We start from the raw sequence: 69589 nt of genomic DNA, 5'->3' as shown, positions 1-69589 counted from the left end.
AATAGGCTATTAGACTGACCCAACGGAGGATCCCCGCAGGGAAGACCCCAGATGGGGGTCCCCCTCACCTCTGGCCGCCCCTCCCATTTCCCCTGGTGGTGCAGCGCCCTCTCTCACGAATAAGGTCAATCTCCAAAAGCAGACTCTGGCTCTGTGGTGTAGTCACATAGGCGGGGAAACTGAGTCCCGAGCCGGGTGGGAGGGGCTGTGATGCTCCAGGTGAAAGTGGAAGTGGGGGTGGAGTCCCGAGGCTCATACCAGCTTCTGCCCTGACTGGCTGTGCGACCTTGAAAAATGTCTTTTCTCTCTGAGCTTCAGCTTCACTTTTCCCGGATGGACAAAGGATGTGTGTCTTGGACCCTGCTGCCCCCAGAGATCCGGCGGTGTTTGGGAGGTACGCGGGTTTGGAGGGGATGAGGAATAAAACAGGGTGAAGTGTCTCTCCTGCTGACGGTGTAGTTAACCACTCCTTTCTGCTTTATAATTCTATCCGTAGTCAGAAATAATGTATGTGTGTGGGGGCATAATAAATAATAATAGTAATAATAATGATAATGATTAAATAATAATAATAATAATAATAATAGATGCCATGTATTTAGCACTTACCAAATACTGGCTCTTGTACTAAGCCTTTCAATACAAGAGTTACAATCCTTAAAAGCTTTGGAAGGTTAAGCGAGGAAAAATCTTCATTTTATAAAAGAGGAAAATGATAGAGAGTTTGTGACTTGCCCAAGACCCCATCTCATCCCATCCCATCAAGAAATTCAAACCCAGGATTCCTATTCTCTTCCTGACTTCTGAGAGCTGCCTGGTTCAGTGAAACTCCCTGAAAAACCTGGGTGTTGGGATTGTTTAAATGACAGTTCCATTGGTGGGGAGTTGTAAGCCTTGCAGACCTATCCTGTCTGCTCACAGCGTACACTATTGTAACCCCGGCTCAGAGGGGCAAGCTGCTTACCTAGCCACCCAGTTAGGAAATGTAGTTCAAGAGTCTAATTAGGGTATTTCAGACACCACAGCCTCCAACTCTTAGGCTTCCACTGGTAAGGATCTCACTAGCTGCTTCAGAAACCTGACTTCCTGGCACTTCCCTCCCAGTGCAGAGCCTGGCCCAGCCAGGGCACAGAGGGCGAAGCACTTTAAAATTGTTGAATCCCACAGGCCCAGAGAGGGGGAGGGCCTGGCTCATGGTCACACAGCAGGTATGAAGCCAAGCTGGAGGGGTTGGGTGGTTCCTAATTCCCAGGAGAGTCTTGATTCTCTGTCCCAATAGTGGGGAAGGGGTAGGGAGACGCGGAAGGCTGAGGGGACAGGGGGACAATACAGGGAGACTGAGGTTTCCAGACAAAAGCCCAGCCTCAAACACCTCTTCCCCCACGCCCCCTCTGTCTGCAACCAGTCTGGGAGGAGGGACAGGGACTAGGAGATGACACGGCAACCACCAGCAGGCAGTGACTCGGCCCCAGCATCAGACAGGGAGTGACCCCTCATTCCTGTCCTGTCCAAGCCCCTCATCTCCTCTCCCACGGAATAAAGGAGACACACAAATACCTACCCTAGCTGCCCAAAGACCTTCACACCCCGCCCCAGGTGGCCCATACATCCACACATATACTCACAGGGGCACACAGGCATTCAGACATCCACCCACAAGCAGCAACACACACCGCCACACAGAGAAACAGCTTCACGCGCACACACACACCTGCAGATAGAAACACACACCTTCACATGGTTACCAACACACATGACACACACGTCCTCACTATAGATGCACGTGGTGCTTTTCACACACAATAACAAGAGTAATTCTTCTGAGCACTCATATTAACTTATTTAATTCTCACAATACTCCTATGAGGTAGGAACTATCATTTTACAGGCAAGGAAATGGAGGCCCAGAGAGGTAAAGTCACTTGCCTAGAGTCACACAGCAAATTAGTGGCAGAGCTGGGATAAGAATGTAGCCTGCGGGGCTTCAGAGCCTTTGCTCTTAATTATTATTAAATGAGTTATATATGTCGATATATTCACACGCAGATGGTCACACTCATGCAGACATTGGACATTCAACCCCCGACAGGCAGACCCAGAATCTACATTCTGGCCCCACTACTTAGTAGTTGGGTGAACTTGAGCTAGTGATGTCTGGAGCCTCAGTTTCCTCGCTGGGGAAAGGAGGGCAGGAATAGTGCCCAGCTCATGGGGCTGGTGAGGGGATTATGTGAAGTGAATATCAGTAAAGCTTCTGGAACATGCCTGGCACATTGTAGGTGCTTGTTTTTTTTTTTTTTTTTTTAAATGTTATTTATTTTGTTTTTGACTGCATTGGGTCTTCGTTGCTGCACGAGGGCTTTCTCTAGTTGCGGCAAGCCGGGGGCTACTCTTCCTTGCGGTGCACAGGCTTCTCTTGTTGCAGAGCACGGGCTCCGCGCCGGCTTCAGTAGTTGTGGCTTAAGGGCTTTGTTGCTCTGCCGCATGTGGGATCTTCCGGGAAGAGGGCTCAAACCTCTGTCCCCTGCATTGGCAGGCGGATTCTTAACCACCGCACCACCAGGGAAGGCCTTATTTTGTTTTTGAAACAAAGCTATGCAGACCTTTGCAGACCCTCATAGAGACGTGACCAGAAGCAGAAACACACAAGATCCCATTATAGCTTTCATGGGTCCAGGCACTTTTGCCTTTGTGGGCCTCTTTCTCCATAAAGACATCTTTAAAATTATTTATCATGACTACGTTGGTATAAAGACACATATTAAATATTAAAACATTTCATTTGACCTAGAAGTTTAGTTCTTCCTTGATTTTAAAAGAAATTAAACACTTTCATGGGCCTCTAAAATTATCATGGGCCCTAGGGCCTCAGGTAAAAATTGGCCCTGGAGACACACACACACACACACACACACACACTCTCTCTCTCACACACACACACACAGAGTCTTACTCAAACATACACATGGACGTGAACACCTTGCCCCCAGAGCATGGCATGGGCAAGGCAAGTCTTTTGCCATGAGGCTGAATCCCAGGGAACTTCCAGGAGGAGGAGGACTTGAGTGTAGGGGAGAGGGCAGGACCCCTGCTCTGGCTCCTGAGAGCTTGGATGTGTGTTGGGGGGAGCAGGCAGAGCCCTCAGCCTTCTGCCCCTGTTGGGGGTGGGGTGGCAGTGCCAGCTCTGCTTGCTCAGAGCATCCTGTAAATAGCCCCGGGGACCCAACTCTGCCAAAGGCAGCCCTCAGCACATTCTTCCATTCTTTTTTTGGCAAAACCCTTGCTACTCTGTTCCTCAGTTGCCCCCTCCATAGAGCAAGAAGGTTGGATGACCATGGGCTCTGAAACTCCTTTCCAGTTCTGAAATTTCATAATAAAAATGAGGAGGAAGATACGGAAAGTAAACACTTAGCTCTGCTCACATGCATTATCTCAGTTAATCCTCATACCACATGAGCCCCATAAGTAAGTTATTGTCCCCATTGTACAGAGAAGGAAACCGAGGCACAGGGAAATTAAACCTGAGAACAGTGCTTCTCAGCTGTTATGTGAAATCAAGTAAGCTGGGGAATCTGGTTACGACTCACATCTGGTATAGTCTTTTGTGTTTCCATGCAGCCCCTGGGTGATACCAAGGCTCTGGCTCGAAAAGAAATGTCTGTGAGTGTTTCTGAAGCACGAGAGGAGTGGGGTGTGCATGTTTGGGTGTGTGTCCTGCTGTGACCTCCGTGAGGGTAGAGCCCAGGTAGTTAGGAACTGCTGGCTTCTCCATGTCCAGCATTGAGTAGTGAGTGTTACTGGCTGGCTGGGCCCACTCCCCACTGAGCAATCCTGGTTGCCCCCTGGAGGGGGTGTCTGTGGTGTTTCAGGGAAGCAGAGTGGTCCAGATTGGAAACTCTTAGCTTGACCTTCCCAATACCTCTGCATGCTGCATTCAAACTCCTCACTCACCACAGCCCACAAGGTCCGGCATGACCTGGCCTAGGCTGACCACTGCAGTCTCACCTCCCCCTCCTCTTTGCCGTATTCTAGACGCCGTGGTCTCTCTCCCCAGTCTTCAGGGACTTTGTATGTGCTCTTCCCTCTGCCTGGAGCATGCCCCTTTTTCCTCCCTCTAGCTCATACTCTCTTCCTCCAGGTCTCAGCTCGTGTGTCCCCTCCTCCAGGAAGCCCTCCCTGGGTCAGTACCCTTCCCCCCTGAGAGCCCCCCTCCCCTCTCTGCCTGTCTGGGGACAGTCTGGTCTTCTTCACTGGTCTGTATTATTATTCAGGCCCGGGCTAAGGCTGTCCAGGTCACGGCCAAGTCCCCAGCACAGTGCCAGGCACTCAGCAGGTGCTCAATAAATATTTGTTGATTAAATGAATCTTCACCATCCACTAATTTATTCATTCATAAACTCTGAAAGACTGCCTTGGACAGAAACATATCTGTCTTGCCCAGAGCTGCATAAATGCCTACAGAACAAGGCACACAGATACACAGCATCACACACTCAGATCCCATTATTGTGTACACTCTTTCCCATGTATGCTCACAATTATACACACGCACAGTTTCACATGTGCGGGCATGCAGACACAGCTAAGTAGAGGCCACCCTAAGATGCTGGCTTGTCTCAGGCCCTGGTCCAGGTGTGCTGTGGACCCCCTCACTGTAGGGGCCAACCTCTCACCCACTCCAACCCAGACCCTCACAGTGTGGTGGTGTATCACTGACTATAACCGCTCCAGGCACTGGGTGGCAGGAGTGCTCAGGGAGGCCTGAGCAAATCAGGAGGACTTCCTGGTGGAGGTGTTTGGACAACTACTCTCAAGTCCTGAAAAGATTCAGATAAGGAGGGAGTCCCGGAAAGTCCCTCTCTCCCTACTGTAGACATGTAAGACCAAAGAAGAGGAAGCAGGAGACTGGGAAGCTAAAAGGAAGGACTGGACCAAGGTGGTACGGATAATGGTTTTGGAGGCCTTTCCAGCTGCACTTTGAATGAAAATAATATGAGTAGAATCAATAATATAGCTGGCAGTCACTTAAGAAAACTAACCAGGTGCCAGGTGCTACATACAGATCCACTGTATTTTCTTGTTTAACTCTTCCAATACCATTATAAGGAGGGTACTAGCTGTGTGACACCAGGCAAGTAACTTAAGTTCTCTGGACCTCAATTTCCTCATCTGTAAAGCGGGGTTAATAACAGCACCTCCCTCCCAGCATTTTGAGGAGTAAATGAGTTCGTATGTAAAAATGCCTATAACAGTGCCTGGCAGAAAGGATATTCCCTGTAAGTATAAGCTACAGTGGCAATTATTATTATCCCCATTCAACAGATGAGTAAACTGAGGCCAGGAGCCCTTAGGGAACTTGCCTGACCTGCGGGTTTCTGCGGAGTGAGGGCCGGTTACAACCCAGGTGGTGAGGCTCCACAGTTGTGGGTGGACGAAGGCAGGGCCTCCCCGCTCTGGGGTGTTTGCATGCATGAGTGCACGTATGGTGATTCCATTGTTCTCTGCGCAAACACCCAGACCCCATCCCACCCCCAGCAGGTCAACCAGCTGCTGGCCACAACCCACAGCCTCCCAGTCATACCCGAGTGGGCTTCCTCTTCACGGCCCAGGGGCCTCCCCACCGGCTCTCCCCCGCCTCCCCTTCCTGCACCTTGAGGACGCCTGCGGCTGGACTAGGTGGTCTCAGGCTGGAGCTGCCCCGTCCCTGACTCAGGCCCCACGCCCCCTCACTGACCCGAATGCGGCCTGCCCGGCCCCCGCAGCCAGACGGACACGGGGTGGGGGGTGTCGGGGGGTGGTCACAGCAGGCCACGTGCCCGCGCCCGGGGTGGCTGAATTCCACCTGTGATTCAGTCGGCTTGTCTGGGCCACTGGGGGGTGCCCTGGCCGGTGATGTCAGCGGCCAGGTATGCGGCCGGGGTTTCTCCGAGGTGACTCAGGCGCCTGAGCTACCCTCTCCCTCCTGCAGACACTCTGGGCAGCTCTCCAGGGCCGGCAGCCAGCAGCCTGACCCTCCCTTCCCGGCCTCCTCCACGCCCTCCACACCCTCCACACCCCTGAGCTGTGGGAACAGCGGGCTTGAGGACAGGCACGAGGCAGATCTCAGAGGCTAGGGCCCCAGGCCAGTCCTGGCAGCCCACCAGGACCTCCTCACCTCCCCTGGAGACTGGAACTCACAGGTTATTGTAGGATGAAATTCATTCATTCATTTATTCATTCAATCAGCCATTCAAACACATGTTCTCAGCACCTCCCCTGTGTCAGGCTCTCTAGGCACTGGAGACAGAGCTGACAACAAGACAGAAATTCCTCACAAAGCCCCATCAGAGCCTGAACACTGTACAACATTATTATTGCTATAGTTACCCCCTCCCGAAATCCCACCAGCCTGCAAGACTCAGGCTGGTTTCTGTTCCTCCAGGTAGCTCTCCAAACAGTTCCAGTTACTTTTAATCCTTAGCCCCCAAACCGTCCCTTGAGGGAAGTCCTTTCAGGACTCTGACCTTCAACCAGCCTGCTGCAGCCTTTTCTTCCCTCTTGGACTTTACTCATTCCCAGTCCCACTGAACGATTTGAACCTCTACTTTCCCCACCCCCAAACTCTGCCCCTCCACTGTCTTCCCCAGAACCTGAGCTTCACAGTGATGATCATGATTGGCCTTGCAGACACTGAGCGCTCCCTAGGTCCTTACACCAGGGTCAAGACTTAGAGACACAGCTTCATTTGGTCACAGCCACCCCTGGAGGAGGCCTGTTATCATGCCCATTTTGTAGGAAGAAAACTGACACACAGAGGTATTTTGGTACCCACTAGCTCAGAACCACGCCTGAGTCTGTAGCTCAGATTCTGGACACATGCATGCATACAGGGGCACACAGAGAGGAAGGAGTAATACTGCTGACAATCAAGTGTGGTATTTTGTAAACATTTATTCTGTGCCGAGCACTTTCCAAATGTTCTCTACATGAACTCATTTACTCCCCACAACAGTCCCATGAGTGAGTACAATTATTATTCCCATTTTACAGATGAGAAACCTGAGGTACCTAGAGGTCCTAATGCTAATACAGTTCAAGTCCACAAATATTGACTGAAGCTCCGCTGTATTTCACACAGTGTGATGGGTGCTGAAAATTAGAGCTACACAGCTAGATGCAGCTACCAAGACCCACAAAGCTGGAAGGCACACACAGGAGACTGCCACCCAGAAGCACAGAACCATTCACACAGTTACACAAACGTGTGCACTTGACATGGACACACATGAGTCACTGATTCATTTACTCAACAAATAATTACTGAGCACCTACTGTGTGCAGGGCAGTGCTGGGGACCCAGCGGTGACCACAACAGCCCTGGGCCCTGCCCTCATGGGGCACGCAGCCCAGTTGGGGAGACAGTAAACAAACAAATATATAATGAAAAATTGTGATAAACACTGTGGAAAGAACTGTGAGAGACAACTGGCTGACAAACAGTTACCTGCATAGTTACACACAGATGACCATACATTGAGATCCAGAACTACACACATACACACACAGCCAGAAATGCAAGCTAGAGGCAAAACCGTACACATCCATAGGTACCTACACACACATTGTTTCACGTACGACCACACAAAAAGACTCACAAGAACACACACGCGAACACATACATGAACACAAGTCAGCAGGGTTCAAATACCCATACATCCAGATACACAAATGCAAACTGGGGAAACCACTCACTCAGTCCAGCAGTTGCTCTCACACACGAAGGAAGCCTTCCTGAGCACGCTGTCACACAGGAAATCCCAGGTAGACACACTGTCACCGACAGAATCACTCACCAACAGTCACAGCCATTCACAGTCACACACACAATTTCTTCTCTCTCCTTGGACATTCGCCCCAGCCCTGGTCACATGAGGCTACTGGATGGGGGGCGTCGGGGGTGTGTGTTGGGGATGAGCTATTAAAACCTTGCAGCTGTGGACAGCTTCCCGGACACAGGATGGAAGGACCTCGGGCTGCTTGTCTGATGAAAGAGCCTCCAGAAAGACAGGCAAGAAAAGAAACCCCGAGGGGAGCGGGGAAAGGAACGGGAGGGAGCTCTCGCGCTGTGGCTCCGAGTGTGTATGGGCGCGCACAGGTTGTTCATTGTGCCTGTCTCCACTGGTTGGGACCCCAAACGGAACAGTGCACCCAGAAACCCGGGAGTCGGAGGCAAAAGCAGCAGGCCAGAGAAGAGTGCTTGGATCTATTTCAGTTGTTATTGTTTGGGGGAATATGAGACAGCCACGGCGCAGGAGATGCTGGACAGACAGACATGCCTGGGACGAGGGGGCGCAGACGGACAGATACCCAGCGGAGGCGGTCCTAGGTCAGACAGGAGGAGCGGTCCCAGGTCAGACAGGAGGAGCGGGTGACAAGCAGACGGCGGCTGTCTAAAGGGAAACCGGCAATTTGGGGACCTGGTTCTCCCCCGCTCCCATCACCGCAGCGCCCCCCCCCCCCCCCCCCCCCCCGCCAAACCAGGCTCCCGGCCGGCCAGTCTGTCCGCCCTGGCTGGTCCTGGTTGCGCCCTGTGCGGCCGCGCGGCCAGGCCCGGGACAAACAGCCTTCACGTTGCTAAGCGACGGCGTTCCACAGCCCGTCGCGTCACCGCGTCTGCGCGGGCGGGGGGAGGGGGGTGTGCGGAGACGGCGGCCGTGTCGTTTGTTGACGTTGCCTGGCAACCGCCGTGGCGCTGCCGGGCAACGCCGGCCGACTGTTCCTTCTCTTAAAGGGCCAGGAACACTTTACTGGATCCGGCTCGGACCGCGCCGCGGGACTGAGGCGCTGCTGGGAGAGGAGAGGGTTGCTCCCCAGGCGTCAGGGAGGTTTAGGGGATTGGAGACCGGGTTATGCCCTCTTGGAGTGGAGGAAGAATACGAGGCAGGAACTGTTGATATTTGAACTAAAGTTTTTGAGATGTTAGTGTAAGATGTTAGGTTGATTGCACATGTGCATAGGCGCACTTGTGGGCACGCACGTCCACGGGGGAGTGGGTGGCAGAGATAAACCGATAGAGAGACCTGGGTTCAAATACCCACTCTGTGACCTTGACCTGTAACTTCTTTTTCTGAGCCTCTTTCCTTCCCGAATTGGGAGTGAAAACATCACCCGCCTCCAGAATTGTGACTGTATGAAATCCTGTTAAGCACTTAGTACATAGTGAGCGCTCCGTACATAACAAGTATAATTATGTTATTTAACGGCTGGGTTCTGTCCCTTCTTCACTGGGATTTGGAATAAATGAGATGGTGTTTTGTAAAGTACTTATTGCAGCACAGCGTGCTTAATACACGGGGGCTGTCATATTATTACTGATGTTTTTATTATTTCCTCCAGTCTGTAAAGGAACACGTCACAGGGCATTGGCAGTCATTGCCTTTCTTGGTGTCTTGGGGTGCAAAGGCAATGGAATCAGGCAGATGAGGTTGGAATTCTTGTCCTACTGGACCCTGGCTGTGTGACCCCAGAGCAAGTGCCTTGCCCTCTCTGACCCTCTACTTCCTCCTCAGTGAAACCTTTGATCTCTCACTTCTCACAGAGTCACTTCCAGGTAACAGTCCTGGGTGAGGGGTCCCCTCTCATTGGGCGTGTCAGGTCACTGCCCCACGTCTGCAGCATGACTCATGGGGCTATGTTATGTAAAGATCCTAGATTCTGCACAGAGGGCAGGTTATATAAACGTGTTTAATGTGCATCCTACATGTAGGGCCTAGGGAGGGAACCTGGCTTGGTAAGCCTGCAATTGCCAAACTATGGCACTGGTTGCTTCTAGGAAGTAGAGCCTATAAAATGTGGGCCACATGTATACTGCTGAAAATGTGCCCCTCTTGGGGTCTATCCCCCGAAATGACTGTCTGTCTCTCAGTCTCTGTCTCTTAATATGCCTCCAATTTCTCTCTGCATCTTTCTGACCCCTGTCTCTCTGCCTCTATTGCACCATCTCTGTGCATTTCTGTCACTCTGTGTCTCTGTTCCCCTGAGTCCCTTTCTGGATTTCTGCCCCCCTCCCACTCCCCTTTCTCTGAGTCTTTATCCATTGCTGGGTCTGCCTCTGTGTCTTTGCGATTCTCTTTTATTATTTAATTTAACTCCCAACCTTGCTCCCAAAGGGATTCCATCGATTCTGGACAGCTCCAAGCCCCTCGCAGCTGAGTGCTGTGGGGTGCGGGGATGGTTCCTCTGCTCTCTGGACCTCTGCTCTTCCCTTTGTGCAAAATTAGATGGAGTAGCTAGTGCAAGTCCCCATCACCTGGGGAGCTTGATAAAAGTGGATTGCCCCAGTCCCACACCCGAAAGCTGTGGGTCGGAATCTCAGAGAAGGAAGTGGTAGAGATTATGACATGCGAGATCCTGCCTGAGTAATTCTGAGCAGCTGACCTGAGGCGTCCACACGTGTCCCGATGCCAGTTTTTTTTAATGTTTTTTAAAATTGAAGTATAGTTGATTTACAAGGTTGTGTTAGTTTCAGGTGTACAGTAAAGTGATTCAGTTATATATATATATATTTTCAGATTATTTTCTCTTATAGATTATCACAAAATATTGAGTATAGTTTTCTCTGCTATACAGTAGGTCCTTGTTGGCTGATGCCAGGTTCTGATGTCACGTAATAGGTGAGGTTCTGCGGAGACACGTGGCCAGGGACAAGAGTGATTTCCCCTGCAGGTAGAGGGTCCTGAGTGTGAGGAGTCAGAGAGACAGATCTGGGGGTCAGTGTGCGGACAGAGAGAGACAAAGATAGCAAGACAGAGAGAGAGAGAGAGAGAGAGAGAGAGAGAGAGAGAGATATGGAAACACAAAGAGATAAAGACAGAAATTGCGTTTGCTGCATGTCACCTGAAAAGGTACCTCCACGGTGGAGGGCCACGTACCTATCTGCCTGTGAGTGTGTGACTGTATTAAACAGGTCACTGCAGGCAGCACTGGGGTGTGCCTGGGTCCAGTGCTGGGACTGAGTGCGGGAAGCGGATGCTGGGCTGGGAGGTTCTGGGTGTACCCTCTCTACATGTACATGCCTGCCTTTAAGCAAGTGTTCCGGGCCAGCATGGGTGACTACCTGACAACCGGAACACCAGTCAGGCAGCATTCTCCATCAGGCCACCACTTTCTACGCCCACTGGGTGTGGTTGATGAGGATATAGCTCCAGGGGTCCTGGGGCCCACATGGATAAGTTTAGGTATAGTTCCAGACTCTGAGGGTGTTTCGGATTTGGGAATAGCCAACCTAATAGAGGGGTACCATCTTTGGAGCCAGACTGAGCTGAGTCTTTGGGCAAGTTGGGTGACCTCCTGGGGCCTCAGTTTCTGCATCTGTAAAATGGGGATGATAAGGACTTCTATGAAGATTTTGTGAGCATAATTCTAACTAATGCCATCTACTGAGGGCTTGCCATGAATGTGCCTGTCAGCAAAGTCTACAGCTCTATGTTCAAACACCTCCAGAGTCTGATCCCTGCTGCACCTTCCAAGTCACCATCACCTCTTGCCTGGACGATTGCCTGGGGCTCCTCACTGGTCTCCCTGCCTCCACTCTGGCCTCCCAAAGTCTATTCCCCACATACAGCCAGAGGGATGCTATTTAAATCAAAATCAGTCCATGTCCCTCGTTTGCTCAAAACCTTCCCATGGCTCCTAACTCACTCAGAATAAAAATCAAAGCCCTCACCATGGCCCACAGGCCCCGTGTCTCTGCCACTCCTTCTCTCCTTGCTTTCTCTGCTTCACCCACACGGGCCTCCAGCTGTTTATCCAACACACCAGGCATGTTCCCACCTTAAGGCCTTTGCACCTGCTTCTCCCTCTGACTGGCAAGCTCTTGGCCCAGATATCTGCAGGCTCCTCTCTCACCAACTTCCAGTCTTTGCTCAAGCATCACCTTCTCATGTCGGCCTTCTCTGACCACCCTATTTAAAACGGCTGCCCCAACTCTCCCTCCCTCTCCATCTCCCCAGCAATGACCACTTTCCAGTGTGTTATATAATGTGCTAATTTGTGCTTCTATATCGTCCATCACCTCCTTCCCCACTCCCAAAGTGTAAGCTCCCACGAGGACAGGGATCTTTGTTTTGATCACTGTTGAATTCCCAGCACTTACCACAGTGCCTGGCACATAATGGGTGCTCGATAAATATCTGTTGAACGAATGAGTGACGGATGGGATGTGCCAGGCGTGTGCCACGAGCTCCAGGTCGGTGAATTCACTGAATCCTTACGACAGCCCTATTGTCACGACAGCCCCCTGTGCTGGGCGCTACCCATTTTACAAATACGGAAACTGAGGGTCAGAGAGGGAGGCCCCTGAGACAGAAGCGCAATGGCCCAGACGATCTGAGGTAGATTATCCTGCCTTCAGGGGCGTCCCTGAGGACCCGTGGGGTGTCTGTGTTTAGCCTCGCTATCCCCGAGTTTATTTCGGGGCCCGGTCCTTGTTTGCTTTCTCGCGCGGTCTCTTTATCACTGTGCCCCAGACAGCTCCCTGTGGCTTCAGCCTCCACGAATTTCTCGAGGTTTTCTGGCTCCGGGGCCCTGAATCTCTACTTCCGCGTTGCCGTCTCCCTGGGTTTCTGCGCCCTGCGGGCCTCCGGAGGCGAAGGCCCCGGCCCCGTGAGCCCGCCCCGCCTCCGCGCGTTGTCTCGGCCTCGGCGCGGCTGGGCTCGCAGCGGGCCGCCCTGGGGCGGGCGGGGCCTGTTGCCCGGAGACCAATGTTTTGCCGCCGCAAACTGGGTCTCTAGGCCACCGCGGGAGGGCGGCCTGGGAACCCGAAGTAGGGATACTGGGGCAGTTTCGGGGAAACAAGAGAGGGCTGGGATTAGGGACGAGAAAGAGTATTCGGGGTCAGTTTGAGGGAGGTGGGGAGGGTTTGGGGAAGACAGATGATGGGGGAAGTTTGGGGGAGCCAAGGGAGGAGATTGGGAAGGCGGGGCGGGGTAGAAAGTGAGGGCTCGTTTGAGGGACCCGGGAGAGGGGCCCGCGGATGGGTGAGTGAAGGAGGGCGTGGGAAACTGGACGTTCAGGGGATTCAGAAATCACAGGGGACTGGTGTGACGGCAGGGGGTTTGGGTAGAGGACATATTTGCAGGCTCGGGGAAAGAGGTGAAATTTAGGGAGGACAAGAAGTGAGGGTAGAGAGTTTAGGGGAGACAGGGATTCTTGAGGAGAAGGAGGAGGCTTAAAGGGGCCGGAAACAAGGGTGAATCAGAGGAGAGGGTGCCCTTGCCACTTCCAGGCTCCTGGCGGGAGGGCCTCTCCCCGCTCATTGTCCCCGGCCTGGCCAGGACGTCCGGCGACATCCCTCGGGACGCGACGTCGGGGGGGTTATGTAACACTGCCAGGCCCCGGGGAGCGGCGGAAGTTAGGACTCCCGGGTTCCTCTCCACGCCCCATCCTAAGGGAGGGACACGGGTCGGGATCCCCGAGCGGCTCGTGACATCACACTTGGGCGGAGTCCATCAGAGGCACGAACTCCTTTTCTTGCTCACCCCCACCCCACTCGGGAGCGAGTACTGAGATCTGAGACCCTAGGTGGGGAGGGGTATCCCTAGCAACGCCATTGGCTGAGGTGGCCTGATGGCCAGGGCTGTTAGGCAAAAACGTAAACTGAGTCCCAGAGACTGCTGACCCCTTTCATTTGATTCAGTCATTCAACAAAGATGTATTGAGCCCCTACTGTGTGCCAGTTATGTCCTAGGTGATGGGGACCCAGCAGCAAACAAAACAGATGTCCCTGATCTCAGCAGCCTCTGGGCTGACCCCTGATTCTGAGCCCAGACCTACTCCATCCCTGCCAAACGTTGTTGAAACTAGACCACCTTCACTAAACAGAACACCAAAACGTGGATCCTCTCACCCAACTTTCCCTAGTGCAGGGGGCAGAACACATCTCTCAGCTGCTGAGTCCCTGGTCTCTAAGTGACTGCATCCCTGTCACCCCCACCCCCTGTGGCCTGTCACTTCCTCCCATCCTCATCCCCCCCACGGGGCATGACTAGAGATGCTGGTCATAACAGGCAGTTGGCGAATCACTCAGACGTCATAACAGCCGGCTGTGCTATCACCGTGTCCCTGAGATGTCATCAAGCAGCCTCAGTCTCTTCCTATGAACACCTCTGGGGCCTGAGGAGAGGGTGCTGCCCTGCTGCCAGGGGTACCTCAGCCTCCCAAACGGAGTGACTTACTTCCAGCTAAGCCCTTCATCAGAAGGCTCTGGAAGGTACCTTCCTAGCTGTCCTCACTCCTCCTCCAGGCAGACCCCTTGAACTCCCTGCTGCTCCCCTCCAGTTCCCTGGGCTCTGGCCCTTTGGACTTTTTCCTCTCTGATCTCACCTGCTCCCATACCTTCAATTTTGAAACACCTTCAAAGCCAGGCCCTTGATAGGATACATCCCTGCATTTCTCCAAGCCTCAGGCTTCACTGCTCTAAAATGGGTATAGCAATGGTGCCTGGCGAACACACTGGGTGGTGAGTGATTTGAGCAAGGTCACTTCTGTGACGGGCTTAGCACAGGCTGGGGACATCGTGAGAGCTCAATGAATCCCACTGGCCAAGGTACACAAGAAGTAGTTAACAGTGAGAAGTGGGGATCAGATGGAGGAGGAGAATTTACTTTGTCAAGGTATACTCTTGTATTTGCCAATACATGTTCCCCCAATTTTTAAAAAAGTTAATTAATTAATTTTTGGCTGCCTTGGGTCTTCATTGCTGCATACCAGCTCTCCCTAGTTGAGATGAGCAGGGGCTACTCCCCGTTCCAGTGCACAGGCTTCTCATTGCACTGGCTTCTCTTGTTGCAGAGCACAGGCTCTAGGTGCACAGGCTTCAGTAGTTGTGGCACACGAGATTACTTGCTCTGTAAGTGTGGAATCTTCCCAGACCAGGGCTCAAACCCCTGTCCCCTGCATTGGCAAGCAGATTCTTAACCACTGCACCACCAGGGGAGCCCTTCACTGACTTTCAAATCTGTTCTCTCCTCCTCTTTCCCCTCCTCCCACTCCTACCTACATCCAGGCCCCTCCTTTCCCCCTCCCTTCCTCAGTCTACCTCAAGGAAGCAGTCAGAAAGGTCTTAAAACCTTCCTCTGTCCGCCCCCCCCACCCCGCCGTTCGGAACCTGCCATGGCTCCCCGGTGCCCTTGGGGGAGCTCCTCACCGTGTGTCCAGGCTCCTCACCATGGCCCACGGGGCCCATTTCTGTCTGGTCCTTGCTGACTTTAACAGCCTCCTAATTCTTTGATCCAACTACATGATTCTTCTTGCCTTAAAGGATCCTCCAGCTCAGTCCCTTTGCCTGGCAGTTGAGTCCCATCCAGACAACATAACAGTTGGACACCTGGCTAAAGCTTGGTGTCCACTAGGGACAAGGACACCACTTGAGGCTGCCTTCCATCCACAGCCAAAGAGTTCTCCCAGAATTTTCACTGAAGCAACATCTGTCTACTACACTGTGCTCCCTGGGTTCACACAGGACAGGGCAGTTTCTGTCCTGTGAAATTTCAGAGACTTAGAAGGATGCAGATTTTGAACCTCAGGTAAATGCGGTATAAGATCCTTGAGGCTGATTCTTGGAGTGGGCACTGAAAGAGTCACAGGATATCAGAGTGGGAAGGTGCCCTAGAAGATCCAAGTGCAAGGGGGAGACTTAGGCCCAGAGCGAGCAGGGTTCCTGGCTGTTCCCACTGCCTGGAGCTGTCGTGTCCCATCACTGACTTGCAAGGGAGGGAAGAATCATAGTAGAATTGGGTTTGTTGAACTAAACAGTGGGTGCCAGGCTGAGCCCTGACTCTGATGACCCCAACCTTGGTGACAGCAGACCTGCGTCTGACCCCAGTCTGAGCCCCAACCCTGGCCCAGGCCTGAATCCCTGACCCTGGGCACAGTATGAGCCCGGAAACTGGCTAAGACCCAGAACTAAGCCCACTCAATCCACTGTAGAAACTAAGCAAGAAGTCAGAGCCTCATCCCCAGCCCTCTGCTTGCTGGTCTGGTGTGACTTCCTGTGACCTCCCCATCCTCCCCCCCCCCCCATAGAAGTGGAGCTGAGAACTGGAAGGGGGGGCGGATTCAGAGAGGCGCAAGATTCGTGCTGTGGCTGGGGAGGGAGAATAGGGACAGGGCTTCGGGAGGAGTAGGTTGAGGACTTGGGGAGGGGGCGGCAGGGCTAGGAGTGAAGATTAGGATAGGGAAGGGGGAGGTAGATAATGGTCAGGGATGAAGAATGGAGGGAAAGCAAAGGATGCGGGGGACCAGGAGACAGGGAATCGGGGGGATGGAGGATTGGGGGTGCTGATTCGAGGATGGTGACAGGTTGGGGTCAATGCGGCGACGGCGGGGGCCGATCGTCCGGCCGGGGCTGCGCGGCGAGGCCCAGTTGAGCCCAGGCCCACCCCAGCCCCCCCGCCCCGCGCTCCCTCCCCCTTCCGCTCCCCGGAAGCGCTGAGTCGTACTGCCTTATCTGGAGGCCGCTATTTCGGGCTCAGCTCCTAGCGCGAGGACTATTTTTAGCGGCGCTCGGGTAAAAATGGACGCGGCGCCGCGCGAGTTCCAGAGGCCGTGCGCGCTCCCTCGCGAGAACTGGGGGCCGGGGCCGCGCGCCTGAGTCACCTCCCGCCCAACCGCCCCCCTTCGAGGAGCGCGGACACCCCCCTGCCCCCATCCGCACGAACTCTTGGGTTCCTGGACGCCTGGAAGCCAGCGCGGCTCAGAATATTCCAGGACTATCGGGACGCATCCACTCGGGCTCAAGCGGCTGAGGGCCGACTTTTGGGCAGAGGCGCCGCGCCCCCTGGTGGCTCCTGCGGGGATAGCAGGCAGGGGCTGGGCCAAGAGTTCACACACCACCAGACCCCCAACCTCCGCCACACACCCATTTTATAAATGAGGAAACTGAGGCCTGGAGAGGAACTGGATTGCATCATGAATTGCAAGGTACGCTCTTTCAGTTTCAGCTTGGACGCTTCCCTTAATGGAGAACACAGTACCTATCAGAAAACTAGGCACTCTGTTTTTATAAGCAGTATTTATCTAGTCATTCAACAAGTATTTATCAACGGCTTGCTGGGTGCTGGGAACACAGCAGTGAACAAGGCAGAAGAGAGATCCTTGCCCTCGTGGGGCTGACTTTCTAATGGGGGAGATAAACCGTAAAAAAATAAGGTGATTTCAGATTGTGGGTAAGCACTGTAAGGGAAATAAAATGGGAGGATATATTATAATAAAGGGGATACTTTGGTAAGAGTAGTCAGGGAAGGCCTTCTTCTGAGGAGGTGACATTCTAAAATGACCTTCTGGTTTCATGCAGTCCCCTCACTCATCCCATTTCATAGACCTGGAGACAGAAGCCTAGAGAAGACCCAGCTGGGGACTGAGCTTGTACAGTGTAGATTGCATGAGCTTTCACTGCGTAATTGTTCAGTTCCAGTTTGGTCTCCTGAGCCTGGGAGCTTATTTCTCTCAGCATAGCCACTCATCATCAGTAGTAGTAATACTGATCACTAGTTTTTAAATAATAGCTACCTTTTATCCAGCACCTGCTCTTTGCCTAGCAGTCTACTAAATGTCTCACCTGCGTTAATTCATGGACTCCTCACCCTAACCCTTAGAGGTGAGGTAATATTCCCACGCCCCATTAACGTATGAGAAAATCTGTTTTCCAACCTTCCTTTCCTCCCAGCCACATGGGCATCTACAGCTTTGCCGGCAATTCTGCTTGTTCTTTGGGAAACCACCCGTTTCTCAATTTCAGTTCACCTGGCCGTCTTGGGGCTCACCCCATCCTCCGTTTCCAGGGAATGGCACGTGTCCTAGGCCCAGCCAATCAGAGTATTCCAGTTGGGCTGTCTGTTGATGACAGTGATTGGTTCAGAGGTGAGCATGTGATCCATTTAGGACAACGAATGATGGGAGCATTGGCTAGGAGCGCTTTCTTCCCTTTGCGGTGGCTAAGAGGATGAGATGTGAGCCTAAAGCTGCTAGGGCTATCTTTGCTACCTCAAGGAAAGTCTTTCTGAGGAAAAAAATCAGAGAAATATGAAACCCAGAGATGGGACAGTGACTTCATATCATCATTTGAGCTCCTGGATCAAGCTGTAACTGAAGCTGGTTTTACTCAAACTTCTGAACATGTGAGCCAATACATTTCCTTAAATCAGTTTGCATTTGAAACTGAGAGACTCCCAATTTCCCTCTCTATGCCCCACCACCACCACCAGGAACTGGTCCTGACACTTTCCACTGCCCCTAGTCCTTGGGAATGGATCACTGTACCCTCTGAAGTACCCATTCATTACACACTGCCCCCATGGAGGCATGTACTGCTTGTATACATCTGTGCCCTCTACCCCCACACTGGGCAGGCACTCCTGTGCGGATTTTGGGTCTGCTCATCTTCCTGTCCCCAGGTACAGACCAGGATGAGAACCTGATACCAAGGCTACTGTCCCGGGCAGGACCACTTCCTGCTGTCATCACTGGCTGATGGTGAAGTTACCCTACTGCACCTTCCACTTTCTCCCACTGTCAGGATTTCAGCCCTGTCTGAGCTCTTGTCGGCCTCCCAGCCTCTGCTTCACCGTCTCTCCCGTGCTCCAGACCCGTGTGTCTAGAAGCCTCTTGGATGCCTTCCTCCGGTTGTCCCACAGACCTTCACCCTGACCTCAACAGCTTCCTCCTACACCTGTGCCTCCTTCTCCCAGGTCCCCAGCTCAGGCGTAGTCCCACATGGACCCTGTCTCCTGGACCAGAGTTCTGGGCCTCGTCCTGGTACCTTCCTCCCCTTACCTCCCATAACCCATCACTCATCTCCATTCTATCTTCTAAAGATTTCATATATTCTCCTTCCTCCCTCTCCTTACTCTGGTCCAGTTGCCTATTTGGTCCCTTTTCCCCACTTCATCCTTCATCTCTGTACTCACCCCTGGTTTCCTTCCCCAGTTCTGCCCCTTCCCATCTAGAAGGATTTTGCTAAACCACAAACCTGCTCCTGTCAGGTCTCTCCCCTGCTCAGAGCCTGCTCTGACTCCCCAGTGCTCTCGTCCTGTGACCTACGAGGCCTTCCGTGGCCTGCTGCCTTCTTCTACCCCACCTCTTGCCCCCCCGCCCCTTTCCCCAGCACACACTCTCTCTGCCCTCTAACGATACTCAAACAGCTTGCCTTTCCCCAGACGCGCTGTTCATGCCTCCCGGCTCCCTCTGCCCAAATACCTTTCCCATCCTTCTCCACCTAGTGACTGTTTTTCCATGCTTTGAGGCACAACACAGCCATCCCCTCCACTGAGAAACCTAGCGTGACCCCCTCCGACCTAAACAGGGCCCCCGCCTCTCAAGAAACCTGGTCGCTGCTGTAGCTCATTCTCTGCCTGACTACATGTCGGGCCCTTTGCACGCAGGGTCTCACTGAGTTCCCCCAACAGCCCTCAGGGCACAGGGACAAACACTTCCAGTTTCTGGATGAAGAAACTGGGACTCATGGAAGGAATCACAGCTAGGGAGGGAATAGAGTCAGGATTTGAACTTGTGATCTCATGCAGCCTGGCTCATTCATGAGTACTTTATCTATGTTTTGTAAGTTTTGATTTTATAACACTCTCCGTAGAGGCACGCATGTATATAATTTATGAATAAAAAATATACTCCATATACCAAGTGGCCACAAACTACTGCCTGGCACTGTGGTCTCTCTTGGTTAAGTAGCTTCTTCACCTGGGTCTGGTGGAGGCAAGGATTTCAGAGTGTTCTTTAAGGCCACATTTTATTTATTTATTTATTTTGTGGTACGCGGGCCTCTCACTGTTGTGGCCCCTCCCGTTGTGGAGCACAGGCTCCGGACACGCAGGCTCAGCAGCCATGGCTTACGGGCCCAGCCGCTCCGCGGCATGTGAGATCTTCCCAGACCGGGGCACGAACCCGTGTCCCCTGCATCGGCAGGCGGACTCTCAACCACTGTGCCACCAGGGAAGCCCAAGGCCATATTTTTGACATGAGCATCAGTTGCTCTGTTTGAATATGCTTCTGACATGGATTGTTCCAGAACATCCCAAGAAATCCCGAGGCTCAGCGGCCCCGGAACAAATGGCGCTCCAGCATCTGATGTCCTCCCAGATGGAGAGACAGCAAATTCCATGGACCAGCACTTTCCACAAGAAATAGGACACTAGCCACATATTCAAGCTTAAATGCCCTAGTAGCCACACTAAAAAAAAAAAAAAAGCCAAAAGAAACAGGTGAAAATAATTTGTTCCTGTATTTTATTTAACCAGATAGATGCAAAATATTATTTCATACGTACTCAATGTCAGCAGCTTTTTTTCCTTTATAAATTTATTTATTTATTTATTTATGGCTGCGTTGGGTCTTCGTTGTGGTGCATGGGCTTCTTATTGCGGTGGCTTCTCTTGTTGCGGAGCATGCGCTCTTGGCACACGGGCTTCAGTAGTTGTGGCTCGTGGGCTCTAGAGCGCAGGCTCAGTAGTTGTGGCACATGGGCTTATGCTCCACGGCATGTGAGATCTTCCTGGACCAGGGCTCGAACCCATGTCCCCTGCATTGGCAGGCAGATTCTTAACCACTGCGCCACCAGGGAAGTCCCTCAGCAGCTTTTTAAGTGAGATAGTTACATTCTTTTTAATCACACTAAGTCTGAAATCTGGTGTGGATTTTACACTCATGACACATCTCATTTTGGACCAGCCATGTTTCAAGTGCTTAAAAGCCATGTGTAGCCAAGTGGCTGCCATATTGGACATCACAGCAGTAGACGGTGCCTGACCACAGATCTGGGAGTATGGCTTCCTCAAAGTCCAGCTTTAATATGGGACAGTGTGCCTCCAGGTGACAGCATGGCTTAAGGTCAAGATCCTAGACTCTGAAGCCAGACTGTGGGGTTCAAGCTCTGGAACTTCCAAACTGCCACTCCAGCCTCTCTGCACCTCAGTTTATTCCGCTGTGAAAGGAGAATCACCAGCAAGACATCAGAGGGGTTTTTGTGAGGATTAAAGGAGTTAATAGATATTTAAACACTTAGAACAGGGCACATATTAAGTGCTGTATGGGTGTTGATTTTGATTATTATTTGGCATTTTGTGAAAGAGAAAATCTCTCAACTCCACATTAACAGTTGAAGAATGAAAATCTCCCTTAAAGACTTCCCATCCTTGTGGAAGATGTCCAGAACATGGGGGACACACGGGACTTCTAACCGCCACAGGTAGGACGCACGGACCACTCTGGGCTCTCAAGGGCAAATGCTTCAACATTCTCCGCTGGAACGGGTGTGTGCAATCACAAAGCTTTGGACACCTCCCAGTCTAAACTCTGCCACGTATTGTCCTGTTCTCATTTTTCTGTTTTGATCTGTGTAGTGGGTTGAATGGTGTGCCCTTCCCCCCACCCAAGATAAGTCCACCTGAGACCTGTCAGTGGGAACTTATTTGGAAAAAGAGTCTCTGTGGATATAATTAAGGTTAGGATCTCGAGATGATATCACCCTGGATTATCCAAGTGGGCCCTAAACCCAATGGTAAGTGCCCTTACAAGAGAAAGGCAGAGGGAGATTGGACACAGATAGGAGAAGAGATGGCCATGTGAAGATGGAGGGAGAGTTGAGAGTGATGGGGCCACCCAGGAACACCTGGGGCCACCAGAAGCTGGAAAAGGCAAGGAAGAATCTTCCCTGAGAAAATTCAGAGGGAGTGTGGCCCTGCTGATACCTTGCTTTAGGATTTCTGGCCTCCAGAACTGTGAGGGAATAAATTTCTGTTGTTTTAAGCCACGAAGTTTGTGGTAATTTGTTAGGCAGCCACAGGAAACAAATACAGTCTGTTTAGGGGCCTGTCTCCTTCCACCCTGAAGACAGAGTTTCTGTGGCTTTCAGCTGCTGTCTCACAGCAGCAAACAGGCTCAGAAAGAAGGCAGAGCCAGAACCAGAACTCAGGTCTCCAGAAACTCATTCCAGATCCAGGGGTTCACTGTGGAAACTCGCAGGGTATTTTGCCTGTTAAAGAAATACACAGTGACTATTGAATTTTCTTTTAAGGCATTGGTTGAAAACACAAGCTTTTGTTGGAGTCCTGGTTTGTTTGCTTACTTGCTTTGTGGCCTTGGTCAAGAGACTAACCTCTCTGTGCCTCGGTTTCTCCTTCTATAAAATAGGGATAACAAGATAAGTCATCTCAGAAGACTGTGATATGGAGTATATGAGAATTGATCAACTTTGCCATTTGACGTTGTCCTGAAAGTCTTTGCAAATGCTATAAGACAAGAAAAATGAGATGTAAAGATGGGAAAGCAAGACATAAAACTAACATTTGGATCATTTCAAAGGAACACTAAGAGAATCAACAAACTTTTTGTATGTTTTTGGCCATGCTGCCCGGCATGTGGGATCTTAGTTCCCTGACCAGGGATCAAACCCATGCCCCCTGCAGTGGAAGTGCAGAGTCCTAACCACTGGACTGCCAGGGAAGTCCCTCAACAGAATATTTTATTTTTATTATTTACTTTTTTAAAAGATTTTATTTAATTAATTTTTTTAAACTTTAGCCATCCTAATGGATGTGAAGTAATATCTCATTATAGGTTTTTTTTTAAATTAATTTATTTTTTGGCTACGTTGGGTCTTCATTGCTGTGCGCGAGCTTTCTCTAGTTGCAGTGAGTGGCGGCTACTCTTTGTTGCGGTGCGCGGGCTTCTCATTGCAGTGGCTTCTCTTGTTGCGGAGCACGGGCTCTAGGTGTGCGGGCTTCAGTAGTTGTGGCACGTGGGCTCAGTAGTTGTGGTGCACGGGCTTAGTTGCTCCGTGGCATGTGGGATCTTCCCGGACCAGGGCTCGAACCCATGTCCCCTGCATTGACAGGCGGATTCTTAACCACTGTGCCACCAGGGAAGTCCCCCACTTTAATGTTTGGCTCAACAGAAGATTACTGGGTCTTCACCTCTGCTTGGGTGCTCAGTCTGTTGTGGTATTTTGCAGGTTGCATTGAACACTCAGGAGAGAGTGAGAGTGAAAAAGGGAAGTAAGTGTCTTAGTATTATTATGATAATCATTTTGAACTTGGGGACCTCTTTTTTTTTTTTTTTTTTTTTTGCAGTACGAGGGCCTCTCACTGTTGTGGCCTCTCCCGTTGCGGAGCACGGGCTCCGGATGCGCAGGCCCAGCGGCCATGGCTCGCAGGCCCAGCCGCTCCGTGGCATGTGGGACCTTCCCGAACCAGGGCACGAACCCGCGTCCCTTGCATCGGCAGGCGGACTCTCAACCACTGCGCCACCAGGGAAGCCCTCGGGGATCTCTTGAAAGAGTGCTGGGGAACCCCCCAAGGTTCTGTGGACTGCACTTTGAGAATCACTCCTTACCTTTGGGTTCTATAGGGCCTAGAGACAGTATCCCGGGACCTGAACACCTCTGGGGCCACGCGACCTGGTTCAGGAGACAGCTCTGACTACAAGCAAGGTATTCTCTGAGCCTTAGTTTCGTCATCTCTAACATGGGGTTTGTGATGATGAAAATAATAAAAGTACCTCCTTCCTAAGGTTGTAGTGAGACCCATAGGAGATAACTCTCTGACTCACACCTGGCATGGAGCATACAATAAACATTTGTTATTATAGTTTGGGAAACGTCATTTTATTTTATTACCAACACTTCTTATTCATGCAATTAACTTCTCCAGAGGCCTATCTTGTGCTGGGCAGTGCTGGGGACATGGTGATGAATGAGAAGGGCCTGGCCCTGCCCTCATGGGGTTCCCAGTCCAATGGGTCACAGAGTTTTCATTTGTGAGGGATTGCCTTTAGCACCAGGTCCCTGAGGAGCATGAGTTCTTAAGACTGGGGAGACAGGGAAAGGCATTCTAGGGAGTGGGAGCAGCATGCAAGGAGCCATGGCAAGTGGAGAGGGGGACAGCTGTGGCCTGATGGTTGGCTGGCTGTGTCCATTCCTCTGCCCCCAAGATGCCTCAGTCCTGTTGCTGGTGAGAAATACGTGTGTATATCTGGTTCATCTTTTTAATATTTATTTATTTGGCTGCACTGGGTCTTAGTTGCGACACGCTGGAATCTTCTTTGCAGCATGAGAACTCTTAGTTGCGGCATGTGGGATCTAGTTTCCTGACCAGGGATCAAACCCGGGCCCCCTGCATTGGGAGCGCAGAGTCTTAGCCACTGGACCACCAGGGAAGTCCTCCAACCCCTCTTCTTGTGTAAAGTTAGTTCCTCAATTCTGGGCTCTTTTTAGGGAAGTCCCACCTCTGATCTAACCTCAGTCTCTCATGCTGCAGATCCTCCTTTTGCTGCATATGCATCCACAGTGCCCCATGGAAACTTGGGACGTCCCAGCAGAAGATGGGGCGGGGTCGGGTCCAGCGCCTCCACTGTCCCCCATCCGGGGGCCGTCGCTTGGGGCCCGGTGAGTCAGCCCCCGGCGGCTCCCGCGTCATCCCGGCCGCTAGGCTCCGCGCTATTTCGGGCTCCGGGCGCTATAAATAGAGGCTCGCGGAGCAGAGCCGTTCCCCCTCCGCTCGGGCGCCCCTGCGTCCCTGGACCCGCCGCGATCGCCGGGCCGCGCGTCACCGCGGCTAAGTTTAGAGGCGGGTGGGGACGTCGGCCGGGTCACTGCGCCCCTCGGCCGCGCCTCCGCTTACAGAGCCTTCCGTCCGGCGGCAATCTGCCCCCCGCCCAGAGTCCCTCGGGTGGAATTAGGAGTGAAGTGTCCCCATATTCTCCATCCCCACCCCAATCCTTCGGAGGCGCAGAGGAAACTCGAAGTTGGGATTAGGGGAAGGTTTGGGAGTGGAGCAAGGTCTGGACTCGAGGAGTCGCCCGGGAACTTCGGTTGGGACTGGAATTTGAACTTGGAGCGTTTGGAAGAAGGACGGGGAAATAAGAGTACGGACAGCTGTTAGACTCGAACTCGCACCTCTGAGAGCCGGAAAGATGCGAATCCGGAATCCGAAAGTTAAATTTGGGAAGAGTGTAGGAATCAAACTTGGAAATATAATATATTACAGAGCCGAGGACAACTTTTCTCCCCCTTAACTAACGTAAATAGGCTCAGAGTTACCTGAACCGCGCGCAGCGGGCCCTTTGCCGCACTTCTGCGATAGTGAAACGGGTCGGGAGAAACGAAAGGGCAGCCCGCCGCCTTCTCACGGGTCTTGCCCCGGGGTAGGTCTGGCGCAGCGGTCCCCGGCGCCTCTACACCCCAAATCCTCTTGTGGGGCGCCATCGCCCCCTGGCGGAAAAGGCACGCTTTTCAGGTTTATTTGGTAATTCCCATTCCCCAACGGGAGAAACTGAGTCCCACCCAGGCTGGCTTCCTTCTAGAAGCTCTCTCTGCCCTTGGATTCAGAGACACATTTTCATAGTCCTTCTCTATGTCACTGGGGCCTCAGTTCCTTCATCTGTCAAATGAACTATTGATACCTAAGGGGAGGGTTACTGTGAGGATTTAGCTCATCGCAAGCTATCTATCTGCTTTGATGGGTATATAGTTGATGGTAATTTATGTATTTTTTATTTATAGAGCCCCTCTTCCTGTGACCATGTGGCTCCCTCCCTCATAATCTACTTCACGTCACTGTTTTTTAATCATCTCCAGAGCATGTATGACTGTCTGGAACACTTATTTGTGGGTTTCTTTCTTATGGTCTACCTCCCATGAGACCATCAGCACCACAGGGCAGGGACCTGGTCTGATTTGCTGCCAGCTGTGTCCCCAGTGCCTGCCACACCGTAGGTGCTCAATATGTAGTTATTCAAGGAATGAGTGAACCATGGATTTCAAGACGGGGCTCCATGGTCTTATGGAATTCTCACAAGTTCAGCAGTTACAGATGGGAAAACTGAGGCTCCCAGTGGTGAAGTCGCTTGCTGGAGGATTCTGCTTCTGTTCTTTGTTCATTCATATAACATATGGTTCCGTAGCCTCTTCTTGTTTCTGGGCACTGTGCTACAGCGGTGGCCACAACAGCTTCAGCCTCTGCTTGCCCAGGACTTGGTCAAGGACTATTTTATTTTTATGACAAACCTGAATATTTCACCTACTGCATGCCAAGTAAAGATGTAGGGACTTTACATGTAACTCATTTCATCTTCCTAATAGTTATGCTATTGTTATCCCCATTTTAGAGATGAGCAAACTGATGCACACAGAGAAACTGAGTTGCTGGCACCAGGTCACGCTGCTAGTAAGTGATCCTGGGGAAAAATTACACCCAGCGATGAGACTGCTTATGAAGGAAGAAGAATCAGGGAGATGGTAGACTTCCCATTAGTGACCCAGATGGAGCACCTGTGTCTTCTAACTTTGTAAGAAAAATAACTAGGAACCCAGAATTTGAGATTCCATTTGTGAGGGTCAAATAAAGACATTTTCAGATGAGCAAGACTCAGAAATTTTCTACCCAGAATGTTCTCTGAAAAAGTTAGAAGAGAATGTACTCTAGCAAGAAGTAAAAATGAATTCAGAAGGAAGAAGTTTATAAAAAGTAACAAACTCGTTAAGGGTTGACTCGTGTCCCCCAAAAAGATATGTTGAGTCCTAACCCCCATTACTTCAGAATGTGATTTTATTTTGAAATAAGGTCTTTACAGAGACAAGTTAAAATGAGGTCATTATGGTGGTCCCTAATCCAATATGACTGGCGTCTTTGTAAAATGGGGAAATTTGGACACAGAGACGGACATGCACAGAGGAAAAAGACAGTGTGAAGACACACAGGGAGAAGATGGCCATCCACAAGCCAAGGAATGCCTGAGGCTACCAGAAGCTAAGAGAGGGGGCTGGAACAGATCCTTCCCTAGTGCATTCAGAGGGCACATTGATCTGTCAATACCTTGATTTTGGACTTCTAGCCTCCAGAACTGTGAGAATAACTTTCTGTGGTTTAAGCCACTCAATTTTTGGTACTTCTTTACAGCAGCCCTAGGAAACTAATACCATGAACCAATTATATAAATAAAAATTAATTAGAAAAAATCTTTTACAGTAGGTCCCTAACAAAACCCAAAATCAATGGAGAGATAGAGACAATATGTTCGTGGGTATGAAAAAGATGTCAACCTTCTTGTAATTAATCCATCAATTCAGTGCAATTCCAATCTCAATCTCAATAGGATTTTTCAGGGAAGTAGAAAAGCAGCTGCTAAAATCTATCTAGAAGAGAAAATGGACAAGAATGGTAAAGACAGATTTGAAACTGAACAGAGGTGGGGGACTTGCCTCATGTGATATCAAGACATATCTAAATGAAATAATTAAACTGGCATGGAGGCAAGGGACAGATACAGAGATCAATGAAACATAACAGAAATGTCAGAGATAGACCTGTGTATACATGGGAATTTGGCACATGATAAAGGTGGAATATCAAAACCAGGGAAAGGACTGGCTTCTTCTTTTTTTTTTTTTTTGCCCAGCTGCATGACTTGAGGGGTCTTAGTTCCCCGATCAGGGATGGAACCCTGGCCCCGGCAGTGAAAACACTGAGTTCTAACCACTGGACCTCCAGGGAATTCCCAGGACTGGCTTTTAAAATAAATGGTATCTGGGGCTTCCCTGGTGGCGCAGTGGTTGAGAGTCCGCCTGCCGATGCAGGGGACACGGGTTCGTGCCCCGGTCCGGGAAGATCCCACATGCCCCGGAGCGGCTGGGCCCGTGCGCCATGGCCGCTGAGCCTGCGCGTCCGGAGCCTGCGCTCCGCGACGGGAGAGGCCACAACAGTGAGAGGCCCGCGTACCGCAAAAAAAAAATAAAAAAATAAGTAAATAAATAAATGGTATCTGGACAATTAGCTATATCCACCATAAATTCCTACCTTAGTATATTTTCAAAAATAAGTCTCATATGGATGAAAGAAACAAAATCAAAACTAGGAAAAGTAGTAAAAGAAATGATAAACTATATTTATGACCTTGGGGTCTGGCAAGCCTCTTAAACACACCAAAAGTCAGGATAGATTGATAAATAGGTGCGAATAAACACTAAGAACTTCTGTGTGAGAAAAATAAACAAATAAAGTTAAAATATAAAGTGCAAACTAGCAGGAAATATTTGGAATATGTGTAACTGACTAACAATTAGAATTGGAATCCATAAAGTACTCTGACACATTAACAGTAATAAAAAAGGCATACAACCCCATTGAAAAAATGGGCAAAGGATATGGGCAAGCAACCCACAGAAAACAAACTATTAAAGACCAATAAACTCACAGAAAGATGTTCTCTCCTTAGTAATCAGAGAGTTGCAAGTTAGAACAGTGTGATACTATCCTTTCAGGAAATGACTAATACTTACTCATCAACCAGGTCTCTGCTCAGAGGTCCCTTTCTCTAGGGAGCTCTTTCCTGGACCTCGGGCTGGATTAGGTGTTCCCTGCCCCACCCCCCTCCCGGGCCCTCTGGGGTCTCCTAGCCAGCCCTGTCCACTCTGGATCGTCACTGTTTGGGAAAGGGTTTGTCTCTCCCAATGCGTTGTGAGCTCCAGAAGGGCGGAGCGGGGCTATCGTTATCTGGGGCAATGTATGTGGAATAAGAGAATGAGTGAATGGGGAAACTGAGGCTAAGTCAATGACAGCTGGAATTCAAACCCAAGTCTGTACTGAGAGAAGGAACCTAGTTTGATTACCCGCCATCTCTTCTCCACTAAGCCCTGCCCAGAGCCCAGGCACACAAGAGGAGCTCAATAAGGGCACTGAAATCAAACTGCTTGGCAACCGGAGACGCTCAGGGCCAGAGGCGAACAGCTCTCTCTAAACCCAAACCTCTGCAGTCCTCCAGAACCATAGAGAGCTGCGCGAGGAACCGCCTCTCTCGATGCTCTACGCCTTTGGGGAACGTCGGGAGCGGGCTGGAGGGCTAGAGAGGCAGGAAGTGCGACCAGCCTGGGGCTACGCTGGCCGCGCCGGCGGTGGGGACGCCTCGATCTCTCTCCCGTCTTTCCTTCGCGGCCCGGGGGCGAGGAGGTGAGTTCTCGGGGCGCTGAGACCGCGGGGCTGGGTTGAGAAGGGTGTGGGGTTGAGACCGCCGGTGGCGATTGGTAGATGCAGAAGCCAATCAATCGTTACAATGTCTGAGAGTTTGAGAAGGTGGAGCGAGGGGAAGGCATCCTGGTGCGAGCCTTGGGGGTGGGGTGGACGGAGGGTTGGGGACAGTGGTCTGGCCTGGCAAACGGAAGGCGGGGAACAGTGAGGGCGGGGAGAATAGAAAGCTGGGACCCTGAAGGGTGTGGTGAAAGGAAAGTGTGTCCCGGTAAGGGGCGGGGCGAGCCGCAGGTGGAGGCTCGATGGGGCGGGGCCTTATAGAACCTGGGGCCCTGGGTGTCTGGACCTGGACGCGATGGAGCCCTGGAATTTTTGTGGGGGTACGGCTGTGTCTGGGGGTTCCTTCTGGGGAATGTCGATGCTTCGCTCGCTCCCGACGCCACGGCTTCATTTTCAGGCCCCAGAAGGACCTTGCGATGGACGAAGAGAGAGTGCAGAAGCCCGCTGGCCCACCGACAAGGAAGAAATTCCTCGTTCCAGTGGACGAGGATGAGGTCCCTCCTCCCGGGGTAGGACTAGGAGATGGGGGGACTGATGGGAGGCTTGGGGGGTGGTTGGGAGGAAGGGGGACAGGAAGGGCCTGTGGGACCACAGTGTGGGTTAGGAAATGTTGGGGCCTGGGTCACTTTGAGAAGACAGTCTTTTGCCTTCTGCAAGTATCAGTTTCCTGTAAAAAGTAAAATGTCATGGTCAGGAGGGCTAAGGCAGAGGCTGCAAACTGGCAGCCAGGAAGTAGTCCTGAGATACGTTTTATGTGGCCAGAACCCTGGTTCTGCAAGGAATGAATTTATTGCTAATAGTTGAGAATTGGAAGGTTTGGCAATTTTTAAAAATCTGCACTTTTGACATCTTTTGGTAAATAAAGGATCTGGCAACACAGAGATCTCAATCCTACAGGAACACAATTGCCTGGTGCTAAGTAGTGGCTGCCACCTATGTGCTATGAAGAAAAAGAAAGTAGGCTAAGGATAGAGGGTGTGATGGGGGAGAAGAGCTACCTTAGATAGAACAGTCAAAGGAGGGCCTCTTGGAGGAGATGATGCCTTTGCCAAAATGTGAAAGGAGTGAGCGAGCTATGCAACATCAGGGGGTAAGGGAACAGCCAGTGCAAAGGCCCTGAGGTCAGAGAGAATCTGATAAGTTTTAGGGCAGCAGGAAGGCCAGTGGGGCTGGAGTAGAGACAGCCAGGTGGAAGATGTAGAAGGTGAGGTCCTTGAGGCAAGGGGGCGGGGCAGATCTTTACGAGGCTCAAGGACTGAGGTGACAGCTTTGGCTTTTACTCTGAGTGGGAACCACCTAAGGGCTCTGAGCAGAAGAGGAACATGATATGACTCAGTGTGGGGAGCAGACTGTGGGAGGTAAGGGCAGAGGCAGGGAACTGGTGAGGAGGTGACTGCAGTGGCCCAAGGGAGAGAAGATGGTGGTTGGGACCAGGGTAGAGGCTGAGGAGGTGGGGAGAAGTGGCTAGATTCAGATTTTGTATGCCCTCTCACACCTCTCCCCACAGGCCAAGCCCTTATTCAAATCCACACGGAGCCTGCCCACTGTGGAGACCTCACCCCAGCCGGCTCCTCAGACCTACGCCGAGTACGCCATCTCAGGACCTCCAGGAGGGTCTGGAGCCACACGCCCCATAGGGCCAGAACCCCTGGCAGGAGAGACCCCCAACCAGGCCCCCAAACCAGGAGCAAAATCCAACAGCATCATTGTGAGCCCCCGGCAGGTGAGGAGGGGGCTGGAGAAGTGGGGCTTTGGGGTTTCTGGTGGGAAACGTGGTTATAGGGAGAGCTTTCTAGTGGACAAGGAAGGAGTTCTGAGTTCTAGCCATTATGCTCTCAATAGCACCATTCATCCATTCAACTAGCTTGTGTGGGTTGAGTATGCCCCATGTCTTAGTCTGTTCAGGCTTCTGTAACAAAAATACCATAGACTGGTGGTCTGAACAATGGACATTTGTTTCTCATAGTTCTGGAGGCTGAGAAGTCCAAGATCGAGGCGCTGGCAGATTCGGTGTCTAGTGAGGACCCGCTTCCTGGTTCATAGACAGCCATCTTCTCACTGTGTCCTCACAGCGTAGGAAAGGGTGAGGGAGCTCTCTGGGGTCTCTTTTATAAGGGCACTAATCCCATGCATGAGGGCTCCACCCTCATGACCTAATCACCTCCCTTCACCTCCTAATATCATCACATTGGGGGGCAGCATTTCAACCTATGAATTTTAGGGAGACACAGACATTCAGTCCATAGCACCCCAACTCTTACGGTTGGGGGCATGATTGTGTTCATGAAGCTACATTTCCTGTCCCCAGGTTTGTCCATTTATTCAAAAACAGTTGAACACAGGCCCAAGTTTGAATCCCACTCTGCCACACAGTAGCTGTGTCATCTTGGGCATCATCTTGGGTGACTTAACCCCTCTGAGCCTTGAAAATGGGGGTTCACCCACTTACAATCCATAAATATCTTCAGAGGTTACCTGGTGCAGTTCTAAGCTCTGGAGATTGCAGATAAAGTCTCTGCCGTTGACAGGGCTGGCATTCTGGAAGGAGAGAGCAGCAGTATACAGAGATAATAATGGGACTCAAGAACATGAAATATGTTCAAAATTGTTAGCCATCAGGGAAATGCAAACCAAAACCACAATGAGATACCACTTCATAGAATCAAAAGGATAGACAATAACAAGGGTGAGGAGAGCGTGGAGGAGTTGGAACCCTCATACACTGCTGGTGGGAATGTAAAATGGTGCAGCCACTTTGGAAAACTGCCTGGCAGTTCCTCAGACATTTAAACATAGAGTTTTAAACATAGACATTTAAACATATGACCTTGCAGTTCCACCTCTAGGTATATATGCACGAGAAATGAAAATACGGTCAACCTTCTGCAACCATGGATACAAAACCCACAGACACGGAGGGCCAACTGTACTACATCATCTGTGGATTTTGATATCCAGGGGGTCCTGGGACCAATCCTCTGTGGATCCTGAGGGACGACTGTCTTACATCCACACAAAATCTAGTACACAAATGTTCACAACAGCATTATTCACAATAGCCAAAAAGTGGAAACAACCCAAATGTCTAGCAAATGATGACTAGTTTTTTTCACTTAGCATAATGCTCTCAGGGTTCATCCATGTTGTAGCATGAATTAGTACTTCATTCCTTTTTGTTGCTAAATAGTATTCCATTGCATGGATACGCCACTTTTTGTTTATCCATTCATCCACTAATGGACGTTTGGGTTGTTCATATTTTTCAATTATTATGAAAATGCTGCTGTGAACATTTGTGTACTGCTGTTAACATATGTTTCCAGTTCTCTTGGGTATTTATCTAGGAGTGGATTTGCTGGGTCGTATGGTAACTGTATGTTTAACTTTCTCAGGCACCCCCAAACTGTCTTCTAAAAGGCTGCATCATTTTACATTCCCACCAGCAGTGGATGAAGGTTCCATTCTCACCATATCGTCACCACTTGTCATTGTCTGTCTTTTGGATTTCAGTCATTCTAATGTGTGTGAAGTGGACAAAATACTTCTTTAAAAATTAAAATTGGGATAAACAACAAGGTCCTACTGTATAGCACAGGAAATTATATACAATATCCTGTGATAAACCATGATGGAAAAGAATATTTTAAAATGTATATATATATATATGTATAAGTGAATCACTTTGCTGTACAGTAGAAATTAACATGACATTGTAAATCAACTGTGCTTCAATTAAAAAAAATAAATTAAATAAAACTGGATCCCGCCCCTCCCTTGCCCAAAGCCCTTCCATGGCTCCCAGTGGCTCAGGTCCAGATGGCCCAGAGCCTGTGGGACTTGGGACCCCTGCAGACCCTTCCCACCCCAGCTGCTCTGACCACTCCACAGTCCACCCCGAGAGCAGATACCACACCCTTATTAGAGCTGAATTCCACCTCACTTGGTAATTACATGTTTGTCCCTGAGATGCTTTCGTTTAATGTCTGTGTCCCCCACGAGGGCAGGGATCTATGTCCTCTTGGTCACGGCTGTATCCCCAGCACTTAGGCACACAGTAGGCACTCAGATACCTGAATAGATTACAGCTTGACTTGCTCAAAGTATTTTGATCTTGGGCTACAGGGTAGAGCATGAGGCGGGAGTTTATTTATTTCTTTTGGCTGCATTGGGTCTTCATTGCTGTGCGTGGGCTTTCTCTAGCTGCGGTGAGCGGGGGCTACTCTTTGTCACAGTGCGCGGGCTTCTCATTGCAGTGACATCTCTTGTTCCAGAGTACGGGCTCTAGGCGCGTGGGCTTCAGTAGTTGTGGCACATGGGCTTCAGTAGTTGTGGCTCGCTGGTTTAGTTGCACCGCGGCTTGTGGGATCTTCCCGGACCAGGGATCCAGCCCGTGTCCCCTGTATTGGTAGGCGGATTCTTAACCACCGTGCTACCAGGAAAGTCTGTGAGGGGTGTTTAGAGAGAGGAGTCTGCTGGGCAGATACCAGGCTTTCGGGGCTCTGACCCTGTGGAGGGTCACAGGCCACGGTGAGGAGCTTCCTCCTGAGGGCACTGGGAAGCCATGGCAGGGCTTAGAGCTGGAGAGGGGCAGCTTTGTGCTTTAGGAAGAGCCGTCTGGCTCCTGTTTGGAGGGTGGCCAGAAGGGGACACCACTGGGGCAGGAGACCAGGAGGAGGTGGGGTGGAGGCCATGGCAGTGGAGGGGAAGGAATTCACGGGGGATGCTTAGAAGGTAGATGTCCCACCTGGTGGATGAGGTGGGGAGGGAAGCGTGTAGGACAAGGCCTGGGTCTCTGGATGGTGGGGCCGTCCCTGAGTTGGGGCTGGGAGGGGGAGCAGGTGTGGAGGCCAGTGCCGAGTGCAGTGAGGTAGATACCTGGGGACAGGTGTCCAGTGGACCACAGGACACACGAGCTGGGGCTGGGAAGAGGGCTGAGCTGGAGAGAGACCCAGGGACCCTTTAGTTAAGGCCTAGGGCCAGGGAGGAGGGGCGTGGGTCAGAGCCCCAGTACCAAGAACATTCCAGGCTGAGGAGGAGGAGGAGTCTGGGAGAGGAGGAGAACAGAGCTGGAGAAGCCCCAGGTGCAAAGCAGGAGGTGGGGGGAGGGGCCCTGGGGTGGCGGTGGTCCCAGGGTCACCCTGCCAATGGCTTCCGTTCTCCCTCCCCCCAGAGGGGCAACCCTGTGCTGAGGTTTGTGCGCAACGTGCCCTGGGAGTTTGGCGATGTGCTTCCCGATTACGTGCTGGGCCAGAGCACCTGTGCCCTCTTCCTCAGGTGAGCTCTGGGGGCCACCCACCCTCAAGATGGCCTGGGAGGGGTGTGCTCTGGGTGTTCTCGGCCATTGTATGGGAGACCTCTGGGCACGGCCCGGGCCTAGGTGTGACCCTGTGTGGGAGGCAGAGATGTTGGCTTAGAGGTGTCTGAAGCAAGAGCTGGGCCCTGGACTCTGGGTCTGAGGGAGGAGGGGCCAGGGGTCTGGATCCTGGGTCTGAGGGGGGAGGGGCCGGGGGCCTGGATCCTGGGGCTAAGGGAGGAGGGGCCGGGGGTCTGGATCCTGGGTCTGAGGGAGGAGGGGCCGGGGGTCTGGATCCTGGGTCTGACGGGGGAGGGGCCTGGGGTCTGGATCCTGGGTCTGAGGGGGGAGGGGCCGGGGGTCTGGATCCTGGGTCTGAGGGGGGAGGGGCCGGGGGCCTGGATCCTGGGTCTGAGGGGGGAGGGGCTGGGGGTCTGGATCCTGGGTCTGAGGGGGGAGGGGCCGGGGGCCTGGATCCTGGGTCTGAGGGGGGAGGGGCTGGGGGTCTGGATCCTGGGTCTGAGGGAGGAGGGGCCGGGGGCCTGGATCCTGGGTCTGAGGGGGGAGGGGCCGGGGGCCTGGATCCTGGGTCTGAGGGGGGAGGGGCCGGGGGCCTGGATCCTGGGTCTGAGGAGGGAGGGGCCGGGGGCCTGGATCCTGGGTCTGAGGGGGGAGGGGCCGGGGGTCTGGATCCTGGGTCTGAGGGAGGAGGGGCCGGGGGCCTGGATCCTGGGTCTGAGGGGGGAGGGGCTGGGGGTCTGGATCCTGGGTCTGAGGGGGGAGGGGCCGGGGGCCTGGATCCTGGGTCTGAGGGGGGAGGGGCCGGGGGTCTGGATCCTGGGTCTGAGGGGGGAGGGGCCGGGGGTCTGGATCCTGGGTCTGGGGGGGGAGGGGCCGGGGGCCTGGACTCTGGGGCTGAGGGAGGAGGGGGACTCATGTCCTGGACACCAGGACTGGAGCCAGGATTTCTGTAACCGTCGCCACAGTTAAATAAGTTTCCCTCCACTCCTGGGGGCCCCTCTCCAGACAGGGGAAGTGAAACTTCTAAGTTCCTGTCCTCCCTGCAGGGTATGAGAGCTGGTGGCTGCTGAGCAGAGATGTCCCTTTGTTCCTGGGTGGCAAAGTCACCCCACCCTGTCCATGCCAGTGCCCTCTGAGGTCAAAGCAGGCAGTCCCAGGGATGGGCCCTGCTTCCCAAGACCAGCTGTACAGCACACCCCCTGACCCCGGTATACACTCTCTAGGGTTTCCTGGTCTCCACCTGAAACCTAAAGTCCTTCTCTTCCTCGGTGAAGAATCCGGGGGTCCACCCTTCCAGGGAGTCAGAGCCAGGCATCCCTCACTGCCAGTCCCCCCGTGCCCCTTTCTTGAAGGGTGACCTTGGGCAAGTCACTTAAACTCTCTGAGCCTCAGATCTGCCTGTGCTCCCCAAGCCCTCTGCCTTCCAGCAAGAGGGGAGAAGGGCTTCTGGGGTCTCTTAGCTGGAGACCTTCCAACCCTCCCTCTCCCGCCCCCCCCAGCCTCCGTTACCACGGCCTCCACCCAGACTACATCCATGGGCGGCTGCAGAGCCTGGGGAAGAGCTTCGCCCTGCGGGTCCTGCTCGTCCAGGTGGATGTGGTAAGCAGGGGTCACTCCTCCATGGGCCTCACTGTCCCCATCTGTGAAATGGGGAGCCTTGGGCCTCCCGGTTGCCTGGTGGACTGTTGAATCTCTTCCAAGGAGAAATGCAAGTTGGAACCCCAATGGGGAATTTCTCACATCTGAGATGGACAGCTGTGTTGGCGAGGAGGTGGAGGGTCAGATTACCCGTCTCCTCCTTCCCCACGCCCCCTTCAACCAAGCCCCGCCCTCTGCCACTTCAATACTTCTTGAACCTGTTTCATTCTATCCTCACACCCGGGCCCTGATCCAGGCCCTTTCCCCTCTTGCCTGGGTCCCTGCCCCAGCCTCTTCTCTTGTCTTGTGGCCTCCAGCTTCGACCCTGCAGTAGTCAGAGGGGTCTTCTGGCACACAGATCTGATGTCCCAACCCCTCCGTGGTCCCCCAGTGCCCTCCATGGCCCGCGAGGCCCAGTGTCACCTGATCCCTGCCCAACTCTCCCGGTTCATCTCTAAGCTTCCACGTGATCACCCTTTCATTTCACAGCCTCCATCCCATAGTGGTGAATTGTATTTTTTCCCCTCCCTTCCTTTGCACACGCTGTTCCCTGTGCCTGGAATTCCCTTTTCTGCTCTTTGTTGCTCTCACTCCTCATCCTCCTTCAGGTCCCAGCTCAGATATCCCCTCCTCTAGGAAGCTGTCCCTAATCCCCCAGGTAGGACAGATGCTCCTCTGGCTCTGCCACCCCAGCGCTGGCCACTCTTGAGTCATCACTCACTGGGGACTGTCTGTCCCCCTCATCAGACTGTGAGTCCCGGGAAGGCACAGCCAGGGCTGTCCCGCTCACTGCTGGGTCCTGCACAGGCTGGGCACCCAGTTGGAGATTAGGGAGTGTCAGTTGAGTGAAAGGCTCTTGGCATCCTAAGCTGCTCTGCTTCCAAGACTATAATTCTTTGCTTTCTCCCAGATCCCTCATTCTAATTTTCTTGTCTACTCAGAAAGATCCTCAGCAGGCCCTCAAGGAACTGGCTAAGATGTGCATCCTGGCCGACTGCACCCTGATCCTTGCCTGGAGGTGAGATGGAGGCTCCCCTCCCAGGTCAGGCTCTATCCTGAGAGTTATTGCCCCTTCTGCCCCCAAATCTTCCCAGCCCTTCTTCCTCCCATGAACTCCCTGTATGAGTCTGGTCCAGGCACTGCCTCTCTGGGCTTCAATTTCTTTATCTGTAAAGTAGGGTCTTAATATCTTTCTTATAGGGTTGTAGGCACAAAAGCAGGTGACGTACATCAAATCCCAGGACCATACTAGGCACTTATGAGTTAGACATAAAATCTGGCTGAATAATTAATTTCAAGTCTAGGTTTCTAAAGACCATTTTGATTGGCTCTCCAATAGGGAAAAGAAGACATCCCTTCCTCACACCATAATCAGAAAGAAATCTTGATAATTATAGACACAAAATGCAAAACTACAGTAAAAGTATTCAAAGAAATCTTATAAAATATATATATATTTATTGCGATCCTGTGGTAGGGAAAGTCTTCCAAAACAAGACCCAAAACCTAGACACCATAAAGGAAAAGGTTACCCAATTTGAGTAAATTAAAATTTTAAAACTTCCAGATGGTAAGAGATACTGTGAACAAAGTTAAAAGACAAGTGACAGGGGCTTCCCTGGTGGCGCAGTGGTTGAGAGTCCGCCTGCTGATGCAGGGGACGTGGGTTCGTGCCCCAGTCCGGGAAGATCCCACATGCCGCGGAGCGGCTGGGCCCGTGAGCCATGGCCACTGAGCCTGCGCGTCTGGAGCCTGTGCTCCGCAACAGGAGAGGCCACAACAGTGAGAGGCCCACGTACCGCAAAAAAAAAAAAAAAAAGACAAGTGACAAACTAAGAGAAAATACTTGTTTTATATATATATAAAACAAAGACTTATGATCCCTAATTTATATATGTATATATAAATTTTATATAGTTCAAATATATATAAATGTTTATATTCATAGGAATGTATTTAAACATTTATTACATATTTACGTGTATGTGTATATATACATATACATATATATATACAAATATATATATTTATAAAGAGCCTCTTACAATTCAGTAAGAAAAAGATAGCCCAGTTTTGAAAAGTCTAACGCAGGTTGCCAAGAACACATGAAAAAACTATTAACCACACAGCTTATCAGGAAAAGTAAATTTTCAAAGAATGAGGTGTAATTTTTCACCCATTAATTTGGTGAAAACGTCAGATGGATAATATGAAAGGGGCACCTGCATGTTTGGTTGGCAGGAGACATGATTGGCTATTAAAACAGAAAATAGACATACTCTTCAACGCAGAAATTCCCCCACTAGGAATATCTCCCCTTCGATCATCCCTCCTTGGGTGTGCAAATCCACAGTGGCATGGGCCTTCGTGGCACCATCCGTGCAGTAAGCTGCAGGACCAAGCAGCATGGTATTTTAATTTATGTATAAAAGGAAGGAAAATGAGCCATGTTTATGAACAGATACAGATGTGAATAAACTGAGGGGGCTCCAAGGCGTCCAAGCTGTGAACAGTGTTGAACCTTGGGAATGGCACAAGGCGAGGTCCTGAGGGGAGGGAGACGTCTATCCTCTGCCCTTCTCTTTTCTTCTGAACATGTAATGGTTCGTTTCTTTTGTTTTTTTTTTTTTTTTTTTTTTTTTTTTTTTTTTTTTTGTGGTACGCGGGCCTCTCACTGTTGTGGCCTCTCCCGTTGCGGAGCACAGGCTCCGGATGCGCAGGCTCAGCAGCCATGGCTCACGGGCCCAGCCGCTCCGCGGCATATGGGATCCTCCCAGACCGGGGCACGAACCCGTATCCCCTGCATCGGCAGGCGGACTCTCAACCACTGCGCCACCAGGGAGGCCCCGTTTCTTTTGTTAAAGGATAGGTAGCATATTCATGTAGTTAAAAAAACAGAGGTGATTATATATATACTATATATATATATTACATAAGTATGTATAAGTATTATAAAATGTAAGTATATAAATATTATAAGTGTATGTAAGTATATATGAGCATATACATAAGTAATATATAAGTATAATATATTTTATAAGTATATATAATATATACCTATATCATATAAGTCTATATATTAAGATATATAATCACTTCTGATTTTTGAACTACATATATAATATATATATATACCGTTTTTATATTGCTTTCAGATACTGTATATGTGTACACAGTATATGTTTACATGGTAGTATATGCCCTTAAAAGTCTCTCTCTTCTGTGCCTTCCCTCCCTCTCTACTCTCCTCACCCTTACAGGTCACCATTATTGTTGGTTTCTTTATGTCCTTCCAACGTTTCTATAAAACGCAAACACGTGTGAAAACATCTTAATTTTCTTTCTTAGACAGAAGTAAGCCTAGTATATATACTGTTCTGTGCCTTGTGTGGTCATGTCATTATCTGGAGGTCTTTTCTATATCAGTGTAGAGAGCAGCCTCATGCGTTTTTATAGCCGTGTAGTATTCTAATATAGTGTCCACATAAAAAAATTAATAGACTATTTTTTAGAGAAATTTTAAGTTTATAGAAAAATGGATGGGAAAGTACAGAGAGTTCCCACATACACCCTCTCCCCCCGCACAGTTTCTGCAATTACTTATATCTTGTATTAATGAGTGCGGTACATTTGTTACAACTGATGAACTAATACTGAGATACCATTATTAACTAAAGTCACAGTTTACATTAGGCTTCTCTCTTTGTGTTTACAGGCTATGGGTGTGATGTGTCCATAATTACTATTCTACAGAATAATTTCACTGCCCTGAAAGGCCCTCTGTGCTCCCCCTTTTCATCCCTTTCTTCCCCCAACCCCTGGCAACCTCTGACCTTTTTACCGTCTCCGTAGCTTTGCCTTTTCTAGAATGTCATATAGTTGGAATCATACAGTATGTAGCTGAAATAGAAAAATCCACAGTTCTCCTCGTGTGTTTGGAAAACCCAGTTCTTCATCCTGTGCGTCTCCTTTACTCCTCACACAAAGCCCTTCACTGCTGGCCACCAAATATGTGGAAGATTTTCTCCACACCGAGCAGTTCTCTGCCAGCTGGGTGTCCTACAGTTTAGCTCAGTTCTGACACTGTCTACCTGGAGATACCGTCAGATCCCACAGGTTAAGGGCTCGCAGCGCTGCCCCATCGCACACACACTGCAGGCGCCAGTCGCAAGCCCAGGTAATCCCCTGTGCTCTGACCAGCCGGCTATAGGTCAGGACCTCCAATGACCCCTTCCTCAGGTTTGATTATTTTGCTAGCACAGCTCACAGAACTCAGGGAAACACTTACTTCTGCTTACCAGTTCATTAAAGGATATGATAAAGGACATGGATGAAGAGGTACATAGGGCAAGGTCTGGGAGGGGCCTGAGCGCAGGAGCTTCTGTTCCTGTGGAGCTGGGGTATGTCACCCTCCCGGTGTGGATGGGTTCGCCAGCCTGGAAGCTCCCCAAACCCTGGTACTCGTGTTGGGATTTTATGGAGGCTTCTCACGTAGGCATGATCACTTATTAACTCCATTTCCAGCCCCTCTCCCCTCTGGAGGATCGGGGGTGGGGCTGAAAATTCCAAGCTTCTAATCCTGGCTTGGACTTCCTGGCTACCAGCCCCCATCCAGGAGCCATCCAGAGTCACCTCAGAGGAACAAAAGATGCTCCTGCTGTTCTTATCGCTTAGGAATTTACAAGAGTTCGGAGCTCTGTGCCTTTTTGGCTTCGTTGGATCTTCGTTGCTGCACACGGACTTTCTCTACTTGCGGCAAGTGGGGGCTACTCTTTGTTGCGGTGCGTGGGCTTCTCATTGTGGTGGCTTCTCTTGTTGCGGAGCACGGGCTTCAGTAGTTGTGGCTCACGGGCTCTAGAGTGCAGGCTCAGTAGTTGTGGTGCATGGGCTTAGTTGCCCCGTGGCATGTGGGATCTTCCCGGACCAGGGATCAAACCCGCGTCCCCTGCATTGGCAGGCAGATTCTTTTTTTTGCAGTACGAGGGCCTCTCACTGTTGTGGCCTCTCCCATTGCGGAGCATAGGCTCCGGACGCACAGGCTCAGCGGCCATGGCTCACGGGCCCAGCCGCTCCGCGGCATGTGGGATCATTCCTGGACTGGGGCACGAACCCACGTCCCCTGCATTGGCAGGCGGACTCTCAACCACTGCGCCACCAGGGAAGCCCTGGCAGGCGGATTCTTAACCACTGTGCCACCAGGGAAGTCCTAGCAATAGGCTTTTAAGGTTCCTCTATGTCTTTTCATATCTTGGTAATTCATTTGCTGTTTCAGCTATATAGTATTTTCATTTTCAGCTGTATAATATTCTACCATGTAGATGGACCAGCTCTGTATCTCCCTAATGGTGCACACTTGGGTGGATTTCCAAGCTTTTGCTGGTACCAGCAACACTCCTACTATTGCCCTGTACCCCAGGAATGGGTATTTAGGCCAAAGGGTAAATGTATTTGTAATTCTGTGCCCTCCCTGGGGGTGTGTTACCTCTATACTGTTTGACTATTTGGAAAAATGTATTTATGTATTAATTGAATATTAAAACAAAAGCAAGTATAAAAATTGCTCTTTTTGCTGTGGGAAGTAGCACAGTGGAGTACAGAGAGCCCAGCCAGGTGAGACAGACCCACTGAAGGAGCTGTCTCTCCTCCTCGCCAGCCGTGTGATCTTGGGCAACGCTGGTCTGTTTCCCACTCCACGTAATGGATTGAAAACAACTGCCTTACAGGATCTCTCAGGAGAGCTTCTGAACATAAAGGGCTTTGGACAGTGCCTGGAATGCAGCTGGGACCCCACACAGGGAATATTTCCCATGTCTTTACATCCAAACTAGGGAATGTTTTGGACCCATTAAGTAAATGAGATCGACCTCCGTCTGCGGATGTGGAAGGACGTCCTGGTTGTACTGTGGAGCAAAAGTGAAGGCAAGGAAGCGGCTACAGCATGCTACCTTGTGTGTTCTGAACAAATGATTAATAACAATAACAGGGCTTCCCTGGTGGCGCAGTAGTTGAGAGTCCGCCTGCAGATGCAGGGGACGCGGGTTCGTGCCCCGGTCCAGGAAGGATCCCACATGCCGCGGAGCCTGTGCGTCCGGAGCCTATGCTCCGCAACGGGAGAGGCCACAACAGTGAGAGGCCCACGTACCGCAAAAAAACAAACAAACAAAAAAACCAAAAAAACGATAACAATAATAATCCCTGCTGCAGTGAGAGGAAAGCAACAAAGCCCATGCAAAAAACACAGAATTAGAAAAATGAGTGTTTCTTTCAAAAATATAAATCAACGTTTAATCAACAAACATTGCTCACTAGCTAGACTTTGAAGGCTAAGAAAATGCCTCAAGACAAATACTTTATTTCCACTCAACTCAATATCAAGTTCCAAAGAGAAAAAAAATCAGCTTTTTCCTGTTCCTTTATTCCACACACAGACAGTCCCTTTTAATGATTTAGTTGTTTCAACTACCTTTGAAACAGTTAATTATGTGTCAAAAAAACCCCAGTGCCTAATGGGAAAATGAATGGCCACTGTGAAGTTGGGTTAGTTGTGGTAAGAGATTCAGCAGTCAGGGTCCGGAGCTTTTTTTTCCTTTTGAAGGTGCGCTACATGAAAAACCTTCAAAGCTCCATTTTTCTTGGTAGTGGGAGCTGACTGCTTCATGAGGTTGTCTTCCTGTGGTTGGGAAAATGGTATTTTTGGTTTTTCTCTCTCTCGAACCTGGCCAAACTCTGTGCACCGACCTCCCTCCCAGAAGAGCTAACATTTCTTAAATAGACTTCTAAGCGCCAGGCGTGGCACTTAGCGTGGACTCGTTTAATTGTCAGCTTAATTGTCAATTGTCCCCCACTTTACAGATGAGGAGACCGAGGCCCAGAGAGATGAAAACCATTGGCCCAGGGTAACTCAGGTGGGAAGTGGGGCCTGAACCTAACTGGTCAGGCTCCCAACCTCTGGCCCTTAGTCAGAAAAGATGTGTTAAGATGCACCCACCAAGCAACGGTTACCGCCAGGGGACATTTTGGGTGAGGTTGAGAACATTCATTCCTCTATACATTAGAGTTTGGAATTCTTGGAGTCAGCAAATGAAATTAATCTAAAACATGACCCCTCCTTCCCCTGACCCGAATGTCTCTCACCCCAGCCCTGAGGAGGCCGGGCGGTACCTGGAGACATATAAGGCTTACGAGCAGAAGCCGGCGGACCTCCTGATGGAAAAGCTGGAGCAGGACTTCGTCTCCCGGGTGAGGCCACCTCACCTCCCTGCCTGGGCCTCCCCCCAGCTCTTCCTTGGGGGTTTGAGCTACAGTTCTGATCTCGAGTCATACCTCTCCCTCCCCCGACCCCACCCTCAGCTTCCAGTCCCTTCTCCAGCCCAAACAACAGCGAGAGGGGTCTTCCTAAGCACAAACCTGATCCTGCCCTTTCCTGCTCAAAACCCTCCCATGGCTCCCCAGTGCCCTCACCATGCTCTCCAAGGCCTTGCCTATTTGACCCGGCAGCCCCGTCTGCCCCCTGCCCCCGCATTCTGTCGCTTCTCTGTGCCTGTTCTCTCTGCCTTGATTAGCTGCCTAATCCCATCTTTCCCCCATCTCAGCCCCAATGCTTCCTTCTCCAGGAAGTCCTCCCGGATCCCCAGGCCAGGTCAAGGGCCCCCCGCTGGGCTCCCTCAGTCCCAGCCCTAACTGGGTCACCATGTCTGGAACTGATTTGTCTCCCAAACTGGACTGGGAGCCCCAGAAGGGCAGGGCTGGGGCTGTCTCGATCCCTGCTGTGTCCCCAACACCACTGAACACTCAGTGAGTGCTCAGGGAATATTTGCTGAACGAATTGTTGAATCTGGGCTCCAATGATAGAGTAACGGAGGATGTCCACAGCCACCCCTGAGGTGGGTACTATGAGGACCCCATTTGCCTGCAAACGGAGGCCCAGAGAGGTCAGTTCCCTTGCCCAGGGTGTCACAGGGAGTAAGCAGCGGGGCCTGAACTCGGGTCCAACTTCAGAGCCTACGGTCTGTGCCCAGGGCAGAACCAACTCAAGATAAATGGCGTTTATCTTCGAATCACATGACCAACACCCTCTCAGCTAGTTGGGGATCACTCTGAGATGACCTTTTTTTTTTTTTTTAAATTATTATTTAGTTTTGGCTGTGTTGGGTCTTTGTTGCTGCGCACGGGCTTTCTCTAGTTGCAGCGAGCGGGGGCTGCTCTTCGTTGTGGTGCGCGGGCTTCTCATTGCAGTGGCTTCTCTTAATGCAGAGCACGGGCTCTAGGTGCGTGGACTTCAGTAGTTGTGGCACATGGGCTCAGTAGTCGTGGCTCGCAGGCTCTAGAGCACAGGCTCAGTAGTTGTAGCGCACGGGCTTAGTTGCTCCGCGGCACGTGGGATCTTCCTGGACCAGGGCTCAAACCCATGTCCCCTGCCTTGGCAGGCGGATTCTTAACCTCTGTGCCACCAGGGAAGTCCCTGAGATGACCTTTTAATCATCAGAACACATAATCAAAAAACATGCCCCCAAAGCATTTACTGAGCTCCTCCCGCACGCAGGGCAGTCTGGGGACACAGCAGTGACCCAGTGCTGCCCTCACAGACTCAGTCTTGTTCTCCTTTCTTCCAATCCACCTCTGCCCCCTCCTTCCCTTCCAGGTGACTGACTGTCTGACCACCGTGAAGTCAGTCAACAAAACGGACAGTCAGACCCTCCTGACTACTTTTGGGGTAAGGAACAATTCCCTTGTGCCGACTGGCATTTCTACCCCCTTTGCTTTTTGAGGAAGCCCCCTGCGTACTCCCTTCTACCTCCCTGTCCCCTCCCCCATCCTTCCTGCCTCCCCTGCCCTCCTGCAGGATATCAGTTCCTTCCAGGAATATCTTACACCCCCGATCAGCTGGGGCAGGGGAGAGTTTTGTGTTCAACTCGCCTGACCGTTCGCTCCTACCTTCCTCAGTCTCTGGAACAGCTCATAGCTGCATCGCGGGAAGATCTGGCCTTGTGCCCAGGCCTGGGGCCCCAGAAGGTAAGAGCCCTGGGCATGGGCTTGAGGGGTTGGGGGCAGGAGGGAGCCCCAAATAAATGGGACCTCAGACCCCAAAGTTCTGAGGTTTCAGAAGGCCCACAGCGCCTCTCCTACAGATGGGGAAAACCGAGGCCCAGAGAGGGTGTGGACCAGCCCAACCTCACACAGCCAGTCTGGGATAGAATCCAAATCAGGCTACTTCTCCCCTAGCCCCCCCCGAGTCCCCTCCAAGCTAGGAGGAAAAGAATCAAAAGCCCACTCTGATGTATCAAACAAACGGCTCATTTAATGACCTCTTCCTTTTCTTTCTCCCTCCCCTCCAGGCTCGAAGGTTGTTTGATGTCTTACACGAGCCCTTCTTGAAAGTGCCCCGATGACCTCTGCTGCCAAGGAGGCCCTTGGTGTAACAATAAAGCACTTTCCTGGTCCAGGCTCAGGCTGGTGTGCTGGTGTGGTCAGTGGGAGTGGGGGTCTTCTCTGCTCCGCCTTCTGATGGCCCAGGTGGCCACTTTCAGCTTGTCTGAGTTACAGTCGTCAGTTTCCCTGGCGGAGACTTACACGGGATCCTGCTGCGGCTTCTTCTTCCTCTTCCTCTCCTGTCCCGTGGGAGCCACCTCCCCAGACTCGGGACTCAGCAGTGGCTCTGGCATCTCCTCCTGGGATGCTGTCTCTGGCACCCAGCTTTCCCGGCCCTGCCTTTTCTTCTTCTTGGTGGATGCCGGATCGGCCCCGGCCTCAGACTGCCCCTCGTGTGGCAGCTCAGGCTCCATCTCACCTTGTGGGCTAATCATCTCAGTCCCTGGCTCTGTCGCTTTGTGCCCTCTTTCTTTCTTCTTCTTCTTCTTGGTGGATGCTACAGCTGCCTGAGGCTCGGGCTCCATCACCTCTTCCTGTGACTCCACCACCTCTGTCCCTGGCTCCACCATTGCATTTTGTCGTTTTTCTTTCTTCCTTCTCTTTTTGGGGGATGCCAGAACTGCCCCAGCCTGCGGCTCCACTTCACGTGGCAGCTCAGGTTCCATCATCTCCCCTGGGAGCTCCAGAGGTTTCATCTCTGGCTCTATAACCTCAGTCCCTGGCTCCCTCGTCACTTTGTACCCCTTTTCTTTTTTCTTCTTCTTCGAGGACGGCAGTGGGATGGCTTCCTCCTGTGGCTCCATCTTCACCTGCAGCTGAGGCTCAGCTATCGTCCCCTCCACCGGTTCCATCCCTTCTGTCCCCTTCTGCTGCTTCCTCTTCTTGCTGGGGGATAGGACTGTCTCTTCCAGAGGCTCACTTTTAACCATGAGTTCCAGCTCCACTGTCTTTTCTTCTGACTCCAGCACCCCCATTTCTGGCTTGACCATTTCTACTTCTTTGGGCTTCTTTTTCCTCTTCTTGGTGGTGGCTGGGGACAGTGCTCCCAGAGGCTCCAACATCTCGGCAGCAGGCTCTGTTGCCAGTGGCTCTGTCACCTCCAGGTCTTTCAGCTGCTGCTTTTTTTTCTTCTTCCCCACATCCACCTCTGAGGACCCCAAAGCTGTGTCCACCTCCAGGGCCCCAGGCTCATTCACTGCCTCCTGAGGAACTGAGGCCTCTGGCACATGCCTCTTCTTTTTCCTCTTCCTGGAGGCCAGTGACTTCAACGCCAAGACTGACCCAGGCCCTGTGACTGGTGGGCTGCCTCCAAAGGCACAGAACCGAGGCTTCAGGCCAGGGGGGATCTGTGGTGGGGGATTTGCTGGAATGGGCTGCAGCAGGGTCCCTGTTAGGGATTCCTGGGGACCCTCAAAGATCCTCAGGCTGCCCTGTAGTGCCGGGGCAGAGGTAAGCCCCCCTCCCGCCTCTGCTGATGGGGCCAGCAGGGTTGCTCCTCCTCCAGCCTGAGGGCCACTGCTGCTGAGGACCCGGTAGCGGTGCCGCTTGCCTGCCAACTTGCCCTTCAAGATCCGGGAGCCAGAGAGAGGCACGAGTCGCCCATTGAGGCTGAAGGGAGAAAGGGGCAGGGCAGAAACTTGGTCAGATTCTTTTGGTGAGACGGGACAGCAGCTGAGAAGCAGCATTTCTGGGTTCACCAGGAAAGCCCCTCTAAATTTCCCCCAGGTTCAGCCACTGGGGTGAGGAGTATTCCTGCTAAGTGGGATGGGACCACTCACCAGTCTGGGGCGAAGTCTACAGGGGCCTGGATAAGCCACAGTTCTGTATCTGGGCCGGTCAACGCCTCCAAAGAGAAACGAGTGTGCTCTGAGGCTGGGGGTGTCGCAGTAAAGTTGGGGGGACAAGAAAACCGAGCAGCACCTGCAGAAGGGGAAACGGGAGTCTGCTGACACTTAACTGCTGGTCCAATCCTCCAGGGCGCCTATTGGTCCATTGGTCCCAACTTCCTGAGGGTCCCAATCCTCTTACCGCGACTTTCCTCTCTCCCGTCTGTCCACCATAGGCGCACCTATATCCGCCGACCCAACGCTTGTTCTCTCCACTGCTGTTTCCGCCCCCCACACCAAAATATCTTCTCTCTATCCTAATTCCTCGCCCTCCCTACCCGCCATCCGCCAGGGGATACACTCTCCGCTGATCCTGCCTCCGAGGATGTCCCTTTTTCCGTCCGAACGCTCCAGGGTACCCCTTTTTCTCCTCCCGCCAGACAACCCTCTGCACCCTGTCGGCCCGCCGTGAAGCAACTCACCGCCGGACGGGGTCCCCGCCATCCCGGGACCCATGTCTCAGACCTAGCTGCCAGAGCCACTCAGGCCCCGTCGCCGACCACGTGGAACCAAAGGGGTGGGGCCTCATCTGGGAGCGTCCATGTGGCACCAGGGCGCGGGAGGTGTCGCTCGGAGACCTCTCGCTCTGTGAGCACAAGTGGGGAAAATTTCCACTTGTGCACAGCAGACTACCGAGAAAGCCATCTTTTACCCAAAGTCTGCTCCCAAAAGCAGCTGAATCGCCTGTTTGGCGGGAGTTAGAGCCGCACCAGATCCCGGCGGGTATCCCCACAGTCTCAGACATGATTTGCTCCAACGTTGCCTTAAAGGGGCAGCCACATTCACAGGACCTACTCTTAAAGAGACAGGAAGATCGATTGGACTGAAATTCTTAGAGAGGCAGGTAAGAGTCTAGGTCGGCAGGACTGTGCTTTCGGTGTTACAATCCCTTCCAGGGAGGCCCAGATGCCTCAGAAATTCAGAACTTGAGTGAGAGAGGTGGGAAAATGGAGGAATGGGGGTAATTCCTCCCGAGGGCGTTAACTATTAGTCAGGGGCGGGGCTCTGGGCTCCAGGGAAGCGGGAAATATAGGGGGAGGAGCCTGTGGATCCCGGGGAGGAGCCTCTGGACTCCCGAGCTGGACACGCGTGGGGCGGTGCGGGCTAAGGGGCGGGGCTGTGGCCCAAAAGACGGGTAGATGCCCTCGAGGATTTAGTCTCGTGCGTGGGGGGACATTTCCAAAGGCTTTGAGGAAAGGAAAGAGAGTAGACGTCCTGACTAGCGCCCCTTCCCTGCCCTGGGGTGCGTGTAAGCAGCGGCATGTGAACGAAGATTTGGGGGACACGCCCACGCCCCTTCGCACGGGGACCGCACAGCGTAGGGCGACGGGCGGAGCCGCGGGACGGTGGCTAGACAGGGTGATCCGACTGCATTCCTGACCGGTGTGTCAGCGCTGATTCCCGCCCCCTCTGCCGAGATTTCGGATCCTACTTTAGAACTGGGGCGCCCACCTTCTCAGCGAGCCAGCGGCTGCTCAGAGAGGAGGAGGGTCAGGGGAAGAGGACGTGTTGCCTCCTCCCGGGATCGCCAGTTTCCGCGCGTGGGCGAGACACCCGGGCCCTGCCCCTGCGTGCTCCGGGACTACAATTCCCAGAGGACGCGAGGCTGGGAGGCGCCCGACGTCGGTCGTGGAAGCTGCTGGGAATCGTAGTCCCAGTCTCCAACTTTGGGAGCCGTTGGTGGGAAATTCTGTAAAGATCCCAACCACCCTTTTTACCAACGGAGAGATTGAGGCTCAGAGACCCGAGGGGATACTGATTTTAGCGATGACCTCTTCTCGTCTTGGGGGCGGGATTTGTGAGTCTCCCCCAGCCTCTATAACCTTCTACCTCTTTGGTGGCGTCCAAATCTTCTTTCAAGAAGGGGGAAACTGAGCCTGGAGGAGTGGGGCAGGGACTCAGGAGTTCGTCTCCTGCAGCCACAGCGAGGTAAGAGTCTGGATTCTATTTACGATTTACGTAGCCAGGTCACCCTTGACCTTTCGACCTCTCCCTTCCTATCTGTGAAATGGACTTTGGGTCAATCCAAATGGGAACGTACCCATCTACGTCCTGCCCCTCCGGGACTACAAGTCCCAAGGTGCTCGAGGCGACCCCGGCTCCCCCTCCCCTCCGGGACCCGCCTCCCTCCGGTCCGAGTCACGTCGTCTAACCTGTTCCCGGCGACTGCCCCGCCCCGTCCTCCGCTCCCCGCAGCCGGAGCCGGAGCCGGAGGAGGACCCCCGGTGCCAAGATCTGCCCCGGATCCGTGAGTTACATCTCCCCCCACCCCGGGGTTCAGCGGCCCCGGTGGAGCCCGACACTCGCCTCCCTGGGAGGGTCGGGAGGAGACTCGGACGCCAGGTCCCAGGGCGGAATTGGGGGACTCCAGGAACGTTAGAAAGCTAGAACTTGGATGCCTGATTTACCGGGCAGAAGGAAAAGGGGCTCGGATGCCTGAGTTCTTGGAACGGAGGGCTCAGACACCTTGGTCCCGGGGAGACGTTCGGAGACGTTTGGAAACGTCGGGACGTTTCAGTCCCTCGAGATGGGAGCTCTCGGAAGCCTGAGTCCTTGAGTAGAACTGCGTTATTGGATCTCTTGGGGAGAAATGGGAGACTCGGACTGCTGGGGCTCTGGAATGGGCGGCCATCCCTACCACCCTTGAGCTGCCTTCTCGACCTAGCCTTTAGGTCTCTGAGCAGAATTAGGGGTGGGGTGGGGATAGTGGAACCCGGGTTCCTGAAATGAAGCAGAACAAACACCCAGGGTCCCTCTGGAGGCTGTGTCCCGCCGTTCCCCCCACTTTCTGGCTCTGGGGCCGGGGCCAAGGTGGCAGGAGGGGCGTAGGACAGGTCTCCAACCTCCCCTGTGCTGCTGCGCGATCCCCAACATGTCATTAACCGGGGCGTCAGACCTGCCTAAGCAGAGGGACCTCCGCCCCAGGGCGCCCCCTGGCGGGGGCGGGGAACCTCCTATTGTCCCATAAAGGTGGGAGATATCTGGGATTTGCAAAGGGCGTTCTAGAATCCAGGGCAGAATTCCAGAAGGTGGGGTTGGATTCTGGGGGGCTTGCATGGAGGACACAATACAGCCATTACACAGAGAGGACAGAGGTAAACTGAGGCTTAGAGGTCACACTGGCAGCAGAGTTGGGGGTCAGGATTTGCCCTCCCCCTTCCTCAGCAGCTCTCTGGGCGTCGGGATACCATCCACACCCACCGGATTTTCTGACTCACTTCTCTCCTAGGGCTCCTGGCCCTGACCCTGAGGTGAAAAATGTCACCTCCACTCCCATCTGTCTGACCTGAGGTAGTGTGGGAGATAAGGGAGAATAGAGGCTAATTCTGGAGGCATGTGTCTGTCCTTGAAACTGGGGGAGGGCAGGGCTTGGCACCTCCCTCCGCCCGACTCCCCCTTCTCTCCATCTCCATGAGTCATGTGAAGGGATTAAACAAGGGGTGGGGCAGGGGGTTCTGATGAGAGAGGGAAGAACTTCCTAATGTCTGGGCTTGAAGGGCATTTGGTGGTAGCCTGAGATGAAATAAAAAATAATAACTGTGGCTGCCAAGAGCTCACAGCATGCCAGACTCAGGGCTGGCAGGTAATGGATGGTTCCCATTGTCTACAGAAGTCTCTGGCAACTGCCCAAAGGTCTCACTTCCATTGAGGTTTGCTGAGTCCAGCCCAGGGAATGACTTCTTTCTAGTCCAATGGGGAAACTGAGGCTGGAGTGCGGGCACAACGCACACCCTAAGCTTTTGCCACCTTCTGTCTGGAATTTTCCAGGGATTCCTATGCCCTGGAATGGGCCAGAACTGGGTATGGCTAGAACTCAGGAAAGCAGGGGAGAATTTAGCATTTTGAGATCCAAGGGCCGAAGTCAAGATTCCAGGGGTTAAAGCTCGGGGCTTCTAGGGCTTCCCTGGTGGCGCAGTAGTTGCGAGTCCGCCTGCCGATGCAGGGGACATGGGTTCGTGCCCCGGTCTGGGAAGATCCCACATGCCGCAGAGCGGCTGGGCCCGTGAGCCATGGCCGCTGAGCCTGCGCATCCGGAGCCTGTGCTCCGCAACGGGAGAGGCCACAGCAGTGAGAAGCCCGCGTACCGCAAAAAAAAAAAGAGAAGCCCGCGTACCGCAAAAAAAAAAAAAAAAAAAAAAAAGCTCGGGGCTTCTAGAATCTCAGAAAGATTTGAAAGGGCTGTTTCGGAGGAAAAAAATTACTTTGGTTTTGAGCCCTCAGCCTGTTCCAGGCCTGGGAATTAGGAATCTTATACGTGTGAACTTTATTTTGTACCCTTCCCTGTTCTAAACTCTATACATAAATTATGTCATTCAAACCTCACACTTCTTTGAGGTGAAGGTATTAATTCCCCCATTATACACACAAGGAAACTGAGGCACAGAGAAGCTAAATAACTAGCCGAAGGTAGAGATTTAAAGAGGGGGAAGGCCCTAGCTCATTCCACAGACGTCCACAGAGGGGGGAAACCAAGTCCCAGACAGGGTGGAGCCTCTGCCAACGTCTGTCTATGCGGACAGAGCTGGGGGATTCCAATCTGGGTATTCCCAAACCAGCCTGGCGCTCTGACCCGGTTCCTACTCAGGATGATTGCTCCAGGAACCCCCCACCCCTGATTTTTTTTTTTTTTTTTTTGCGGTACGCGAGCCTCTCACTGTTGTGGCCTCTCCTGTTGAGGAGCACAGGCTCTGGACGCGCAGGCTCAGCGGCCATGGCTCACGGGCCCAGCCGCTCCGCGGCATGTGGGATCTTCCCGGACCGGGGCACGAACCTGTGTCCCCTGAATCGGCAGGCGGACTCTCAACCACTGCGCCACCAGGGAAGCCCCCCACCCCTGATTTTTAACCCCAAAGAATCTGGCTGGGGTGCAGAAGATGCCAGGGAGGGAGACCTAAGGGCGGAGGAGAGGGGAGCCCGGCGGAGAGGACGTGGGGGTAGAGGACAGGGGCCTGGAGCAGAGGCGCGGTCCGCGCCACCCTTGACCCCCCGCCGGGCCCCCGCTCCCCTGCCGCTGGAGATGAGGCACCTGCCCGGGCCCGCCGCGCATTCCCCTGCTCTGAGCTCAGGAGCTGTCCGTCCGCCCCGCTGCGGTCGGGCCGTGACCTGGAGCGTCCCCTGGTGGCCCTGACGCCCCTTTCGCCCGCCTCAGACCCGGGACGGGCCCACGCCTAGCCTTGGCATTTCCTTAGACCCAGAGGATGTCAGCGTCTTAGAATTTGGGGATCATGAAATCCCCAAAAGAACCATTCGCTACCAGAATGCTGGCCCTGGAGGTAGCATAGATTGTTCATTTTTATATTTTAACGAACACAGAGGGTTTCCTGTGTATCTCTCAGATTCTAAGGCGGGGTCTTACCTGGACCAGGGATCGAACCCTGTGCCCCCTTCAGTGAGAGCTCAGAGTGTTAGCCACTGCACCGCCAGGGAAGTCCCCTATAGTCTCTACTTGTTGAGGCCTCAATTCTCAGAACCTTGATTCCTCTTGCACCTCCTGGCCAGTTGGATCCTCACAACTGTCCTCTGAGGTAGACTGCTATTTATCCTCATTTTACAGATCAGGAAACTGAGGCAGTCTTGTCAGGTGGGACAATGGTGCCACCAGATTTGAACCCTCCTTAATTGTGCTTTTAGCAACTCCACTATACCAGACATTCACCTAGACTTTTAGGACTTCGGAATCCTGGGATAGATAGAACTCAGTGCAGGAAGACAGAGAAATCTAGGCTAGCCAAAGGGGAGAATTCTAGAATGTTCCAAAGATAGAATCTTGGACTGAGAACTTTCAAACAATAGACTCTCAAGCCGAGGGTTTTAGCCTCTATCGAAATTTAATTACAACCTCAAGGCCCTTATAATTTCAGAATCTAGGCCTCTGAGAGATTGAAGAGGCCTCTCAGAATAGCTGATTTGCCTCCTCCTTTCACAGTCGGGGAAACTGAGGCCCAAGGAGTGGAGGGGACTCTTAGCCCAAGGTCACACAATCCTAACACACCCAGATGAGCCACCAGCCCCAACAGGTTCTGTTCTGAGGCTTCCCAGACTGAGGCCAGAATCAGCATGCCCCAGCCTGCCCTGCTGCCCATGCCTGCACCCCAAGTCAAAGCTAAGTGGTCGGTTGATGTAGTGGGGAGGTGGCAGAGCTGGTGGGCGTGGTGGTTACCATGGAGATGGGGGTGGTGCTGGTCTGACTAGTTCCTGGTGGCCTGGCTCCTTCCCACTGCGTTGGCGGCCACAGTGGCCCAGCCACCCCTGGCCAACTCCCTGTTCTTCCTGTTGACGCTGGGTCTGTGTGAACACGCCGAGTCTCCTCTGGGTGGGGACTCTGGGGAGAGAGAGCTGAGTGGTCCCCGTCCTCTGCAGCCCCTCCAGACTGATGGAGATGCCCCAGAATAACAAGTTAGGTACAGGTGTGAAATCTAGTATGCCGACTTCTTGCAGGGTGACCTGGAACAAATGTTTCTGAGCCCTACTTTCTTTTTTTGCTATGGAGGTTTTGATCATGGGATAAGGTATTAGCTGTAAAGCACTTTGCACAATTCTAGGGGGCAGTGTTCTCTCAATAAATGGTTGTTTTATTTCATTATACCCTCGAGTAACTAGCAAAGGTCCTGGCACATAGTAGGCAGCACCATCATTATTCTTGAAAAGATCCCCAGCATCTAGCAGTGTCTCTTTGTCCCTAGTAGGCATTCAGTAATTGATAGTTATTGTTATTGCAACCTCTGTTCACTATAATATCTGTCACATAGTAGGTGGTCAATGGATAATTGTTGAAGGAATGATCACGTCTTATTAGGGCTGAGATAGAGAGATGGACTAGGAGCCACGTAAAGAGAGTGAATTGTCCTTAGCCTTCCTGGAGGGCTTCGCAGGAGTTGGCATTTCCCAGCAGGGGAAGTGGTGGGTCATAGCGCTTCCAGTGGAAGGAAGTAGGAGAGTAAAAGCACCTTCCGGCTCCTCAAGGCCCCAGGTTCCCTGTGGGCGGGCTCTGAGCAGGCTCTCCCCCGCCCCCCCTCCCCAAACGCAGGCGCCCCGCTGCGGCCAGCCGGCACCATGGACAGCGAGGCGTTGCAGAGCTCGCAGAACCTTCTGGACCTGAACTTCCAGTGTGAGCTGGGGTAGGGGGCGGGGTGGGGCGGGGCGGGGCAGGGCCCGGCTCTCGGGGCGGGGCGGGGGGGAGCCTGGGCCCTGCCCAGAAATCCGGGTCCTCACTGCTACTCCCGGCCGCCCAGCTCTAGCCGCGAAGCACATGGACCTGAAGAATATGGAGCTGGACACGGCGGCGGCCAAGGTGGACGAACTGACCAAGCAGTTGGAGTCGCTGTGGTCAGACTTGCCGGCGGCGTCTCTTGGCTCGCAGGCCAGAGCGCCGGCTAGGGTGAGCCTGCTTGCCCTGGTCCCCACCCGGGCCCCCCAAAGTCAGGTTCTTTCCTCCAGGAGTTCAGGCAAGCCTGTCCCATGGGGCTGTGCAGGCTGTGGGCTATTTAAAAGCACTTGTGGGATTAGTGGCAGTGGGGATCAGTGGAAGTGGACGTCTGTCAGGACCCTCGGAAGAAAAGGGTTTTTTCCTAAGCGGCACAAAGGCACTGTACATGCAAGCCCCAGCCCTGATCGCAGGGCGCCCTATGCCTGAATCTCTAGCCCCGTCCAACTCTCCAGGGTTGATTTTCGATCACCTCTACTGGCCTACCAACCCTCTACTATTGTCTCCTTTGACCCCTCAATGTCCCGACCTCCCTACAGCTGTCCCGGTACAGCCTCAGCCCTGTCCCCGAGCCCTTGGGCAGCCGCGGGTCTCCCCGGAAGGCGACCACCGACGGCGCAGACATCTCGTTCGGACGCTCCGAGAGCGCCCCGGCTCTGCTCCCCCACAGCTCGCTGTCCCCTAAGGGCCGGCCGTCGTCACCGCGCACCCAGTTCTACCTGCAGCCGGATGCCTACGGCAGCCTGGACCGCGCGCCCTCACCCCGGTCCCGCACCTTCGATGGAGGCAGCCCCCACGGCCGTGCGCCCTCCCCTCGCCCCGGCCCGCTCAGACAGCAGGGTCCCCCCACGCCCTTTGACTTCTTGGGCCGGGCCCGCTCCCCCCGTGTCAGCCCCCTGGCCGAAGGGCCCCAGGCCTTCTTTCCTGAGCGCGGGCCCCCGCCCCGCATGCCGACCGCAGCCTACGATGCGCCGACTGCCTTTGGGAACCCCCTGCTGGGCCCTGGCGTCAGCGCCTTCGCCCCACCTCTACGCGCGCAAGGTGAACCAGGGGGCCGAACTTGGCGGGTGGGAGTGGCGCAAGGTCCGGGACCAGCTTCGGCCCCCCCGCCCCCCCATCCTCATGGGCAACCTCTCTCCAGACGACCTAACGCTTCGGCGGCGGCCCCCCAAAGCCTGGAACGAGTCTGACCTGGACGTGGCTTACGAGAAGAAGTCCTCGCAGACAGCGAGCTATGAACGTGAGTGGTGCGAGGCCAAAGGAGTGGGGGACCCGGAGAGGCCTCCGCCAGACCCTAATGATTCCCGCCTCACAGGACTCGATGTCTTCGCGCGGCCTGCTTCACCAGGCCTGCAGCTGTTACCCTGGAGAGAGAGCAGCCTGGATGGGCTGGGGGCCACCAGGAAGGTGAGGGGCCGGAGAAACTTGGGGAGGGGGCTGGTGGGCAAGGCTGGAGTCAGGGCTAGTCTTCCCCTCCTGGCCGCGCCCGCAGTTTCCGTACCCTTCCCCAGGCTCTTCCTTTATCCTGGATTTCCATCCCCTCCCTGACCCTCTTTCCTTTCCCTCCCTCTGTCTTCCCTCCCCTCCTTCTCTCTCTTCTCACCTTTTGCCTTTACCTCCCTCCTCCTTTCCTCCACTCCCTTGTCATTCATTCCCTTATGCCTATCTTCCTCCCACCTGAGCCCCTTCTATCTTCCTTCCTTCCCGCTTTCTCCCCCAGGACAACTTCACCAGTGCCACTCTGCCCCGCAATTACAAGGTCTGCCCTCTGGCCAACGACAGGCGTTCTGATGTGGACAGCTACCGCCGATCGCTGGGCTCCGCGGGGTCATCAGGCACTTTGCCCCGAAGCTGGCAGCCTGTCAGCCGCATCCCCATGCCTCCTTCCAGCCCCCAGCCCCGAAGTGCCCCCCGCCACCGCCCCATCCCCCTCAGCATGATATTCAAGCTGCAGAATGCCTTTTGGGAGCACGGAGCCAGCAGGGCCATGCTCCCTGGCTCCCCCATCTTCTCTCGAGCTCCCCCGCTTAAGCTGCTTCCCCAGCCCCAGCTGCCTCCACAGTCCCAGCCACAATTACAGCCTCAGCCTCAGCTTCAAGCCCTTGCCCCAGTCCCCCAACCGCCCCAAGAGACTTGGTCCCCCGTGAGTGAAGGTGAGTCAGCAATGGGGGTTCTGGAGGGATGGGTGAAGGGAGGGCAGATGGCTGGGGCACAAACCAGCTTGGGGTCCCATCACAACCAAACACCTGTTTCCAGACATTGTCCCTGCAGAGAGCAAGGCCAGATGAGCTCGGGGATTTGCTCAGGAACTAGGGATAGTACAGTGCTTAAGCATGGACCCTGGAGTCAGACTGGCTGGCTCCACGCTGTGTGACCTTTGGCAAGTCAGTTAACCTCTCTGGACCTCAATTTCCTTGAGTGTAAAAGGTGAATAGTGATAGAACCTACCTTATTGGGGTATGGTACTAGATTTTTTTTTTTTTTTTTTTTTTTTTTTTTTTTGTGGTATGCGGGCCTCTCACTGTTGTGGCCTCTCCCGTTGCGGAGCACAGGCTCCGGATGCGCAGGCTCAGCAGCCATGGCTCACGGGCCCAGCCGCTCCGCGGCATATGGGATCCTCCCAGACCGGGGCACGAACCCGTATCCCCTGCATCGGCAGGCGGACTCTCAACCACTGCGCCACCAGGGAGGCCCGGTACTAGATTTTTTAATCCATATAAAGTCCTTAAAATAGGGCCTGATGTATAGAAAGCCCTCAATAGCTATCATATTAATCATTATAATTATTAATAGTTTTTGGTGTGAGACCAGTGCAGGGCCTGGATTTAAGCAGAGTGGGTTTTGATCCCCTCTCTACCATTGACATGCTGTGTGACTGAGGATAAATTAATTAACCCATCTGAGCTTACATTTTCTCATCTGTGAAGAGAGATTAATAACATTTACTTCATAGATTACGATGGACAGTCAATGAAATCATGTATAAAATGATCATTGTATATTTCTACCTGCTTTAGAAGCTCTGATAGAGAGGCAAGAAACAGAGAGAAGAGACCAACAAGTACCAAGATTCTAGTCCCAGCAATTTTCTTTCTTTCTGTATTTATTTTTGGCTGCCTCGGGTCTTCCTTGCTGCGTGCGGGCTTTCTCTAATGACAGCGAGCAGGGGCGGTGTGCGGGCTTCTCACTGCGGTGGCTTCTCTTATTCTGAGCCCGGGCTCCAGTGGGTGTGGTGCGTGGGCTCAGTAGTTGCGGCGCACGGGCTTAGTTGCTCCGCGGCATGTGGGATCTTCCCGGACCAGGGATTGAACCCGTGTCCCCTGCATTGGCAGGCAGATTCTTAACCCCTGCGTCACCAGGGAAGTCCTCAGCAATTTTCTGCCTGAGATGTTAGGAGAGGAAATTCTTACAATCTTAGAAAGTCAAGTTTATCATAATGGTAGGAGCAGAGATTCTGGAGTCAGATAGGACTGAGTTCAAATCCCAGCTGAGTGCCTTTAGGCAACTGACTTGCCTTCTGTGAGACTCAGTTTCCCTTTCTGTAATAATGAGATGTTAGCCATATGAACGTCACAAGGTAGTGGTGAGAATTCAGTGATAGGCATGTAAAGCACAAGGCACATGCTAAGTGCTTGTTAAATGGGGGATGTCATAATTGTCTATTATTCACAACCCAGGGAAAGTGTAGCCCAGAGAAAGCAAGGCACTGCCCTGAGGTCACACAGCAAATCAGGCATTTGTTGCAAGTCCTGGAAGTTGTGGGGAGGGAGTCTCTCGGGTCTCTTGGGACCCCTCCTTTGATGGGGCTCTTGCTCCTTCTAGGCCTCCCCAAACCTCCCACTGAGCTGGAGCCTGAGCCGGAGCTGGAGGGGCTGCTGACACCAGGGCTGGAGGCTGGTGACGCAGATGAAGGCGCTGTAGCTCGGCCTCTTAGTCCCACACGGCTGCACCCAGCACTGCCACCCGAGGCACAGTCAGTGCCCGAGCTGGAGGAGGTGGCACGGGTGCTGGCAGAAATTCCACGGCCCCTCAAACGCAGGGGCTCCATGGAGCAGAACCCTATTGTAGCCCTGCCCCCCAGCCACAAGAAGCAGTACCAGCAGATCATCAGCCGCCTCTTCCATCGTCACAGTGGGCCTGGGGGGCCCGAGCCTGAGCTGTGTCCCATCACTGAGGGGCCTGAGGCCAGGGCAGGGCCCCCTGCTCCAGCCCCACCAGCTCCCATACCACCCCCAGCCCCTCTCCAGAGCAGCCCACCAGAGCAGCCACAGAGCATGGTAAGTAACATAGGAGGAAACGGGGGTATATTACTCAGCATATGGAAGCATCCCTTCCCTTTTAGGACAGAACCTGGAAATTGCACGCATCACATCTGGCGCATTCCACTGGCCAGGAACCCAGCTGCAAGGGAAGCTGGGAAATGTAGTTTTAAATCTAAGTGTACCTGTGCTCAGAAGAAAGGGAGAACATATATGGAGGGGCGTTCAGAAGTCTTGGCCACCTAGAGATTTTCTCTGCTCCTCTCCAGTAACCTGTCCCCCCAGGGCTTCCCTTCAGGAATCTTAGAGTCTTCCAACCTGGAAATGACTTCGTCTTGGCATGACAGAGGGTTTATTCTGGGGTCTGAAAAGCTTGCCTGAATCAAGGCAGTCACCATTTCTCTCCCTAGTCGCCACAGCCTCTCATGTCCGCCTTCTCTGGGGAGCTGCTCTCTCCTCTTACACCTCAGCAAGCCTGTGCCATGGCTAGAAATCGCCCACCCAGCCCTGACTCAAAATGACCTCTCAGTTCAAGTCCATGGTGTCCTCTGACTTTAGTCAGAGCTTCTTCCATTCAGATGTTCAAGAACAAGTCTCTGGTCTCTGAGGTTGTGGGTGTCGTGGTTAAGTGCAGCAGCAGCAGAGCTAGGCTGCCTGGGTTCAAATCCCAGCTCCACAGCACTTATTGGCTGTGCAACCTTGGGCCAGACACATAGTCTCTCTGTGCCTCAGTTTCCTCATCTGTAGAATGGGGATGAAAATAAGCATAGGGTTGCTGTGAGGATTTAATACATTAATATAGTGCTTAGAATAGTGCCTGGCACTTAACTATTATTATTGTTATCATTTGACCAGGGGCTGGTCTCCTGCTGATCTTGGTCTGGTTTCTGCATCGTGGCTTGGAGGGGGCGGGGTGTAGTCACATGGAACAATCCTGATTGCTCAATGTGGGTAGACAGATGGAGGAGAACAATTCCCAGAGAAGACGTGGGGGCCAGGTTGACCCCCAAATGCGTATTCCCAGGCCCTTCTGAGGGTGGAGCCATGAAATGTTGAGGCTCAGGATCTTGAAATCAAGAATGGAAGAATGACAGTGTCTTGAAATGGTCAAGTTGCCTCATTGTAGAATCACAAAGTTCTGGCCACAGAGAAACCTGAACACTCACAGAATTCAAAAATTAAATCCTGACATCACAAACTCAGAAGAGTGAAATTTCAGAATTCCAAAACACTGAAGGTTTGCACAGGATCTTAGAATTAAAAAGTTAGTAACACAAACCCTGGTTATTACTGATTCTTGAAGTCCCCAGAACTGAAAATTAAAGACTCATCATTTGAATCTTAAATCATAGATTAGTGCACGAATATGTTATAATACAGAATTTTATTTTAAGTGAGCATTTTCCACTAGAAAGGAACACACAAACATAGTAATAGGAAGAAATAGATAAAAGTAGACTAAAGAGGCCCAAATAACAGCATTCAGAGAGAACCACGATTAACATTTTGAGTATTTCCTTCCAATCTTTTGGAATGAAATTCTCACCATGAAATATTCAAGTTCTCAATCATAGAATCTTGGGAATGCAATGTCCTGGGTCCTCAGCAATTTGAGATGGCACAACTTAGCATTTCTGGACTCACACATATTGGAAACTTAGCATCAGAGAATTTTTAAATGAGTGGCTCGTGGGATCTTCAAATTCCAGAATCTTGAAATCATTGACATAGAAGACCAGAATCACAAATGCTATATGCTCAGAATAAATGAATTTTGTAGGACACTTGAAAATCAAAAATAAGAAGGCACAAGGAATAATATGATAAATATTCTAATTCCAAACATCTGAAATTAACACTTGGTAACATCTTGTCACGTGTGCTTCCTAGCTTTTTTTTTTTTTTAATATACATAAAAGAAATGAAACTATGGATTGAATATCTGGCTTCCACAATCATCAACCTCATGGTCTCCAAGCTTCCTCTCGGGTCTCAGGGCCCAAGATTCCAAAATCACCCGATTCCCTGAGTGTTGCAGGGAACCAGAGGCTGTGGAACTGAGGGACCCTCCTTCCCATGGCCCTCTGGACTCAGGCTATGTACGTTCCTGGGTTCCAATCTCAGCCCTGTCTAGTTGGATGACCTGGAGTGGCTGCCTGGTCCTTGAGCCTCTGTTTCCCTGCTCTGAGGAATGGGTATATTAGCAATTCCCGCCAAGCCGCTGAAGCCCCGGTCCTGTCCCCCAGGAGATGCGCTCCGTGCTGCGGAAGGCCGGCTCCCCGCGCAAGGTCCGTCGCGCGCGCCTTAGCCCGCTCGTGCTGCTGCTGGACGCCGCGCTGACCGGGGAGCTGGACGTGGTGCAGCAGGCGGTGAAGGAGGTGAGTGCTGCCGGACAGAAGGGCGGGCGGGGTGGGGGCGGCAGACGCTGGATAACAGCCGCGGGACTGAGCCTCTCCGTCCCCCGGCTCGTCCAGATGAACGACCCGAGCCAGCCCAACGAGGAGGGCATCACCGCCCTGCATAACGCCATCTGCGGCGCCAACTACCCCATCGTGGACTTCCTAATCGCGGCGGGTGCCAACGTCAACTCCCCCGACAGCCACGGCTGGTGAGTCCTGACCTCGCGTGGCCGGCGTGGGGCGGGGAAAGCGCTGTGGGCCCCAGTGCGGCCCCTCACGCCTGCCTCCCTCGCCTAGGACACCGTTGCACTGCGCGGCGTCCTGCAACGACACGGCCATCTGCATGGCGCTGGTGCAGCACGGCGCGGCGATCTTCGCCACCACGCTCAGTGACGGCGCCACCGCCATTGAGAAGTGCGACCCCTACCGCGAGGGTTACGTCGACTGCGCCACTTACCTGGCAGGTGCGAGGCAGGGCCGGGGCGCCTCGGCGGGCGGGCTGGGCCACCTCTGGGGGAGGGCGTCGCGGGGACTGGGAAGCCCAGCTGGTAGATGTTGGGCGGGGGGAGGCGGCAGACTGTGGCTCCTGAGAGAGGACGCGAGGGGCTGTACCAACCTTGTGGCAGCATCACCGAGGGGGGCCGGCGGGATGGACCACCTGCAGGGGTGGGGCACTGGGCCTCCCACCTGGCAGGTGCAAGAACGGTGTGTGGGCACAGCAGACTGTGCCACCTTCGAGGGAGAGGGGGACAGGGGAACTGTGCCACGCAAGCTGGACACCTGTCGGGAGAAGAGCTGGTGTGGAGACTGCGCCGCTTTATCTGCTTTCTCATCCACGGGGGTGGGGAGTTGGACGTTCCAACTATACCATCTACCTGGCCTAGGGCTGGGCACATGGGCTGTGGTACCTGTGGGAAATACAGCACCACACAGGTGAGAGGTGAGCAGGCCATGGCTTCTGGGGAGGAGCTTGGGGACTCTTCCACTCCTAGTGAGACACGAGGCTGTACCATATATCTCCGGTGGGGGGTGCACATCACTTAAACAGGTGATGGGAGGAACTAGGTAGGCCGTATCCTGGGGAAGTGCGTAGGGTCTGTAGCGCTCACCTGGAGGGGCCAACTCTATCATAAGGCGGGGTTGGGGACCTCAGAGAGTTGGGGTAAGGCAGGCTGTAGGACCTGGGCGTGGGACAATGTATTTGAGAGGTGAGCCTGGAGGGACTACACGACAGCCTGCTGTGCTGTGGCAGAAAGTGGGTGGGAGCCATGGGGGCCGTAACACCTGCCTTAGTGGTGAGCAGCGGCAGGCCAGGACTGGACCGCTGGGGCGGGACGTAGACCGTCCACTGAAGCTTTGGGAAGGGGGATTGGGACCACCTTGGTCACAGGTAGATGAAGCCTATGAGATAAGAAGATTGTACCTCCTACCTGCCTGGACTTGGAGAGTTCTGTGAGGATGAAGTAGAGATTGAACAGCACACTTGGGGGGCGGAGGGGTGGTGGAGAGGAGGAGAAACTGGAACACGGTGGACTGAACCATTAAAGGGGGGGGAGCATGGTGGACTGTACCATCTGGAAAGGGGGCTAAATCCTTGATGGGATTAAAGGGGGGTTCGGGTGGCCTATACTATCTGGAAAATTATTACATCCTCTTTGAGACTTTATCTTTTGGGGAGGGGGCGCAGCGTGCACTGCACCATCTGGAAAGGGGGAGTTGGGACCACTTTGTGGGGAGGAGTAGGGCTAAACCATCTGAAGGAGGGGTTGAGTCGTCTATGGAGACTGTACCACTTACGGGGGTGGGGTGGGGTGCAGACGACTGTACTTCTAGGAGTGGTACAGGGACTTAACCAGATATAAGTGGAAATGGGGACCACCAGCCCTGCCTCGGGGGTTGGTGGCCCGGCTTGATGCACCCCAGTGTTTTAGAGACTGTCAGTCCTGGCGGCTGGCTCCAGCTCAGGTCCCCCTCTCCAGACAGGGGTACACAACTTTTCAAGTGGCCCATTCCCCAAGGTGAGGCTGGCGCCAAATCTCAGGGTCTGTCCCTGGCCCCAGCGTGTCGTATCCCTGAGTGTTCCCGGCCCCCCTGAACCGGGCGCTGACGATCCCTGCGGTTTCATGTTTCAGACGTGGAGCAGAGCATGGGGCTGATGTACAACGGGGTGGTGTCCGCTCTCTGGGATTACAGCGCTGAGTTTGGAGACGAGCTGTCCTTCCGCGAGGGCGAGTCGGTCACCGTGCTGCGGAGGGATGGGCCAGAGGAGACGGACTGGTGGTGGGCCGCGCTGCACGGCCAGGAGGGCTACGTGCCCCGTAACTACTTCGGGGTGAGCCCAGAAGCGATATTGTGAGGAAAGGGGGGATCCCACGGGAAAAAGGGCAAGAGAGTGCATTACATTGGGGAGGAGGGGAGGTCAGAAGAGTCCATTATCGGTTGTGGGGAGGTGAGGATGAGCCCATTATAATAACGGGGGAGGTAAGGGAGATCCCCTTTTAGTTAGGGGAGGAAGAGCCACTTACTGGTGGTACTTCGTGGGGTACTCACCAGTACTGCCTTCCTAGTTATTTGATTGGTTCGTGCTCAATCAAATATTTTTATTATTCCTAATTATATTCATGGGGAGGTAAAGAGGAATGTATTCTAGCCAAGGGGAGTCATGAAGAATCCCATCTTGGTGATGGGGGCAGTTAAAGAATTGTGTATTACAGGCATGGAAGCTTTTGTTACACTGCATTGGGCAGGGTGAGGAAGAATCCATTAATAAAATCGTGGTAGAACTGAGGGAGATACTACTAGGTTAGGGGAGGAGACCAGGAAGATCCCATTATATTCCTGGGAGAGAAGACGATTCCTTTAATTGGGGAATAGGTGGAGGTGGGTCCCAACCAGACAGCCATGGTAGTAGGGAGAGGCGGGCGTCTTTTTTATGGCCGTATGGGAGACTCGGAAATACTCCATTTCATCAAGCCTGCTGCTGATTGGAAGGCTCCAGCTGGTGCTTGCAGCTGACAGGCGATTCTGGTGTGGTTTGGGAGATACTGGGAGAGTCCATTAGGAAGGGATGGGAGGATGGAGACAGTCCCCGTGTTTGGGGGTGGGTCAGGTGACTGTATTAAGTTTGGGGTGGAATGAAGGGGTGGGAGCTCCTGGTGTCTGAAGAGCCTGTTTTCCCTCAGCTCTACCCCAGGGTGAAGCCTCAGAGGAATAAGGTCTAGCTGGAGAGAAGGACTTTTCGAAGGGAGACAGGAGAAAGCAGCAACTGCCTTCATTCCAGAACTCCTCCTCCCGTACTGCTGCATCTCTCTGCGCCCCAAATCCTTGCAGGGACGAGGTCCTTGCCAACACCTCTCTGCATCCCTGGAAGCCCTGGGGAGAAGGAGAACCCCAGCCTTAAATTTAGAAAAACTGCCTTAGCTGTGGGAGGCCGTGGTGGGGCTGGGAATCCTTGGGGGCAAGAGAGACCCCCCCCATTTGCCAAGTCACATCCTGTCCAAAGTGCCTCCTGCTCCTACTGCCCCCCCCACCCCCCAAAAGCAAGGCAACCCACCATCCCAGCGGAGCCTGGAGTGGGTCACCGCCACTGGATTTCCCCAGGAGTCACCTCCGCCACTATGTCTACCAACAGCCTTCAGCGGCCAGGTGAGGCATATCTCTATCAGCATCCCTGCCCCTCTCTCCCCAGTCAAGTGCCTTTACACAGTGCCAGTTTTATAACAAAATGGGGACGTTTTTCTTTATAAATAAAGGTAGTTTGCACAGAAATTGACTTCCTTCTCTTTGAACTCCGTTCTGACTTAATAATTCTCCTCATTGTTACTATTTTTGGTAAACCAGTCTTAAAGTAGCCCCTTTGGAAGGGATTTCCCTCATGTGAATCCAATCCTTCCTCTTTCAAATATGCCTGCTTTTTTTTTTTTTTTTGTAATGTCTTGACATTTTTTTCACGTTTTGGATTCTTCTTTTTAAGCGTCCTTAAGCTTAAAGACATAAAATGTCTGATAATTCTATCATCTGAAGTTTGGTGCCATCTCCTCCTGTAATTTGGTGTGTCTGCTGGTTCTCACTCATGGTGGCTTGTTTCCTCATGTGTATTGAAATTATGGATTGTGAGGTCATCTTCAACAGGGTTTTATCTACTGGAAATCCATGTGGACTTTTTGAGGGTCTGACCCTGAAGAGTGATTTTCCTTCACTTCTTCCCCACTTTTTTATTTCATAAACTGCCCCTTGAAGATTTTTGACAAATCAGAAGCCTTTCTCTCTTCTGATTTGTATTTCTTTACAAATCATAAAACTTCAACATTGTCATTGTCTGCAATGTCCAAAACAACTCACGTGGGAATTTTAATTATTTTTAATTAATTTAAATTAAATAAAAATTAAGGATTCAATTCCTCAGTCACACTAGCCACTTTTCAAGTGCTCAGTAGCCACATGTGGCTAGTGGCTACCATTTTGGACAGTGCAGATAGAGAACATTTCCATCATCCCAGAAAGTTCTATTGAGTAAAGCTGATATACATTTCCATCATCCAGAAGTTCCATCGTGCCTCTTCGCCGTCAATATATGCATGTCTCCTCCCCATAAGGGGTAGCGGCTTCTATCACTGCCGATTAATTTTCATGAATATACTTTAAAAATCAAATGATACTGGTACTAAGATATTTGTAGTGAAGAAAAACAGTCCTCCTGCTACCTCTCCCTACTCCCATCTGCTTTCCAAAGGCCACCACTTTCAACTGCTATAGCTGTTTCCTCTGGTATTTTCTTGTATGTTTCTAAATATGCTGGCATTGCTATTTCTTGATTTCTCAATTTTAGACATTCTCTACTGATTTCCTGGTATAGTAGATGAGGTTTGAGGTCTATTAATCTGACTCTACTTTCCCTCTCCTCAATGAAATCATAATTTTTATATCAATCAATAGTTTTTTAAATGTTGTGATATGTAAATATGTTTTCACTGTAGAGCCATGCAGTATATTAGAATTTTCTCTTCACAAACTTCTAAATTTTTGAGAATTAAATTTACCTTTGTCACTTGCTTAATTTTATTTGCACCTATACTTAATATTTTTCAAATGTTCCATGGAATCTTCCAAATTACTAACAGCTCACTCAAGCTTTTTTTCCTCCCTCCTAAAGTCCTCTCTCCTACTTGAATGTGGACTTGATGCTTTCAAGGCCTGCACTAAGCTATCCTGGACTTCCCTGTGTTGGATATTGTTTCCTGGATTCCATGTCTATCTTTCTTTGTTGACTCTTCATTTTGCTGGAGCACATGCTCCAGTCGTTCCCTTAAAAGGGAGAGGAAGAGAGAAAGATTTTTGAGTTCTTGCATGGCTTAATATATCTTCATTTTATCCTCCAACTTTATTATGGTTTGGCTGGGTATAAAATTCTAGGTTGGAAATATATGTATCCCTTGTCACTCAAATCTATTTTCTTCCTAAGTTAGAATGCAAGTTCAGATAACAAAGGAAGCCTGTTGGTTTGTTTTTTTTTTTCCCCTCAGATTTGTTTTCATTCTCCCTCTGCTTTGAACTTGTATTTGACTTGCTTTATTCTGGAAGCTTTGGGGATCTTCTCTCTTTCTCTGTTTCTGAAATTTCATGAGTATATGCCTCACTGTAGCTTTTATTCATTAATCATTCTGACCCTAAGTCTGTCCTTTCAATCGGGAGACTCATAGCCTTTGGTTCCGGGAAATTTTCTTGTATATTTATGTGTTGGTTCCTTTGTGTGTGTGTGTCGTGTGTGTGTGTGTGTGTGTGTGTGTGTTGGTTTCTTCATTTTCTTGCTCTCTTTTTCTGGAATTTTTATTATTTGGATGTTGAATCTTCTGGTTTGAGCTTTCAGTTTTCCTATCTTTTCATCACTATTTTCCATCTCTTTGTTAATTTTCCCCTTACTTTCTAGGAAATTTCCTTGACTTTATCTCCTAATCCTTTTATTAAAATTTACGTTTCATCTATTATTTTGAATTCCCAAGAACTCTTTCTTGTTATTTAATTATTCATTTTTCATAGCCTCCAGTTCCTATTTTATAAATGTGATATAATCTATTATCTTGCTAGGTGTTTTTTATAGTATTTTAGTTACAGGTGTTTTTGTGTTTGTTTTGTAGCTTTCTTTTTTTTCCTGTGTAACCTTTGTTTCTTCTGGGCTTCTTTATTTTGTATGTGTTTACACTAGTCTGATCTCCCTTTTGCATAACAGAGATGTTAGTTTCCCATTACTGCTATAACAAATTATCGCAAACTTAGTAGGTTAAATAACACAAATTTATTGTCTTTTAATTCTGGGGGTCAGAAGTCTGAAACAGGTCTCAGTGGGCTAAAATCAAGGTGTTGTCAGGGCCGTGTTCTTCTGGGGGGAATCTGTTTCCTTGCCTTTTCCAGTTTCTAGAGGTTGCCTATATTTCTACCAACAGTCTGTTTATGATGATTTAGTGTTCTCTAAGATTATAGAGATTTACTCTACCTTACTACTCACTTCCTTCTGAGCCCTCACTAGCAGAATCACTAACACCCATATTTCTGCAAATGGTCTGCAAGGCTATCTAGGCTTTTCCCATCATCTTCTCAACATTCTTCCAGCCTCTGCCCATTGTCCAATTCCAAATCCACCTCCACATTTTTAGGTATTTGTTACAGCAGCACCCCACTTCCAGTACCAAAATCTGCACTAGCTTCCCTTCGCTGCTTGTAACAAATTGTCACAAACTTGGAGGCTTAAACAATACAAATTTATTATCTTACCATCTGGAGGTCAGACATCTGAAATGGGTCTCACTGAACTAAAATCCAGGTGTCAGCAGGGCTGAGTTCCTTTCTGGAGACTATGGGAAAGAAGCCCTTGCCTTGCCTTTTCTAGTTTCTAGAAGTTGGCTGTATTCCTTGGTTCATGGCCCCCTTCTGTCTTCAAAGCCAGCTCTTGCATCACTTCCATCTCATACTTCCATTGTCACATCTTTATCTCTTGACTCTGACCCTCCTGGCTCCCTCTTTCACTATGGCTACACTGGACCCATCCAGATAATCCAGGATAATCTCCCCATCTCAGAATCTTCAACTTAGTCACATTTGAAAAGTCCTTTTTGCCACATAAGGTAGCAAAGGAGAACAAGTAAACAAGGAGACAGGACTTCCCTGGTGGCGCAGTGGTTAAGAATCCACCTGCCAATGCAGGGGACACAGGTTCGATCCCTACTCTGGGAAGATCCCACATGCTGCGGAGCAACTAAACCCGTGCGCCACAACTACTGAGCCTGCACTCTAGAGCCCGTGAGCCACAACTACTGAAGCCCGCACGCCTAGAGCCCATGCTCCACAGCAAGAGAAGCCACTGCAATGAGAAGCCTGTGTACCGCAACGAAGAATAGCTCCTGCTTGCCGCAACTAGAGAAAGCCCGCGCACAGCAAAGACCCAATGCAGCCAAATAAATAAGTAAAATTTAAAAACAAAAACAAACAAACAACAACAAAAAAAACCCAAGCAGGGCTTCCCTGGTGGTGCAGTGGTTGAGAGTCTGCCTGCCGATGCAGGGGACGTGGGTTCGTGCCCCGGTCCGGGAAGATCCCACATGCCGCAGAGCGGCTGGGCCCGTGAGCCATGGCTGCTGAGCCTGTGTGTCCGGAGCCTGTGCTCCTCAACGGGAGAGGCCACAGCAGTGAGAGGCCCGCGTACCGCAAAAACAAAACAAAACAAAAACCAAACCAAACCAAAAAAAAAAAAAACAAGCAGACAGAAGTCCCTGCTCTCAAATTCAAACAGTATCTGGAACTTTGATTATATTAAGCAATTATTACTCCTTTTTTTTGAGATGTGCTATGATATTATGGTTATGTTTTTACAAAGAGTCTTTACTTTTAGAGCTACATTCTGAAATACTGATGGATGAAATGATATGATGTCTGGGATTTGCTTCAAAATAATCAACTGGTGGGAGGGGAAGTGGTTGGGGTGTGGATGAAACAAGATCAGCCCTGAGTTGAAGACTGATAAAGCTTCATGTATGTGGGGCTTCGTTAGGCTATTCTCTCAACTTTTGTATCCATTTGAAATTATCCTTAATAACCGGTGATAAAATGCCCCGGGTTTTGTAGAGCTGACATTCTAGTGGAAGAGACAGACAATAAACAAAATGATAAGCAAAAAATATATTCTATCAGATGCTGATCGCTGCTATGGAAAAAACTAAAGCAGAAGTGGATATATTGTGCCTGATTGGAGGTGTATTCATTCATTTCCTCTTGCTACTGTCACAAATGACCCCAAACTCAGTGGCTTAAGACAACACACATTTATTTTCTTACAATTCGTAAAATCAGAAGTCTGAGGTTAGTTTCATTGGGCTGAAACCAAGGTGCTGGCAGGGCTGCACTCCCTCCAGAGGCTGTAGAGAAGAATCAATTTCCTTGTCTTTTCCAGCTTCTAGAGCTGCA

The 69589-nt window shown here is 51.9% G+C and overlaps 3 protein-coding genes across 3 annotated transcripts; 2 read left to right on the top strand and 1 right to left on the bottom strand.

The window, feature by feature from the left end:
• Positions 1-28920: 28920 nt before the first annotated feature.
• Positions 28921-45466, top strand: ERCC1 (ERCC excision repair 1, endonuclease non-catalytic subunit). Its single transcript, XM_079723927.1, has 10 exons — positions 28921-28988; positions 29464-29575; positions 30574-30789; positions 34237-34340; positions 35880-35979; positions 36960-37036; positions 43158-43257; positions 44660-44731; positions 44962-45030; positions 45354-45466. Exons 2-10 carry the CDS (start codon positions 29483-29485, stop codon positions 45405-45407), a joined length of 885 nt encoding a protein of 294 aa, XP_079580053.1. The 5' UTR covers positions 28921-28988; positions 29464-29482; the 3' UTR covers positions 45408-45466.
• Positions 45297-50152, bottom strand: POLR1G (RNA polymerase I subunit G; the record flags this gene model as incomplete). Its single annotated transcript, XM_079724114.1, has 4 exons — positions 45297-46995; positions 47696-47859; positions 49427-49584; positions 50059-50152. The coding sequence occupies 4 exons, from the start codon at positions 50150-50152 to the stop codon at positions 45585-45587; spliced, it is 1827 nt and encodes a 608-aa protein (XP_079580240.1). The 3' UTR covers positions 45297-45584.
• Positions 50153-54311: 4159 nt separating this feature from the next.
• PPP1R13L (protein phosphatase 1 regulatory subunit 13 like) lies at positions 54312-64903 on the top strand. The gene is made up of 12 exons (XM_079723747.1): positions 54312-54381; positions 54506-54651; positions 55017-55518; positions 55619-55717; positions 55793-55884; positions 56198-56630; positions 58300-58754; positions 60983-61114; positions 61211-61344; positions 61433-61599; positions 63268-63467; positions 64318-64903. Exons 1-12 carry the CDS (start codon positions 54327-54329, stop codon positions 64354-64356), a joined length of 2454 nt encoding a protein of 817 aa, XP_079579873.1. The 5' UTR covers positions 54312-54326; the 3' UTR covers positions 64357-64903.
• The last annotated feature ends 4686 nt before the right edge of the window (positions 64904-69589 follow it).

This window comes from Hyperoodon ampullatus (genome assembly GCF_949752795.1).
Source record: "Hyperoodon ampullatus genome assembly, chromosome: 18".
In the NCBI taxonomy this organism is placed as follows: Eukaryota; Metazoa; Chordata; class Mammalia; order Artiodactyla; family Ziphiidae; genus Hyperoodon; species Hyperoodon ampullatus.
This window is presented reverse-complemented; position numbering and strand designations above follow the sequence as displayed.

What these genes read in the sequence shown, in the direction of transcription:
- ERCC1 (XM_079723927.1), top strand. Translation starts at nt 29,483, where the DNA reads ATGGACGAAGAGAGAGTGCAGAAGCCCGCTGGCCCACCGACAAGGAAG. An exon ending in TGCTCGTCCAGGTGGATGTG is followed by an intron (nt 35,980 to 36,959) that starts GTAAGCAGGGGT and finishes TTGTCTACTCAG; the next exon opens with AAAGATCCTCAGCAGGCCCT. An exon ending in CCCTCCTGACTACTTTTGGG is followed by an intron (nt 44,732 to 44,961) that starts GTAAGGAACAAT and finishes TACCTTCCTCAG; the next exon opens with TCTCTGGAACAGCTCATAGC.
- PPP1R13L (XM_079723747.1), top strand. Translation starts at nt 54,327, where the DNA reads ATGGACAGCGAGGCGTTGCAGAGCTCGCAGAACCTTCTGGACCTGAAC. An exon ending in CAGAGCAGCCACAGAGCATG is followed by an intron (nt 58,755 to 60,982) that starts GTAAGTAACATA and finishes CCTGTCCCCCAG; the next exon opens with GAGATGCGCTCCGTGCTGCG. An exon ending in TGCAGCAGGCGGTGAAGGAG is followed by an intron (nt 61,115 to 61,210) that starts GTGAGTGCTGCC and finishes CGGCTCGTCCAG; the next exon opens with ATGAACGACCCGAGCCAGCC.